General features: G+C 45.3%; 8 protein-coding genes across 15 annotated transcripts in view; 3 read left to right on the top strand and 5 right to left on the bottom strand.

Moving 5' to 3' along the window:
- Positions 1-2,805, bottom strand: part of dnaaf3l (dynein axonemal assembly factor 3 like) — a gene marked incomplete at both ends in the record, with an annotated part of 5,459 nt that extends 2,654 nt beyond the window's left edge. Inside the window, 6 exons of the mRNA XM_084475722.1 lie at positions 1-35; positions 230-415; positions 712-866; positions 2,070-2,163; positions 2,242-2,348; positions 2,724-2,805. The exon at positions 1-35 is cut by the window's left edge and continues 88 nt beyond it. Coding sequence (XP_084331848.1) covers positions 1-35; positions 230-415; positions 712-866; positions 2,070-2,163; positions 2,242-2,348; positions 2,724-2,805 — 659 coding nt within the window. The remainder of the gene's footprint in view (positions 36-229; positions 416-711; positions 867-2,069; positions 2,164-2,241; positions 2,349-2,723) is intronic.
- A 1,418-nt stretch (positions 2,806-4,223) lies between these two features.
- syt5b (synaptotagmin Vb) lies at positions 4,224-8,809 on the bottom strand (the record flags this gene model as incomplete). 2 transcript variants are annotated; one of them, XM_084475242.1, is made up of 8 exons in its annotated part: positions 4,224-4,433; positions 4,866-4,999; positions 5,298-5,415; positions 5,699-5,866; positions 6,034-6,201; positions 6,461-6,559; positions 6,671-6,846; positions 8,602-8,809. In XM_084475242.1, the coding sequence occupies 8 exons, from the start codon at positions 8,807-8,809 to the stop codon at positions 4,224-4,226; spliced, it is 1,281 nt and encodes a 426-aa protein (XP_084331368.1). The 2 variants fall into 2 exon arrangements, with proteins under 2 accessions (XP_084331368.1, XP_084331369.1); XM_084475243.1 differs by having other exon boundaries at positions 5,298-5,412.
- Positions 8,810-11,424: 2,615 nt separating this feature from the next.
- On the bottom strand, positions 11,425-14,163 carry LOC311355499 (ferritin, heavy subunit). Of its 2 annotated transcripts, none has more exons than XM_084475252.1 (5): positions 14,029-14,163; positions 13,341-13,444; positions 12,793-12,939; positions 12,276-12,401; positions 11,425-12,131 (listed from the first exon to the last, which is right to left on the bottom strand). In XM_084475252.1, exons 2-5 carry the CDS (start codon positions 13,440-13,442, stop codon positions 11,982-11,984), a joined length of 525 nt encoding a protein of 174 aa, XP_084331378.1. In that variant the 5' UTR covers positions 13,443-13,444; positions 14,029-14,163; the 3' UTR covers positions 11,425-11,981. The 2 variants fall into 2 exon arrangements, with proteins under 2 accessions (XP_084331378.1, XP_084331379.1); XM_084475253.1 differs by lacking the exon at positions 14,029-14,163 and adding an exon at positions 13,905-13,984.
- A 3,594-nt stretch (positions 14,164-17,757) lies between these two features.
- LOC311355722 (receptor-type tyrosine-protein phosphatase H-like) lies at positions 17,758-31,699 on the top strand (the record flags this gene model as incomplete). 2 transcript variants are annotated; one of them, XM_084475536.1, is made up of 18 exons in its annotated part: positions 17,758-17,916; positions 19,275-19,554; positions 20,058-20,237; positions 21,516-21,782; positions 22,294-22,563; positions 23,099-23,353; positions 23,741-23,968; positions 24,543-24,818; positions 25,393-25,492; positions 25,745-25,786; positions 25,881-25,962; positions 26,048-26,138; positions 26,739-26,815; positions 27,097-27,231; positions 28,264-28,386; positions 28,552-28,712; positions 31,095-31,230; positions 31,559-31,699. In XM_084475536.1, the coding sequence occupies exons 1-18, from the start codon at positions 17,851-17,853 to the stop codon at positions 31,697-31,699; spliced, it is 2,910 nt and encodes a 969-aa protein (XP_084331662.1). In that variant the 5' UTR covers positions 17,758-17,850. The 2 variants fall into 2 exon arrangements, with proteins under 2 accessions (XP_084331662.1, XP_084331661.1); XM_084475535.1 differs by having other exon boundaries at positions 19,989-20,237.
- Positions 31,700-32,127: 428 nt separating this feature from the next.
- LOC311355724 (putative nuclease HARBI1) lies at positions 32,128-33,574 on the bottom strand. Its single transcript, XM_084475537.1, has 2 exons — positions 32,858-33,574; positions 32,128-32,583 (listed from the first exon to the last, which is right to left on the bottom strand). Exons 1-2 carry the CDS (start codon positions 33,570-33,572, stop codon positions 32,138-32,140), a joined length of 1,161 nt encoding a protein of 386 aa, XP_084331663.1. The 5' UTR covers positions 33,573-33,574; the 3' UTR covers positions 32,128-32,137.
- On the bottom strand, positions 32,485-35,965 carry pigp (phosphatidylinositol glycan anchor biosynthesis, class P). Of its 3 annotated transcripts, none has more exons than XM_084475539.1 (6): positions 35,926-35,965; positions 35,605-35,688; positions 35,275-35,347; positions 34,819-34,937; positions 34,052-34,170; positions 32,485-32,580 (listed from the first exon to the last, which is right to left on the bottom strand). In XM_084475539.1, coding segments are annotated over exons 1-5 (381 nt in total). In that variant the 5' UTR covers positions 35,927-35,965; the 3' UTR covers positions 32,485-32,580; positions 34,052-34,066. The 3 variants fall into 3 exon arrangements, with proteins under 3 accessions (XP_084331665.1, XP_084331666.1, XP_084331664.1); XM_084475540.1 differs by lacking the exon at positions 32,485-32,580 and adding an exon at positions 33,643-33,774; XM_084475538.1 differs by lacking the exon at positions 32,485-32,580 and having other exon boundaries at positions 34,034-34,170.
- A 271-nt stretch (positions 35,966-36,236) lies between these two features.
- Positions 36,237-41,484, top strand: rexo4 (REX4 homolog, 3'-5' exonuclease). Its single transcript, XM_084475093.1, has 8 exons — positions 36,237-36,677; positions 36,776-37,272; positions 37,858-38,007; positions 38,621-38,814; positions 39,012-39,100; positions 39,243-39,317; positions 39,965-40,039; positions 40,928-41,484. The coding sequence occupies exons 1-8, from the start codon at positions 36,471-36,473 to the stop codon at positions 41,072-41,074; spliced, it is 1,434 nt and encodes a 477-aa protein (XP_084331219.1). The 5' UTR covers positions 36,237-36,470; the 3' UTR covers positions 41,075-41,484.
- A 13,211-nt stretch (positions 41,485-54,695) lies between these two features.
- Positions 54,696-70,299, top strand: part of LOC311355661 (voltage-gated potassium channel KCNC1-like) — a gene marked incomplete at both ends in the record, with an annotated part of 20,517 nt that continues 4,913 nt past the window's right edge. For 2 of the 3 annotated variants that reach the window (XM_084475464.1, XM_084475463.1), the window contains 3 exons: positions 54,696-55,316; positions 66,442-67,423; positions 67,937-68,170. In XM_084475464.1, the coding sequence (XP_084331590.1) occupies positions 54,696-55,316; positions 66,442-67,423; positions 67,937-68,170 (1,837 nt within the window). Of the gene's footprint in view, positions 55,317-66,441; positions 67,424-67,936; positions 68,171-69,669; positions 69,777-70,299 lie in introns of those variants that run through there. The other variant, XM_084475465.1, reaches the window with a different exon arrangement.

The raw sequence follows: 70,299 nt of genomic DNA, 5'->3' as shown, positions 1-70,299 counted from the left end.
CATCCGAAGTACTGCTGTTTGCTGATGACTCTGCCCTGCATGGTAAAATAACTGTATTTATACATCCCTGCATCAACCAGTGGCCACTCTACTGCTTAAGTGTAGTTGTGTTGGTATGTTTTAGTCAGGTTAGGGGGTTTAGTGTAGTTCCAACTCCTCTGTGGTGAAGCTTCATGGCCAGGTCAGTATGTTTAAGTCAGGTTAGAGGTGGGTTTAGTGTCGTTCCTACTCCTCGTTGGTGGAGCTTCATGGCCAGGTCCCAGTCGAAGCAGCCCTTCCTGGCGTCGTACCGGGTCGCCAGGTGCTGGCGGACCCGGGCGTCCCAGGCCTTGGTGATCGATACAGAACCAGACCCCTCTGGATACGGCTTGGCCCACGTCCTGAAGATACGGACCAGCTCGTCCTGCTCCCGGAACTGAGGAGGAACGTCCTCAGTCATACACCATTCCTGTTTTCTAAGGTGGTTTCAGAGTTTGGTTTTTCTCTCAAATGTAATGGAAGTGGTCTGCTGAGAAGATGTGAATGTTTCAGACAGGGGCAGCGTTTACATTGGTCCTCTTGTGCCCTATATAGTGCAGTATTTAGGGTGTCACTCTTTGTCACACAGTGTACAAATCTGGTTCCCTAAATAGGTCACTAACTTTTTTTCCCCTTTTTTCCTTTTTCTTCCCTTTTTCCCTTTCCGGAGCTCGGCCAGGGTGCAGCACCCACCTTGAGCAGCGTGGTGTCGAGGCAGGGGTGGGGCTCCGTCTCCTGAGTGTCTGTGACGTAGTCGTAGAGACGAGCCGCTGCCTCCCTCACCGCTTCCCCCGTCTCACTCCGCAGCTCGCTGTTCCCCAACACTTCCAGAAACATCTCAGCCTTCTCTGAGCTCAGGAACACATAAACCAAACATCACCACCTCTTCAACAGACTTTAGATTTCAATCAACATCACCTCGGCTAAGACAACATATGACAGATACAGGACGTGCATGGGACCCAACCAACTGCACACTTAGAAGACTCTGAGCACACCAGAATTGGTGATCCTTTGAGATATTATTTATTTATTTATTTATTTATTAACCTTTATTTAAAGACCGGGTAAACCAAGAATAATTATGGGTTTTGAGTTTATAATACCACAGGAAAATATATTATTAACCACCCTGCCAAATTTGAAGGACTAAAAAAATCGCGAAGTATATAAAATTATGCTTCAAAGTTGATGAAAAATGAGCAGTAATCCCTGGCTCAGGACGGTGGGGGCGTGTGCGCTGCAGGCCAGGAAACCACGCCCATCACCGGAGAGAGACCGTCTTCGGTCGGAAACTTAAATAAAGTAAACGAACCGTTAACGTTACGTTTCCCACTGTGGCATCCAGGGAAGATGCACCAACGAGGTTGAAGAGGCATAACGGGCAAGCTAGCTGCAAACTGACAATTCAAACCAGACTCGTGAGCGGTAAAACCATAGACGGGTGAAACCACAGAATGCTAGTGCGCGGTTAATGTATTTATACCTAGAGGGCAGCAGGGGGCGGGTCTACATCGAAGACCGCTTTACGTAAAGCGGTCTTCGATGTAGACCCGCCCATTTTAAACCTGCACACAGAACATTCTCTGAGGCCTAGCTCCTCAAGGAAATGATGAATGGGAAAAATATTTTTTACATGTTTTGAGGGACACATTTAAGGCCTAATTAATATGATAAGAAGAAAAATACTGAATTTGGTTTACCCGGTCTTTAACCAGGCAAGAATTGCTTGAGATCAAATGACCTTTTTTCGAGCAAGGCCTGGCCAAAATGGCAGCAGTAAAATCTAATGAAATATAAGACAAACCTCAAAATAAAGCACAGAGAAAAAGAGACAAATACAGTCCAGAGGGTGAAGAAGGAGGAGGAGGCGGATACACACTAAAAGAACAATTTTGTGATGATGATAACATACTATGCAGTGAAACATTATCACACTCCAAACTTTGCCATTAAAAAACTTGAGCCGAGTGTGAGCCGAGTTTTAAAGTCATTAATAGTGATGAGTTCCTGCAATATTAATTATTGTATCCATGTTAAAGTTCACCCACTGTTGATGCTGGTGTTCTCCTCAGGAGCGAGGGAGAGGGAGAGGAGGAGGAGCTGACGTGCGATCACCTCCATGCTGTTTTCGATCACCCATATCTAGATAGAGACCAGGAGGGAGTCAGACATGTTCGGGCCAGGAGTGTCACTGGAGCTGTTGAAGCGACTGAGACTCACATGGAGGCTATCTGTGTCCTTTAACCCCGCGACGGTCTTCAGGATGTGTCTTGGATCGCTGCTCCCAACCAGTAACACATTAACCTCTCCATGCTGCTTCACGGGTCCTAAGGAAACACCAGGGAAATGTGACACACATCTAACGCTAAACATGACGCAGAAGTGACATAATGCTATGATTAAAGGTGACATATTATACCACCAGGTGTGAGTGTGATTAGCCCGTACAAGCCGTTTTGAAAATCAGCCTCTTCTGACATCACAAGTGGGCGTGTCCACCTAGATCTATGACGGATAGATGAGCAACGTTTGCTACAGTCCACTGGGTAGGCTGGTAGACTGATCTATCCAGCACACATCTAGGTGGACACGCCCACTTGTGATGTCAGAAGAGACTGGTTTTCAAAACGGCTTGCTATGCCTAATCAGTATCACACTCACACCTGGTTGTATAATATGTCACCTTTAAAAGAGACGCTCACCTGTCGCCGTGAGGTCGCGCGCGGGGCTGAATCCCCACCAGGTGACGCTGCCCGCGCCCTCCACACTGCGCGAGCTGCTCATCCTCGTCTTCAGACTGAACACAGACGGTCAGTTCACTTCACACACTTTACTACCTTCTGCTGTGCTACATGATATGAATATAGTTACATTAATAGCATTATTACCTATCTTTACATACTAAACTAGACTTGGATTTGGTCTGCATTCCGTTAGCCTACACATGATGAAACACCAAAGTAAATACGGCTTTAGTTACCACAGCGCTTCAGGTAAGTTAAGGTTTCTGTTCATTAAACTTTGGGCACTTGATGTTAATATGATTTGTGTAAGTTTAACTGTAGATCCGTTATGAAGTGTCTGTTAATTAGTGTTAAATAGGGAATTCCAATACCCGCGTATCGTTTCGACACAATTCACAGTAAGAGTTAATATCGGTCCACGTGTTTATGCAAGCTCCAGCTTGCATAAACTGGAGTTTTTAATGCTTCACATTAATGCTTCACATTAATGCTTCACATTAAAGCTTTAAAGACGGCAGAACCAGTATTAAGAAAAACGTACCCGCAGAGTCCAGTCTAACCGATGATGAACCTTTGATAACGAACCGACGTCGACCCCTAATAGTGCGGGTACTCTAAAGTTAGTGGTAGTTGCTAAGCGACAGCTGGAAGGAGGATAAATGTCGCCCCCCAGCGACGGGACAGAGAAAGACACCAGGAGAGGAGGGTCAATGGTTTTATTGGTTTATGAAGCCTACAACATCTTTTAAGGTCATTGTAACATCTACGCACTGTATTATTACATCAGACAGCATACCATTCAAAGTACATATAGATACTTGACAAACACGATTCAATACAGAGAACAAACGTATGAGAATGAGATGGAGTACAACTGTATCTTCAATGTGAGGGTGCAACAGATTAATTTCTACAGATATCACTTTCCAGTTAAACATTCAGATAATACGGCACACACACATATAAACATACACACATATAAACACACACACACACACACACACACACACACACACACACACACACACACACACACACACACACACACTAAAACAAACTAAAACAGAATAAAACAGAATATGTAAACACGGAAAACAGGATTAGGGTAGTTGTAAACTGCCATAATTAACAGACACTGTATGATGGAATACTGAGTTATATATTTGATGTTACTTTAGGTAAGATTTAAGAGCTCTTAATTTGAGTGTAATTCCTCAGAAATGCCAAAGCCTTCCATCAGATTTGTGCGAAGTGCTCTGTCAGAAAATCTCTTCTGGCTGACTGCGTGGCGGCCTCTTAATGAGATCATTTAGACTTAGACCTGTCAATCACATGGCAGATAGATTTGATCACTTGGGAGGTAAAAATTCCAAAAGCCACATCTCTTTCGGAATTACGACTCTCTTTACAACTCATAAACCTTACCCACACAACATGTTTAAACAACAAACAGTATTGCTAGCGGGGTTTAGCCTTCAGCGCTGCCTCCACCTCCTCCTCTGGCAGCAGCGTGTGCCACTGCGCTACGGGGCGCCGCGGGTTCGCCAGCATCTCGGACCAGTGGCGGAGTCCGACGCCGGTCGCCCCATAGCCCATGAAGCTCTTGCCGATGGGGTCGTTGCTGCCAAGCTTGTCGTAGTCGAACACGGTGATCACCACCTGCACTTTCTGGATGTGGAGCAAAACGGGTTGGTCAAATCCACAGTACTTTATTTTTTTTCTGGGGGAAGAACTGAGTAGTAGAGTAGAGTTTGTTGTAGGCCTGGGCGATATGGCTGAAAGACATATCACGATATAACTTGATCATATTGATATCGATAACTATTGATAATTGTAATGACCTTAATATGACCTTCCACTGTTCTTCATTGATAAATACTCCAATGTCGTTACAACAATGAAAAACACTCAAATATTGTGAATAAGTATGGAACCGTGTTTGTGTAACAAACCCAGCTGCTAGATTCAGTGGTCCAGTCTCTTATCGATATACATTGAACATGTTTTATATTGATATTGATCAAAAGTCTATCACGATACAATAATTTATTGTTTTATTGCCCAGGCCGTTTGTTGTTGACGAGGTTAAACTGGTTTCACCTGGATCTGCTCGAAGGGAACATCGAAGCTGAAGCTCTCGTTGAAGTAGGGGTTCAGGGTGTTCTTCTTCACCGTTGTCTTCTTCTTCTTGATCCTCTTCCCGTTCTGCTGCAGGACAATCTTCACAAAGGGGTCTGACAGAGAAGAAAACGAGTTGTTAGCATGCTGTTTCTGTTCACCCTGTCATCACCACCCTGCTGTCATCACCACCCTGCCTGCTGTCACCACCACAGTCTCCACCTCTCCATGCAGTCGTCATTACAATTTCACCCTGCCATAACCACATGCTGTCATAACCATCCTGTCATCCCCAGAGTTTCACCCTGTCATCACCACAGTCTCTGCCAGTCTCTCCCACCCTGTCACCACTGTAGTCGTGAAACCCTATTTAGTCTTTCAGTGATGAATGATGGTCATAGTGTCATGGATGACCTGATAGTCCTCCCACATCCATCTTCTTCAGGTTCTTGGCCTCCATGATGTTGACTGTGAGTTTCCCGGCAGTGGGGACGTAACGCAGAGAGATGCAGATATCTCCCAGCAGCTCTTGCTAACAAAACAGAAGAAGAAGGACATGATTTCAGTTATTGATTCTGCAACCCTGGAGAAACTCTTACTCTGAAATGCTTCACCTATCACTAGGAACTTGGAACTTGTTACTATAGGGCTGACCTCATTTTACGCATGTAGGTATTAATACTAACTACTTACTTGGCAAGAATCAACATTTTCATTGTTTCAGTTTCAAGGCACAGTTACTGGTTTCGTGGTTACTTCGGCGGCCTCTGAAATACATGACCTAGATTCAGAGGAACGGGGAGGATGAACCGTACCTCCTCCTTCTCTCCGCTCTCCACGTCTCTCCAGGTCTGCAGGGGCTGACCCAGGTCCACACTGTTCATGGGGATCTTGATCTCCCCGATTATGTCATGTTTGGAGAAGCGGTCGAAGTCAAACACCTGCAGAATCAGGGTCTTCCCTCCAAGCTCTGCATACGGGATCTAGAAACGGGCACCGTCATCACTACCACCATCAGTAAGACTTTATCTATACCAACAACAATATGCACAGTGACACTATAAATATCTACAAATAAATTCTGCAGTAAAGTCTGTAAAACATCGGTAGTATCGTCTGTTGTAATGTCTGTAGGAACGGCTGGAGGCACCTTGAAGATGAAGGTCTCGTTGAAGACTGGGCACAGGTTCTTTCGCTGGACCTTGGTTTCAAACTTCTTCTTTTTGTCCGGTAACAGGAACACCTTGACATAGGGGTCTGACGTCCCGCCCATATCCATAGCGGCCAGGTCCTGGGCCTGAAGTATCCCCACGATGAGCTAAGGAGAGGAGACGCAAACATATGACCGGTGAGGATCACAGCCGGGAGGTGATGTTCAAGTGAATAAACATGTTTTTGTAAGGTTTGTTTGCGTCTTTAAAACGACTATTACTACTGTGACAAATTTAAACATCTGTAACATCCATATATCTAAAGAGAAATAGTCGATGGAGCCGATGGGACTAGCATGCCTTGTTTAGACAAAGAGATGGCGGAAAGGACTTCTTTTGATGTCACTGGACAGAGCAGTGTCCTACCTGTGCATCCGTGAAGTTGTAGTCCAGGGAGAACTCCAGTCTACCCAGCTTCTCCTGCTCTTTCTCCTCCTCCCCTCCCTCCTTCTTCTCCTCCCCCTCCTGTCAGAGTCAAACAGTGGATTAGATTAGATAATATGAAAAGTGTAAGGAAGATGTTAGGCTTGTAGAAAGGGGCAGGTAGGACAGTATGGTGCGCTATGGTCTCTCTACCTTCTCCCCTCCCTCTCCATCTCCTTCCTTGGCCTTCCGTCTCCGTCCACCCTTTGAAACTCTCTCCTTCTTGGGCTTCTTCTTCTTGGCAAAGCACTTCTTGAAGACACAGAAAATGCAGCAGGCCACCAGAAGTATCACCACCACCACAATGGCTCCCACTGCCCACATCGGCACTGTAACAACATGAGACCATCATCACTGTAACAACATGAGACCATCAACACGGTAACAAGACAGATGCAATCAACACTGGAACAACAGATTTACCATCAACACTGTATCAAAGTCCATCACACCTAGCAAGATATAGATATAGATCAACACTGTAGCAAGATAGAGACCATCAGAACGGTGACGAGAAAGAGACAATCAACACATAAGACCAGCAACACTAACAACATAGATACCATCAACACTGTAACAACATAGATACCATCAACACTGTAACAACATAGATACCATCAACACTGTAACAACATAGATACCATCAACACTGTAACAACATATATACCATCAACACTAACAATATAGATACCATCAACACTGTAACAACATAGATACCATCAACACTATTAAGATAGAGACCATCAAAACAGTGACAATAAGGAGAAAATCAACACTGTAACAACATAGATACCATCAACACTGTAACAACATAGATACCATCAACACTGTAACAACATAGATACCATCAACACTGTATCAAGATAGAGACCATCAAAACAGTGACAATAAGGAGAAAATCAACACTGTAGCAAGATAGAGACATCACCACTGTAACAAGGTATAGACCTTTGACACTGTAACACGATAGACACTATCACTAGTGTTAAAAGATGAGACCATCAACTCTGCAACGATATAGACCATCAACACTGTAACAACTGGAGACCATCAATACTGAAACAACATTATACCATTAACGCTGTGACAATATATAGACCATCAACACTGTAACAAGATAGACCATCACCACTTTAACAAGATATAGACTATCAACACTGTTGACTATCAACACCCGTGATCTCTGGCAGGTCCATCTAAAAGCCACAAGGTGGCACAACCGAGGAAACATCAACACAATACCAACAGCACAAAGAGGGTGGATGCTGCTTGAAGCTGTCTGTTCTATCATGATAAGGTATTGTAGACCTTACCATGAAACAATGCCTCTCTTCTGTTAGCATGTCTTAGTTACAGCACTTTTTACTACTCCTTGCTATACTCATGTCATTTAGCAGGAGCTTAGATCCATGGAGGTTTTTAGAATACATGTTATTAAGGAGCAGTCTACTTCTTGCTTAAAGGTAGTCGACATGTCGAACACAATAATCACTACTACCTCCTGCCCTTATAAATGTTACGAGAAAGACTCAATCTGGTCTAACTGTGCACTTCTTTCAAGGTACAGCACTATGACAGCATCTAAGAGTCAGTGTTGTGCATGAACTAGTTCAAACAAACTAGTTCATTGAACAAGTTCATTTTTCTATGAACTTATCTTAACTTCTTGAACTTAGCATATTTTTAACTAAAGAACTTGAACTTGAACTAGGTCGGATTTTGTGACATTCTGAATTGATGCTTAGGTCCAGATGACATGTTTATTAAATATAGTTACTGCCTTAGTTGTGATAAATGAAACAGGTGTACAAATAATATCCACAACAATTTGAGATTGTAGTGATGGGCATCTGGTAATGGAGAGGATTCCTTTTAAAAGATAAGCACAGAATACTCACTCCCACAGTTTTTCTTTGGTGTCTAAAAAAACGTAATGAACTGAACATGAACTAGTTCAAAACTGAATTGGTGAACTATGAACGTGAATTTATTCATTTTCTTTTGTATGAACTGAACTTTGAACCAGTTCATGTGAAGTGTGAACTTGCACAACAGCTGCTGAGAGTATCGTATTCCTGACTCACTTGGCAGGTGGGTGATTTCGTTGAGGAACTTGTCCTTCATGTGTTTGTAGTCATGGTGGTGTTCTGGGTTGTGTTCTGGGTGGTGGTCTGGGAGGTCTGGGTGGTGCTCTGCGTGTTCGTGCTTGGTGGGCTCCGTTCTTTCCTCAGATTCTGGTTCGGAGGGTTCCACAGCCCTCCGAGCCCGGGTTCCGATGCTGACCAGCCTCATGTTGTAGCTGGGACATGACACACACACACTGGGTTAGACCGGTTCAATTGGGCTGGAGGGGACGCATAGCTTCATGTAGATACAAACCTTGTCTGACTACATGTCTACTATGTATTACTACTAGTACGACATCTAAGACTACCCTATATATTAATATATTTATAGTATTTTAATGTGTGTTTGTGTGTGTGTGTATGTTTGTATTTGTGTGTGTGTGTGTGTGTAATCCAGTAGTCCAGGCTCCATGCCAGATGCTCAACATGGCCGACCCTAATCCCTCTGTTGCTCTGTCACATCAAGCATCTCTCTCTCTCTCGCTCTCTATCCCTCTCGCTTACTCTCTCTGTCTACCTGCTTCACTCTCTCTCTCTCTAACTGGATTATGCACTAGGCCCTAGGGTCTTTTATGGCTCATCCAAAATGTCCCTCAGAGTTTTGATGTCCTGTCTGTGTCCATCTATCAGTCTGTTGACTGTCTGTCTGTTACTGCCTTTAGATGGTAATGATGATGATGGTTGTGGCGGCGATGATGATGATGATGGCGGTGGTGATGATGATGTTGATGGTGGTGGGGGTGATGACATTTCCTTAGAGTCTCAAACAGCTGTCAAAGAGGTAAAAATACAGTTTCTCTCATTGCCATAATATGAAGCAGCAAACATCAATCCTACACACATACTGTAGATTTTGTTGTTGCTCCAATCTATCAAGATTTAGTCATCACTGATTCTGCCTCACACTGGACGGTACATCTAGTGGACTTTCTTTATTTTCTTTATTGACAGACTCAAGGTCCAAATGTAAATAGCTGACTATAGTTTTTCTATAGCAAACTTTAGGTGGACTGTAGCAGCAGTCCAAATATGTTCAGCTGTTGCTGGCTATTGAGCAGTTAAAAGTCTAGCGATATTCAGCTGTAGTCAGCTACAGAGCAGGTGACAGTAACAGCAATTTAAAAGTCCAGCTATAATCACTATTGTCAGCTATATTCTATATGCTATCCTTGGCTATAGAGCAGCTATAGCTGGTTGACAATGTCATGCAAAGCTGATTGAAATGGGGGATTATCAAAAGATTCCACTCGTGTTTGTTTTCTGTCCTATTTTGTTTACAAACTATGCTGAGCCTAGATTATTAAATTAATATAAAATATATCATATATACACATAGCACAAAACTCTTACAGAGAAGATTATTTATTTGTATTTTTCAGCACATTGCGTGACTTTTAACAACTAAAACCCCACTTCATGATCAATTTCATGATCTAGCTGAAGGAAATGTGTGGATCCTCAAGAGAATCACTAAAGTATTGAACCCTGTTTGAGTTGACTCACCTGTGCAAGAGTCCGGTGATTTCCAGTAGAACCTGCTCCTTACCACTCACACTCCACCTGACCAACTGTACTGACACACACTCAGCCTCCCAGCATCAAACACACACACACACACACACACACACACACACACTGTGCCACTAATCTCGTAATCCCCCCTCCCCCCCAACCCAACACAATGTGTTGCTGAACATCTGGGATGAGAGGACCTCTAAGAATACATACTGTTGCTGATCATAAGGACTGATTCAGATCAGCTGTATTGATCAGTGAGATGGAGGTTGTCGTGTTGAGATGAGATGGTGTTGTCAACACAACGGTCCACCATTAGGACTCACTGATCAGACCTCCCCTCCTCCTCCTCTAATCCCTACAGCCTGCGCATCCCCCGGCTTAGCATGGACCAGGACCCCATGTTAAGCCAGGGGATGCTAGCATGGAGCAGGACCCCATGCTAAGCCAGGGGATGCTAGTATGGAGCAGGACCCCATGCTAAGCCAGAGGATGCTAGCATGGAGCAGGACCCCATGCTAAGCCAGGGGATGCTAGTATGGTGCAGGACCACATGCTAAGCCAGAGGATGCTAGCATGGAGCAGGACCACATGCTAAGCCAGAGGATGCTAGCATGGAGCAGGACCACATGCTAAGCCAGAGGATGCTAGCATGGAGCAGGACCACATGCTAAGCCAGAGGATGCTAGCATGGAGCAGGGCCACACGCACAACAGGGTCCTGATCCCCCTCTACTGCTCAACTTTCTATATCTGACAAATAACTTTGTTGATCCCAGAGAGGAAATTGTTGACTTTGCAATAGTGGACAATATAGCCTGGTTCAAATGTATATAATAAGATAAGTGATAAGGTGAAGTGTGTAGATGTATTTTGATAGGATAGTGCATTTATTAAGGGAGTGTATCTTGATATTGACCTGTTTGTATTTTGACATGGTAGTGTTTATTGATAGGGTAGTGTGTGTTTTGATAAAGGTACTGCATGTTCTGCTGGCGAGTCCCAGAACGTGTAATAATGCTGACGGAGCACCCAGCGGAGCGTCTCTGTAACATCCACTAAGTGGCAGGCCTGGTGTTCTCAACCATAGGAGGTAAAGATTACAACCCAGACAGACAGTGAGTCAGCAGCTTCTAGACTCAAAGTCCAACTGTGAACTGATGTTCAGCAGGTCCTCTTATCACTGATGTTCTGTATGTGGACACTAGATTGTAGAACTTACACTGGTACACAGAGACAAATAAGGGACACAGAGACACGGTTAAGAATGTAATCCAAAATGATTCTGATTTTATTGCTCAGTAAGGGAGACCTAACCATGCTGGTGCACCTGATGAGTTAGCATATCCAATGGAAAATACAGACCGGAGAGATCATTTAGTTCCTTATCCAGATTTCTGTTGCCACAGAGACGGGCTGAGGATGTTTTGTTCGTCATGGTAACAGATGGGCTTGGGGGGGGGGGGGGGGGGGGGGGTAATTTGTTGTTGACACAGTAATAGAGGGTTGTGGGACCTCAAGAGTTAGGTTGTCATAGTAAAATTAGGACTGGGACCTATGTAGTGTGAGGTTATGGTTGTCATAGTAACAGAGAGGGAGGAGGAACATGATGTTGTTGTCATAGTAAACGAGAGGGAGGAGGGTGGGGGGGGGAAACATGATGTTGTGGTTGTCACAGTAACAGGAGTGTGGGAATGAGAGCGACAGAGTGAAGTTGTGGTCATTATCTTAACGGAGGAGGCAGGAGGGGGAACATGAGGTTGTGGTCGTCACAGTAACGGAGGAGGCGGTTTTGGGGGAACATGATGGCGGTCAGCCGGTCCCCTACAGGGTGTGTTTGTCGAACAGGTACTCGCCCATCCCAGCCTGTCCCTCGGTGCTGCAGAGACGCCCCAGGCTGCCCATGTAGTCTCCCAGCTGCTTAATGACCACATGGCTGTCGGGCAGGAAGTGCGTCTCCAGGAAGTCACACAGCTGTACAGAAGGGTGGGGGCAGGGGGGGGGGGGGGGCGGACACATCATGAGACGCACGCAGGGAGAGGATTATGTGCACTGATTCCACACATTATACAACATACGTGTGACAACATATTTGAGCACTGCAACAGCATAACCTACGTGTGGGTCTTTGTGTCCGTCAGCCCGGCGGTGGAGGTCCAGAACGCAGCTGTTCAGGGTCTTCTGGTAGTCCAGGGAGAAGGTCAGAGCGTCCAGACCTCCTTTCCAGTCCTCTTTGCTGGGCTTCTACAACACACACACACACACACACACACACACACACACACACACACACACACACACACACACACACACACACACACACACACACACACACACACACACACACACACACACACACTCTGGTATAACGCACCTCTAGTAAAACAAACACATCTCTAGTACACCACTCACAGAATCTACACAAGACTGTTATCCATCGTTCTGTATAATGCAACTTAAATTAACAAAACCATCCTGTTATTTAGTGAATATTGTCTAGTGCATCCATACACACATGATAGTTTAACATGTTCAATGTAACAGCATGCTAAACATGCGTCGAATACATGTGGAACATAAACGCAGAAAAGTGTTTATGTGGAGGTAATGTGTTCTCCTGCCAGCGGGGACTCACAGAGATGGTCTGCAGCACCACGCGCCCACCCCTCATGTTCTGGTACTGGAGGAGCTGCTCTGCCTGCTCCTGCTCCTTAGAGGAGCGCTCCATGAAGTACTGGGAGAACTTCGGCAAGGCTATGTCGTCACGGTCAAAATACATACCCTGCACAAACATAATATATACAATACTATAAAATACACACTCATGTTTCAAAATATCACACACACACACACACACACGTATATAATACAAACATGTGCAACACATTCATTCATATACAAACATGTATAAAACACAAACATGTGCAACACATTCATTCATATACATACATGTATAAAATACAAACATGTGCAACACATTCATTCATACATGTATAAAATACAAACATGTGCAACACATTCATTCATACATGTATAAAATACAAACATGTGCAACACATTCATTCATACATGTATAAAATACAAACATGTGCAACACATTCATTCATATACATACATGTATAAAATACAAACACGTGCAACACACACACACACACACACACACACACACACACACACACACACCAGGGCCAGGTAGGTGTAGGACGCGGCCAGCTTGACATTGACCAGCTTGTTGAGGTCTGCTTCGGTGTCCAAATGATAGTTCTGTTTCACCGCGGAATGCATCGCTAAGAGACACAAACACCAACACTAAAGTCACTTGGATACACTCAAGACCCAATGGAAAAAACGATAACACGAAATAATGCTCAATAACTCTATTTACACTTACCTTCCACACTTAACATCGCTATAATGTTATATTAAATCATTTAAATAGTAAGTATTCCGTAAAATACCTTCCGTTCGGTAGGAGTACCAGTTATGATCAATGTATCTTTGTGTTTTAGTCCAGCGGAGGCGAAGTGGAGAGCAAGGCTCTGTGCACCGACTCTTATAGGTGAATATCTAGAGATAACGAGCACCTAAAGTGACTATAATGGCTACCTGAGGTCATAATAAGCACCTACAGTGTTAATAAGCAGCCAGCGTGCGTCTTGCGGTGACGAACTTCTGCACACGCAGCTAACTGCAACCATAATATGACCAGCTTCAAACTACTCACCACTCACATTTAATTGACCTCACCTTAGACACGTCAGATAGGACCGCGTCCTCCTTACTGTTTACATTTGTACCCAATGTACTAATACTTATACTCGTCCCCTGAAACATCAACCGCAGATATTGAGGAATTGAAAGTAGGACTTACCAGCGTATTGTCTGATCCGCTTAACCAGGAAAACGTGGTTGCATAAGGTTGTTCTGTTTGGTGTGTTTGCGAGGCAGTATGAGATGTTTGTTTATGACCGATTACATGCTGGAGCTAACGGGGCTTGCAGTTTTTATGTGCTCAGCGGAGGTGTAGCGCCGTCTGCTGGAGCGGAGACGTGTAAACAAGACAAACATGTTTATTTACTTAGGCCTATCACGGATTCAGAATTCATCTTTAATAGCAGAACTTCTACTGTACGGACTCTACGGAGATCGGAAGCTAAAAAATTAAACGGGCGGAGTTACGCATTGTTCCCCTTTTCGTTACCAGTTAATATTCCATCGTAAAACTAATTTGTGTGCGTGAATAACGCTTTCAGACATGTATTTCTAGAGGAAGGCCTAGCTCCGTGACCAACGACTGGTCACTCGTGCGACGTATTAACGTTTTTTGCACAGTAGAACTACCAGAAAGCCATGATCTCTGGCGAAAGCTACCTACAACTCTTTATTGCTATTATTTTAATATTTTTCTATTGAAGTAGGCCTACAATTTAAAGTTATGTAGTCGTGGCTTTATCAGTATCAATAAAATATATTAGTTGTCATTTGCGGCGTATTCAGATAATGTATTATATATATATAGCCTATGTGTTTTGTTAAATGTCATAAGCCTAATAAGATATATTATGTACAAAGTTCTCAGTTACAGCGTAATATAGTTCAATATAAGTTCAGTAGATGCCAATTAAACGATTCCCAAATTCCTCAGTGGTACAAGCCGTAGTGACGCTAGGTCGGTAATCAATAAGTTGCTAGTTCTATTCTCTCCTCAGTGTGATTTATTTTTGCTCTTTTAATCAAACTTATTGACGCAATCGACGTCTTTCATTTTAACATTTTAGTATGATTTAGTACGATAGTATGATAATTATACGACGTAATGACGGGCTGCGACGCTTGGCTGGTGTCGGCTGGCTGGCTGCGACGACAGCCATTGCTGGCCGCTGGCTGTGGCTGGCTGCTGGCTCTGGCAGGCTGACCGACTAAGTCGCGACCATAAAAGCTTTGCGACCCTTTTGGCGGCAAATAGGTCGCAACCAACCAGAGGTATGGCTGAATGAGCGACCTGGGGCTGTGGCAGCCAGCCACTGCTTTCACAACCAAAAGCCTATGTTATCAGTTAACGTCTCATTGAACAGAATAAATATACGTGCGTCAGTATAATAAAAACGTACATACAATCACATGTAGCTTAGATATTTAACTGATTAACGACCGCCCAGAGAGTTTGACCGACCAAGGCAGCCAGCGACCGCAGCGACCAATGCGACACGTCGCGACGCACGTCGTTGGTCAATCACGGAGCTCGGCCCTACTGTATAGAGCTGGTAAGTCCCGCCCCTTCCGCTAAACCCCAGTGGACCTCTAGGTTGAAAAATCGTTAATGCAAGTGAATGTGAAAAAAAAATTTTTTTTTGAATTGTGCCATGAATGTCAACATATGTTGTCTGTGAATTTTTAATATAATTTTTCATGTTAAGAGTTTGACAGTATATTGAATGATTCTTCGGCTAACAGTTGTGGAAAAGACATAACGAGAAAGACTACATGTCGCCGTGTTATGGGGTGACGTCACATAGGTGACATGTAGTCTTTAGTAATATAGTAATAATATGTAGTAATATTCACAGAGCCTGAGGTGAATAATTGTTTTAGTATATACTACACGTGAACACTCCAAAAATAAACAAGATAACACTTTTTGGGATTTATTTGTTTTTATTAGCGGTTTATTTGTTTTTATTAGCGTGACGAGACGACCGTCACGCTAATAAAAACAAATAAACCGCTAACACTTCCTACACTTTGAATTTGTCTTGTCACAATTTCATTGTTTTACTTGCTGTTTTATAAATAATAAGCAAATTTTACCTTGAAAAACGCGAAGACCATGTTGTGTTTCTCTTTTTGTGTTTATAGGGATAGCATTTTGTTGAATTTCTTGTATTTTTTCCTCTGAAACAAAGCGGGACATTTTGCGATGAAAACAATATCCCGAGTTTGTGATCTCAATCATGGGATATTGCCCAATATCGCGAGATAGCAAACCAATCAAATTGCAGCATCTTAGGAAGTTCACGTGTAGCATATACTAAATACATATATACGTATAGTTATTAGTGCTGTCAGTTAAAGGCGTAATTAACGGCGTTAACGCAAACACATTTTAACGCAAGATTAATTAATTCTTTTTTTTACCCTTTTATTGATGATGAGATGATTTGCTCCAAGCGTGAATGACTGCTCCAAGTGAGAATGTTATGTGAAATTGAACACTACAGTATATGGCAATGTTGTTTTCAATAAAAAAAACATTTGCACAAAGCAAGCCGATCCACTTTTCCATGTTCATAAGAGCATTAAAATGAGAAAAAATATGGGACAAAGGCAAGGCAAGGCAAGGCAACTTTATTTATATAGCACTTTTCATACACAAGGCAGACTCAAAGTGCTTCACATATAAACATTGTCATACAATAAAAGAAAATAATAGATACGTAAAAGTAAAACAGATAGAAAATAAAGGCAAAGTTTAAAAAAAAAACATTTTTGAAAGGCAAAGTAAAAAAAAAAATGCATTTTAGAAAGTGAGAAAATAAAGGCAAAGTTACTAATAAAATAAAAAATAGAAGCATTGTAGATTTAAGATTTAGCAGAAAGCTAAAGCAAACATAAAAGTCTTCAGTCTTGTTTTAAAAGCTGTCAGAGTTGGGGTAAGTCTTAAATCCTCAGGGAGTTTATTCCAGCTATTTGTTGCATAGTAACTAAATCCTGCTTCCCCGTGTTTCGTGTTGACTCTGGGGATAACAGATTGGTCTCAGAGGATCTATTAATATCAGTTAAATATTTATATCAGTTAAATATTTTGGCCCTAGACCATGTAGGGATTTATAGGTTAGCAACATTATTTTAAAATCAATTCTCTGACATACAGGGAGCCAATGTAACGATTTAAGAATTGGTGTAATATGTTAAAATTTTTTGGACTTTGTTAGAACTCTAGCAGCAGCATTCTGAACAAGCTGTAGTTGCCTTAGAGTTTTTTTTGGGAGACCTGTAAGGAGACCATTGCAGTAATCAAGCTTGCTAGTGATAAAGGCATGTACAAGTTTTTGTAAGTCTTCGGTAGACATGAGCCCTCTAAGTCTTGCTACGTTTTTAAGGTGATAATATGCAGATTTTGATTTTGACAAAAAGAAATCAAGGAACATTTAGAATAGATAAAAATGTGCGATTAATTGCGATTTATCGCGAGTTAACTATGACAATTTGTGCGATTAATTACAATTTGTGCTATTAATTACGATTTATCGCGAGTTAACTATGACAACTAACTAACTAACTATGACGTTTGACAGCACTAATAGTTATATATAGTTATATATGGTAGTAACCCTATATAAATAGTAATAGTTATAGTTGGGTATGCTATATATCTGATTAAAGTGATTAAATGAATAAACCATAAACATAACAATATATAGACATTGATGTAATAAATATATTAATTAAAAAAGTTAACTAATGTTTAACACATGTACTTAACTACGATAGTGCAAATCTTGTGTGTGACAGCAGGGTGTAATGAGGAAGTTGAGGCGGGCTAAAGGTCGAGATGGAACTAGAGTGGAGTCATTACTCTCTGAGCAGCAGGGAGGAAAGCCTCAAATCGGACTGCAGCTTCATTACACACGCTATGAGGAGCTAACCTGTAGGACCCCACTGGAGGCCCTAAAGGAGGCCCAGCAGACTGGAGATGTTCCCCAGCAGGAGGTGGGGTGGTGCTGAGGGGCTGCTGTTGCTCTGTATGAGCTCCACCATGGTGAGTCTTATACACACACACGCACGCACGCACGCACGCACGCACGCACGCACGCACGCACACACACACACACACACACACACACACACACACACACACACACACACACACACACACACACACACACACACACACACACACACACACACATACAATCAATCACTAACTAATACTCACAAACACACACATACTGTAGATACACACACACACACACACACACACACTGACTCACTCACTCACTCACAAACATGGCGGTGTGTGTGTGTGTGTGTGTTAAAAGTTCAAGGTAAAGTTTCTAGATTAGAGGAACTAGTTTCTAGAAGAACGCAAGACATTGTTAAAAAACACATTGTAAAGTAGATATTAGATATGTACTATTTAGGCATATGAAGTTATTCTAAAAAAATTGTTGTCCGAGATGGCCACTGTGGTCTGAGACAGGAAGTAGTTTAGAAACTAGATTAGAAAGTCCTTATATCCCCTTTACAACTGCGCAGTCCTGATTAACACACACACATACATTATATACTCATCATACTAATAATCTACTAATAAAACACCCTTGCTTTCAATAAGTATTTTATATTATTTTATATTTTCTTGATATGTAGTTGCTAAAATTATGAACCCGTCTACATAGTCAACATTTCTATAGATTATGGATTATGGATTAATGAGTAACCCATGTAACAGTTTATGCTCAATGTTTCTCATAGTAGAAGAAAATGGTGGTTTATTATGAAGCCACGGTTCTTGGTAAAGGAGAAGTTGCTCTATTTATTTCTCAGTAGTTGAAATTCCATCAAGTTTCTAACTAGACTCAGAGTCACATGATTGCTGATGGTGAAACTACAAGGAGAAAAGCAGAAATGCTGGGGTGGCAGATTCATTAAATCAACATTCATGTTCCCCACCATTCTCTGGCCTTGTTCACACCAGGCATTAACGTGCATATTGTAGACAGTTCGAGGTAGAGGTGTGAGTGCCACCCAATACCCATTGAGGTCGCATTGAGATCCGGTCTCTTATGTACGTGTTTATTTGCATCGAGAGAGGAAGTGAAATCAGTGACCCAAGACACTTGTGGAGTCACATTCTAATGCCAGGTGTGAACTGAACCTCTTCATCCTCTGTTCTCTGTTCCTATATATGGTTCATGTTCCCCACCACTCCTCGGTTCCTTCTGACAGTTAATGTTTACCCCCACTCTGTTCCTTTATGAGGTTCTTTTTTACCACTACTCTACATCCTCTGTTGCTATACGGTTCATTTTTACCACCACACTACATCCTCTTTACTCTGTCCTCCATAAGGACAAGTTCACCACCACTGAACTTCCATTCTCTGTGCTTTATAAGGTCAATGGTCTCACCACAACCCCCACATCCGGTACCCTGCCAGTGACCAGCAGCCCCACAGCCTCTACATCGTCAGTCTCCGTGGCAACGCCTACACCCACTCTGCTATCAGTCCCTAGATCGTCAGTCTCCACGGGAACCCAGGCACCCTCTACCTCATCTACAGTTTCCATGACAACAACGCCAGCTTCCCCGAAGCTGGCGGAGCTGCCCACAACGTCTGAAACCACAGAAACAACACTGGTGTCCACAACAAACACACCAACAACTCCAACTCCAAGTAATTCTAATATCTATGATTGACTTTATTTAATTTGGCCTGTTGTGACGAACTGTTGTTGACTGACTATATTTATTGACTGACTGCAACTATTGATGACTGTCTAACTATTGACTGACTAACTATGGTATACTGACTGTGCTATTGACTAACTAACTATTGTTGACTGACTAACTATTGACTAACTAACTATTGGTGACTGACTGTAACTATTATTGACTGACTGTATTCATTGATGGACTGCAACTATTGTTGACTGTCTAACTATTGACTGACTAACTATGGTATACTGACTGTGCTATTGACTAACTAACTATTGTTGACCGACTAACTATTGAGTGACTAACTGTGATACCGGTATACTGACTGTAACTAATGACTAACTAACTATTGTTGACTGACTAACTAATGTTGACTGACTGTATGACCGCCAGTGACCGGCAGCCCCACAGCCTCTACATCTTCAGTCTCCGTGGCAACGCCTACACCCACTCTGCTATCAGTCCCTAGATCGTCAGTCTCCACGGGAACCCAGGCACCCTCTACCTCATCTACACCAACAGTTTCCATGACAACAATGCCAGATTCCCCGACGTCTGTGACCACGGAGCTGCCCACAATGTCTGAAACCACGGAAACAACGCTGGTGTCCACAACAAACACACCAACAACTCCAACTCCAAGTAATTCTAATTTCTATGATTGACTTTATTTAATTTGGCCTGTTGTGACTAACTGTTGTTGACTGACTGTATTTATTGACTGACTGCAACTATTGATGACTGTCTAACTATTGACTGACTAACTATGGTATATTGACTGTAACTGTTAACTAACTAACTATTATTCTACTTCGTTTAAGAATGCTTGATTCTGATTGGCTGGGAGGAGGGCATTAACCCGGCAGGTTGCCCGCTGACTGAGCACAGCGTCATCAAATAGTAGATCAATATGCGCAACGATGACCGGCATCAGAGCCTCACTGAACCGTTATTTCTCAAGGTTCAATTTATATGCGGACAGTGAGTTTACCACCAGCAACAGGGTGTTCAAATCCATCATGAAAACCCATCGAAAGAATGGCCACGACAAGGCGAAACGCCATCCCCACGTCACCGAGGCTGACCTGAAACTGCTGCGTGAATCCACAGCTCTCTCCCTGGACACCCCGTTGCCATGAATTTCCCTATGCCCTTCTCTATGTCTCATTTTACCATCAATGGGAATGTCCAGTTTAATACACATAAATCGCCTGAATCGCAATAATTTTGTTATCAATTTATTGCAAATAAAAAAGATTTGGAATAAGGAATGCATGTTTGATCGATCGTAATTAAAGCTGACTTGATACAATGTAGGAACTATGTTATTAAACTAGTGATCAGATGCAGCCTTGTGTGGTTGCTATAGAAACTAATAAGTTACAGCTGAGCTAACGTTATTCACCGTAGTTCTAAAGGGGACTACTTTTTGAGGGAGATGAACTCAAACAGAGTATACATTTAATAAGCATGCAATACGAATAATAAAAAGCAGAATTATTTAAGTATTTGAATTGTTTTATTATGTTGGCAAGCAAGAAGTAGAATAAACGGGATAATCACCTCAAGGCAGGGCAATAAACAGTTTGATATGCCCGGCTAGTGGACGGCTTTGGTAAACCAAACTGTTTATTGCCCTGCCTCTCGGTGATTATCCCTTACTTGTGGACTGACTGTAACTATTATTGACTGACTGTATTCATTGATGGACTGCAACTATTATTGACTGTCTAACTATTGACTGACTAACTATGGCTACTGACTGTGCTATTGACTAACTAACTATTGTTGACCGACTAACTATTGAGTGACTAACTGTGATATCGGTATACTGACTGTAACTATTGACTAACTAACTATTGTTGACTGACTAACTAATGTTGACTGACTGTATTTATTAACTGCCTGGTTCTCTCTCAGCTCCTCCAAATGCAGAGCACTTCAAAGCCGTGCACCAAACGGAGAGGAACATCACGCTGCAATGGAGCATGCCAGCGAACTACACCCTCAGCAGCTTCAACTACACTCTGCAGTTTGAGGAGAACAGTACTAACATAATAGGAGGTCCTGCTGGGATCATGAACTACACTGTGGAAGATCTGGAACCAGCCAGGTGGTACAATTTCACCCTCTACACGAACGAGCAGGCGTTCACAAGCTCTGGGGTCAGCATCAGGGCTCTTACTGGTGAGACATCTTCATATCCATGAGGGACATGTAGAGGTTAGAAGGACACGCTACTGATGCTAGTCCTGTTCATCATGAGTGGTCTACTTATGTCTGTGGTCAATACAAAATCATATGTCCATTCTATATGTTGCTGTTGTTCATTCACATACTGTATATACCTTACTCTCTTTTGGATTTTTTATTGCATTTCTTTTTCTAAATGGTAGTGCTGTGTATAGGTTTCCCATGGTGTAGATTGGTCTAGATTTGATGCCGTGTTTCTTATGGTTTATAGGTGTACAGGCTTTACATTTTAGTATGTTTGACAGTTGCCGGTTGCCTTGACTTAAGCAAGTAATATTTCAGTTAAACCCTGTGTTCCTCTGTTTACCTTAAAATTAAATACTGGATCTTCTTCCTCTTCTATTTTTCTCATCATCATCATCAACATCATCAACATCATCATCATCATTGTCGTCTTCGTCATCATCATCATCATCATCATCATCATCATGGTCTGGTTCCTCAGCTCCTGAAAGTATAGATCGTGTGTGGGTGGTGGACCAGAACTCCAGTAGCATACGTCTGCTGTGGATGGCGGTGCAGAACGTCACCACCTACCTGGTGGAGTACAGAGACGGCGGCGGGAGCAGCAGCAGCAGCAGCACGGTGGGGGCGCAGGCGGAGCAGGTCAGCTACACGGCATCGCCTCTGCGTTCGGCCACCTCCTACACGTTCACCGTCTACAGCCGGCTGGAGAACGTCAGCAGCTCTGGAACCTCCGTCCCCGCAGCCACCGGTAAACCACTGCTTGTAGTGTCTATCCTCATGGTGACACAGATACCTTCATCACCATGGTAACCCAGATACACTAATCACCATGGTAACACAGTGGTAGTTAACCTTATCACAATGGTAACCCAAATACCTTAATCTCCATGGTAACACAGTGGTAGTTAACCTTATCACCATGGTAACCCAGATACCTTCATCACCATGGTTATTAACTTCAGTGGTTATCACCTTCATCTCCATGGTGACACAGTGGTACTTAAGCTTATCACAATGGTAATGCAGTTACCTTCATCACCATGTTGACACAGATACCCTCATCGCCATGGTTACACAGTGGGAGTTAACTTCCTTGCCATGGATTCACACTGGGAGTTGACTTAATCACCATGGTTACACAGTGGGAGCTGACTACATTGCCATGGTTACACTCAAGCTCCCCCCTAGTAGTTAATTCCATCATCATGGTTACAAGGCGACATGGTGATCGAGGACACGACCTGACATAGCGACTGTGTGTGGTATAACTCTTTCGTCCCCAGCTCCACTAGCGGTAACCATGGTGACCGTGAGGCGGAAGCTGAGTGAGGTGGAGCTGATCTGGAGCAGGGATGGTGACTCCAGCTACCTCCTCCTCTTCGGTGATCAGACCTTCAGCCCCGTCCCGACAGAGCCCGGGTCGGGCCAGGTCTCTCACAAGGTCTCCTCCCTACAGGAGGGGACGCTCTACAACTACAGCATCACCGCCTCCTACCAGAGAGTGAACAGCTCCACCTACTACGACAACACCGTCACCAGTAAGACACACAATACACATCTACATACAGTAGTAGTCATCAGAATAGTACTATCACTCACATAGCACGCCCTCGCAAAGTAATCAACCTCTGATAGTACTCACATTCACATAGTACTCATCCACACAGTACTCTCCGTCACAAAATACTCATCCACACAGTATTCTCAGAGTCTCAGAGTTCTCATCCATATAGTACTCATTCACACAGTAATCTCATTCCCATATGTGTGGCTATGAGAATGAGATTACAGTGTGAAAGAGTACGGATGAGAGAAGGGATGAGAACCTTACTTTACTAGCCACCAATAGCCTACAATATATCTTGATAACGCGTAGCCATTGTATCATAACCTGACTGTAATAAAGAATGATTTGTTTGTTTTAGCCATAAACTGTTCTGCTGTGGGGTGGCGGGTCACCAACTCCACCATCCAAGCCTCCATCGTGGGAGAATTCACAGACGTCTCGGCTCAACGTAACGGATCAGAGCCCCACAACGCCAGACCGGACCCTCCAGACAGTGTATTGCTCACTGGTCTCTACCCTGGGGCCACCTACTTCCTGTCGGTAAACTACAGGACGCTCCTGCAGTGTGGGCACAAGCTCACCCTACGTGAGTCCACCAAATTCAGAGCTACAGTGTTACGGCTAATAGCCATAAACACACTAACTTCCTGCTCAGAGATACAGTGTTACGGCTAATAGCCATAAACATACTAACTTCCTATTCAGAGCTACAGTGTTACGGCTAATAGCCATAAACATACTAACTTCCTATTCAGAGCTACGGGTTTACCGCTAATAGCCATAAACATACTAACTTCCTACTCAGAGATACAGGGATACTACTATTAATAGCCATAAACATACTAACTTCCTACTCAGTGGTCTGGGGTAACTTATGAATGCCCATATGCACACTTCTCCCTCCACAGAGATACATGTCACTTTATATCATTCAACAGAAAAAAAAACACTGATATACTATATAATATAATACTGATATACTACATACTACATATAATATTCATCCGTGTTGGCTGAGGGTGAAAGCAACTGGTCTTGAATGGGTTTCAACTGGTTTGACTGGTGGTGCATACTGCTTTTGACTTACAAGTTCTGAATGGTCTTGATTTTTGACTTTTACCGACTCTAGCTGGTGCTAACTGGTTCTGACCGCTTTCCAGCTCCTCCAGATATTAGAGCCCAGTGTGACAACGAGACGGCAGACACCATTGTGCTGCGCTGGGCCCTGCCGGCGGGCGTGTGGACGGGCGTGGAGGTGAATGTGACGGGGATAACGCTGGTGGTGCCTGACCTGGATGGGAAGCTCCAAACCACCCTGGAGGGGCTCCAGCCGGCCAGGACCTACCAGATCGCCACCCGCCTCCTCTCTGGACACCTGAAGAGCGCCGTCCAAATCATGGACTGTCATACAGTCGGAGGTGCCGGAGGTGCCGGAGGTATATAGACACTAGGGATCGTCCCATATGGATTTTTTACGCCCGGTGCCGATACCGATTACCTCGGTATCGGTACCATACCATCGGTCATCAGCCTTAGCTGATGACCGATACGCTGATGCCGATTTTCTCGAGCCAATATTTGGAGCCGATACTGCTTTTGCGCCATCAATTTACATCTTAAAAATGACGCAATGATGATAACAAATGTTTAAGTCTCAATTTAAAGAAGGAACATTTATTGAACTGTCCATCTGTAAATCATGCCGAAAAAACAAATAAATATAATTAATCGGCGAGTACGTGCATCGGCCGATGCCGATACACGTAAAAAACGCAAATATCGGCTGATATATCCGTCGATCGCTAATAGACACCCTCATAGATAAAATATAGAAATACATCCTGTCACCTGGGCCTACCTCTTCCCACATCTGATGTCTATGTTCACCCAGTGCTCTCCCTCACATATCCAGACAGGATCCCTTCATGTATAACGTGTAGCTTCTTACAGCTTCACTAGCCACGATAGTCTACAATGTACTCTCATAACCTGTGTGCTTACTCCCTGTAGGGGTCATTGGTGGATCTGTGGCGGCTGTGTTGATCGTACTCCTCCTGGTAGCTCTGGTCGTGTACTTCTATAGGCGGAGAAGACCAAAGCCCATCCGTCGGTAAGTGTTAGGCCATGCCCCCCCTCGCCAGATCAGTAGACCCCCCCCCACCCTCCCCCTTCCATTGGGTAGACCACAGCCCCTCCCTAAATGGCCCATTCTCTCAGATAGGTCTATAGACTACATCCCCTCACAGTTAAACCATACCCTCAGGTAGGTCTATAGACCACATCCCCTCATGTAGTTAATAGGACTCTCTAATGACCTCTCGGAGTAAAACCATTCTCTTCTCGTTCCTTACCACATATACAGGCCTGACTTTGCGGGCTGGGCCACACCTTCTGACACCTACAAGTAGGTATAGCTGTGTCTCCACCTGTACACACCTGTCCACCTTGTTTTCTCCCAGCCACCTGCAAGTGTAAACCAGCTGTTGTGCTGTTTCCAGGCCTATCCCAGCGGATCTGTTTGAGGACCATGTCAAGCAGATGAGCCAGGACGATAACTGGGGTTTCAGCGAGGAGTATGAGGTAAACATCAACAAGTAGACCCAGGACTCTGGGAACCTCAGCCTCACCCTAACCCGGTTATATATTATGGTCTGTTCCCCTGCAGAACTTCATCCCTGTCGGTATGGAGCAGACCTGCAAGGCAGCCATCATCCCAGACAACAAGGCCAAGAACCGCTTCACCAATGTGCTGCCGTGTAGGTCTTAAGTTCACCTGTAGGACTTTAGTTATTCTGTTGGTCTACAGTTCTCCTGTAGTTCTACAGTTCACCCGCAGGTCTTCAGTTCACACGTAGGTCTTCAGTTTGCCTGTATGTCTGAAGTTCCCCTGTACGACTTAAGTTCAGATGTAGATCTAAAGTTCACCTGTATCTCTAAAGTTCACATGTAGGTTTTAAGTTCACCAGTCAGACTTAAGTTAACCTGTAAGTCAAAGTTCAACTGTAGGACTTACGTTCACTAGTAGGTCTGTGGTATGTGGCCCATAATAATTAGGTGTAAGATAAACAGTTGGGCAATCCAATCCGTTAAATGCCAGGACTGAATATTTGTCTCAGTCTGTTACTGCCTGGAGGAGTAAAGATCACTAGTAGGGCCAAAGTTCATCTGGTTTATCTGCTCAAGCTGTAGTTCATTTAGTGACCTGTTATTTAAGGTAATCGCTGGTGTGTAGTTAAACTAAACTTGAACTATTAGTTTAAGGTCATCTCTGGTCTGTAGTTGAACTGAACATTAAACTCCTTGTTATAGTAAACTGCTGGTCTTTGGTTCCACTCACCTGTGGTCTCATGTTCTAGATGACTGGTGCCGTGTGAAACTCTCCCCGCAGATCGAGCAGGAGAACTCAGACTACATCAATGCCAGCTACCTGCCGGTAATCCTACTTCTCTTTCTGACCAATGCCTACGTGACTTTTTCTGTTTCATTTGAACATTAGCATGTTGGACCACTGGACCAAAGGGCATTAAGATAATATTGATCTCACTTTTTAACATGGTAATGACAATGTACACAGTATGTACATTGTACATACTGTATGTGGAACCAGGGCCAGAACCGCCACAGGTGGGTCGAGGCAACGTCTGGGAACAGCTGTTCTGGACGTACAGTGATTGGATGAGGATGGGAAAGTGAGGTGTGTTTGGGTGTTGCCAGGGTTACAGTGGCAGCAAAGAGTACATTGCGGCACAGGGTCCCCTGGCCGGGACCCTGGACGACTTCTGGAGGATGGTCTGGGAGCAAGGGGTGAGGGCCATCGCCATGGTAACCAACTGCATCGAGGGAGGCAGGGTGAGTGTTGGGCGATGTCCTCACTAATGAACTGTAGACCAACCAATCCGGTTCATGAGATCACAGGCGTGTGTGGTTGTTTATTTGAATCTCAGACAGCTAGTTTACCTTAACCAACTCGAGAATTGGGGTAGTAAACCCTTACTAACTAACCTTAACCAACTTCAGAATGGAGCTAGTTAAACCTTACCAGCTACCAACCCTTACCAGCTATATATTAGAGGTAGTTAATATAGCTGGTTAACCCTAACCAACTAGAGAATACATCTAGTCAACCTGAACTAACTAACCTGTATGAGGTATCGAATATATCTAGTCAACTTTAACCAACTAGAGAATACATCTAGTTAACCCCAACCAACTAGAGATAGATCTAGTTAATTACATATTACACCAATTCTTAAATTGTTACGTTGGCTCCCTGTATGTCAGAGAATTGATTTTAAAATCATGTTGCTAACCTATAAATCCCTACATGGTCTAGGGCCAAAATATTTAACTGATATGCTTCCACTACATAAGCCTTCTAGGCCACTAAGATCCTCTGAGACCAATTTGTTAATTATCCCCAGAGTCAACACGAAACATGGGGAAGCAGGATTTAGTTACTATGCAACAAATAAATGAAATAAACTCCCTGAGGATTTAAGACTTGCCCCAACTCTGACAGCTTTTAAAACAAGACTGAAGACTTTTATGTTTGCTTTAGCTTTCTGCTAAATCTTAAATCTACAATGCTTCTATTTTTTATTTTATTAGTAACTTTGCCTTTATTTTCTCACTTTCTAAAATGTTTTTTTTTAAACTTTGCCTTTATTTTCTATCTGTTTTATTTTTTACGTATCTATTATTTTCTTTTATTGTATGACAATGTTTATATGTGAAGCACTTTGAGTCTGCCTTGTGTATGAAAAGTGCTATATAAATAAAGTTGCCTTGCCTTGCCTTGCCACCCCAACCAACTAGAGAATAGATCTAGTTAACCTCAACCAACTATAGAACAGATCTAGTTAACCCGTCCTGTGTCTCCAGGCTAAGTGTGAGCAGTACTGGCCTCTGGACTACACTCCCTGTCTGTACGGAGACCTCCTGGTCACCAGCATCTCAGAGCAGACTCAGCCTAACTGGACCATACGAAGCTTCACCGTCAAAAACGTAAGACAACCTCACATCACATGTGCACCTATAGATCTGAATGTGCAGTTATCGATGTGTATCTATGCAGAGCTGCCTACATTTATACTTCCACCCCGTCGATAACATGTGTTGTGCACTACACCTGTGTACAAACAATCCCCCCCCCCCCCCCCCCCCCCCCAGAGGGCCACTTCTGAGCAGCGCTCCGTCCAACACTTCCACTTCCGGGCATGGCCCGACCACGGCGTGCCCGAGGGCACCTGGCCGCTGCTCCAGTTCCGGGAATTGCTCCGGCAACATATGGAGCAGGAGGGGGGCGGGTTTCCCACCCTGGTGCACTGCAGGTAACACATACACACACACACACACAGACACGCGTACTGCTGTACATACACACGCACATGTAGTGTATGTATGTATGCACATAAATATAGTTGTATCTATATATAGTGCACATGTAGACTGTACAGGTGTGCTGGTAGCAGGTACATTATATATAATGTAGTATACACTAATCCGGCGAAATAGGAAGTTTAGCAGTGCCGCCATTTCTGAGGTGCTGGAAATCACGTGACTTGCTGTGTTTTGCTAAGGAAGTAGCGTGTTGGTGCCGTAGGCGGTTGTTGCAGATGCAAAATGTTTTTCTTCAGTTTTTTTAGTACGTTAGCTGTTCAATTATGCCGGGAAGAACATGTTGTGTGGTCGGCTGTAACAGTATGAAAAGTCACATGCTGTGTCTGTGCAGGCCAGGCCTGTGAACCCTCTTGCTGTTGCAGCTTTAATTTTGTACAGTAGTCCTTCTGTATGGCTACAACACTTCCCTCGGCCGGCCACGCAGTCACACACTACTTCTAGAATTTTGCCATCTTCTCTCTGTATGGTTACTGACACATTATGGTACGAGTTCACTGCCTGTGAAAACCTCACGACACCTTTTAATTTGATGAGCTCATCTGCGATGGCGTGTAGTATCTGGCCAATCCATCCGGAGCTCATGTAATTCTGACCTTCAATCAGAGCCCTGTAGTTTGCGTTCTGAAGCTCATCGCATGCCAGACGATTAATAAAATAATCCTTAATACCTGTAAGAACATGTATTTTACTGCTACAACTGCTACAACTGGTCGTGGTCAATAGCTATTTGCAACTTGTGAAGCTTGTGAACATATTAGCAAGCTAGTAATGACAGCTAGGTTTTATTGTTGTCATCAATTAATACACATCTTAATACATTATGTTGTCAATAAATTACCTTCATCGGTAAGTTTTGGCCACTGCCTGACATCATCTATCCAATTTTACATGTTAATGTTTATACCTGTCACTACGAGCAGTCCACGAGCAGGATGCTTTCACTGAAAAGCCATTAGAGGGCAGCGGCAAGGTCTGTGCAGGTTTACGTGGGATGAGGATGGGTACTGAATAACTGTATTTTATGGGGAAGAACTCACCAATATTGCAACTCTGCGGACAGCTTGGGCCATCTGGCGTGCCCTTGGTTTCACAGACAGTATCTTTCTCTTTGTATCTGCAGGAGAACTTTAAGCAAGCAACTTTCTATCAAGAAGTCTGCGGAGCGTTCAATTTTCCAACTGTCTGCAGTCTGTGAGCACGCTTCACAGACTTGACAGAAAGTTGCTCATGCATGACAAACAGTCATGCGTCGGTAGCATCCAACTGCAGCCCCGGAGCTGGGGCCTGTCGTGCGTAAAGTCTGTTTTTTTCTGCTTTTTGGAGAAAAATCAAGAAAGTGAAATTAACACTGAAAAACTTGACTGGGGCAGTTAGTGGCCGACTGTGAATCCAGACATCGAAACCACACTACAGGCCCCTCTGCCACACCACAGGACCCTCTACCACACTAGAGGCCCCTCTACCACACTACAGGCCCCTCTGCCACACCACAGGACCCTCTACCACACTACAGGCCCCTCTAACACAACACAGGACCCTCTACCACACCACAGGCCCCTCTACCACACCACAGGCCCCTCTACCACACCACAGGCCCCCTCTAACACACCACAGGCCCCTCTACCACACCACAGGCCCCCTCTAACACAGGCCCCCTCTACCACACCACAGGCCCCCTCTAACACAACACAGGCCCCCTCTAACACAACACAGGTCTATCTACCACACCACAGGCCCCCTCTAACACAACACAGGCCTATCTACCACCTTACAGGCCCCCTCTAACACAACACAGGCCCCCTCTAACAAAGGCCCCCCTCTAACACACCACAGGCCCCTCTGCCCCCTCCACACCACAGGCCCCTCTGCCACACCACAGGCCCCCTCTAACACAACACAGGCCCCTCTGCCACACCACAGGCCCCCTCTAACACAACACAGGCCCCCTCTAACCCACCACAGGCCCCTCTGCCACAACACAGGCCCCAGCTCCAGGGCTGCAGTTGGATGCTATTGGACAAACGTGGACATTTGTGAAAACAAAGTTATGCCGTTACAAAGCATGAGCACATATGTAAATTATTTCAGGAAAGGAGAGGAAGGAGTTTGATGTGTAAATGTTTGGCTTGATGGCAGTTGTCACAGTGATTTGATTTTGTTTGCGGTGACTGTCAAGACGATTATCAATAAATCGGCACAGCCCTCGTGTATATAATGTGTGTGTCTAGGTGCGGGTGTGGGAGGGACTGGTACCCTGGTAGCAGGTATTTATAATGTATGTTTAATATAATGAGTATATCATGTCCCTATAGTGCGGGTGTTGGAAGGACCGGTACGCTGGTGGCTCTGGACGTGCTTCTGCAGCAGCTGGAGGTGGAGGGGGTGGTTGATGTGGCGTCATTCGTCCACAAGATGAGACTCTCCCGGCCCCTCATGGTGCAAACCGAGGTACTGTCGATAGTTATTTATCTTCACACAGAGGTACTGTCAATAAAGTTATTTATCTTTACTGAGGTAGTCAGTACAATTATGTATCTTAAGACGGAGGTATGTCCATAAAGCTATTCATCTGGACACTGATGTATTGTCAATAAAGCTATTGATCTCTACATTGAGGAACTGACAATAAGTGTCATGTATCTTTTGACTATGCATCCTGTTGATATATTTATCTTTAGACGAAGATACACATCTTTTAACTTGACCCTCTATTCAAGAAGTTAATGTTAAACTGGTACTATATATATAAAATACTAAACCATGTAACCCGTGTTAGTCCCAGTACGTGTTCCTGCACCACTGCCTCCTGGAGGCCATGCAGGGAAGGGAAGTGGAGGACGAGCACACCTACCAGAACCTGATCTACGCCAACGCAACAGCACTCCAACAAATGCCTTACAGCAATACCAACGTCTGAAACATTGTTTGAGTTACCGGACAACGGTGTGAATCCAATTAACATACTCATCAGCAATTTTAATTATCCTCCATACATCATCCTTATTGTGTATAATTCTGTTGTGTTATATGACACTTTGATACTCCAATGTTTCATGTTTTTCAGTGACTTGATTAAAGGCTGTTTGAGTCCACCATCACAATTTATAGAGTATGCTATGTGTTCCTCCAAGAGTCTATCAGGCTTCATTAAACGAAAACACAAAACCTTTAATGCTTTTCCTGTTGTCCACAGGATCACCACAACTCAATTTAGTTTCAACACCTATATAAAATATACACTTTTTTTTTCACAATTCATTTGAGAAACATTCTCAGACACATCCTCAACAGCACGGCTGCCTGCTGTCCGTTTGCCTGTCTGCACGGCCGTGTCTGTCCGTCTGCATGTGTACTACTAGTGTGTTAGTGCGGCAGGGTCCTCCTCTTCACTCTCCGTCGGCGTACCAACATGTCCCCCGGACAGCGGCGGCGGCGGCGAGAAGTCTGCAAGCAGCTGCAGCAGCTTCGACCAGGGCATGGCGAGACGCTCGTTGGAACACCAGGGGGTCTTGGCCGGGTGCTGGAGGTCCCTGGCGGTCCCCGGGGCCGCCGGGACCGAGAACTGGTTGGCGAGGTTGTGGAGGACGCAGCACGCCTCGATGACGCGCTGCTTGCCGTCCAGCCGCTCGTCCACTGAACCCAGCAGCTGCAGAACCCGGAACCGCCTCTTCAGACGGCCCAGTGTGCGCGACAGAACGGCCCGCGCTCGGCCGTGGGCCATGTTGAAGCTCCCCTGGTGCTCATTCTCTGGCTGGGCCAACGCTGGGAGGAGGTTGATGTTCAGCTCGTAGCCCCTCCCTACTGGAGGAGGAAGAGGAAGGGAGTGATGGTGAGGAAGGAGACCACCCTTTCTGCTCCACAGTTATTTGCATGGTTCCTGACTTTGGACTCAAATAAACACAGATGGACTTAACGATAACAATAACACAACAGAGGTAAACCACAACATACATTATTTTCAGCTACTACATTTTTGAGGCTTTGACTGCTTCCAGCCTCGCTTGTAACTCTCCTCGGATAAAGTGTACACATTATAAACAGCGTAGTCAAGCCAAGGCCTTCCTCCAGAGCTTACCGACGAGCCAGAATTCCGGTGCTATGGCGTTCTTGAGTTTGAGCGAGGAGGACATCCACAGCTCGTGGTTGGGTTTGCTCCCCATCTGACACCGCTCCACGTTCAGCAGGTAACCGGCCAGGTCGCACACCACCTGGCAAACCACCGACGTGTAGCCGTGCGTGTTGAGGAAGAGCGGGGACCGGACCACGTCGCTATGGTCCTGGGTCCTGAAGTGGGCGGTGCCGAGAACTCCCAGACACCGGGGGATCCCACAGCACCGATGGTTGACCGTGGCGAGGTCCTGCTGGTCCTTGCGGGTCCTCGGGAATGCGATCAACTGGTCCGCCATGTCTGAGAGATGCTTTGAGACTAGAGCGATCACACCAGCCGAGTCTAAACTACGGACCCCGGTTTTGACCTGGAGATCAGCGGACACGTTTCCCATGGCGTAGAAGTTCAAGGCGAGCAGGATCATGCCTTCCGCGGTGTGCTCCGGTTGTCTGACCTGGTCTATCCGCCGCTGGAGGAGGTCCAGAAGGAAGGAGATGCATGGTCTGGTCAGGTGGAAGCTTTCAAACAAGCTCTGGTCATCCAGCTCGTCTAATATAGTCCTCGACAGCTGTATAGATAGCGCGGATGGATGAACGGGAGACGGGGATGGTTGTACAGGCTCATCGTCGTATCCAAGGAACCCTTCCTGGACCGCGAGCCACACCGGAGCCGCGAAAGCCATCGTCTTTTAACTAAATATATTTTACAGAGATCCGTCCTCGTAAGATGATATAAAATCCTTGCATGGATAACCCATGGCCATGTCATAGGATCTCGACCGGATGCGTTATATGAATGAACTGATACAATTAAATATAAGGAAGTCAACAGGAAGTACCTTAAGCGGAATCTTGCTGCTAAGCGACATAACGCCCCGACAGCGCCTGTTGGTGGATGGTGATGGTAACCACATGTCATTCATCATCCAACAACAGGCGCTGTTGAGCGTAAAATTAGAGAAAAAAAAGAGTAATACAAACATGAATTTCACGTTTAATATATCAGTTTACTCGCCTGATAGGCAGGAAAACCGATGGGAAACCAATATATTAAACGTGAAATTCATATTAGTATTTGTGTGTGTTATTATTTGTGTATTGTGTGTGTATCATGCGTGTGCCTTTGGTTTGTCCCGAGAGAGCTGTGAAGAACAATTCCGACCTTTGGGTCTACGGGTCACAAGAAGAACTTCCTGTTGACCTCACTGATGGGAATATCTTCCAGTCGGGGGATCCCCCCCTGCGGACCCTCATGCCGCGGCTGGCGTCTGGCGTATGGGTCTGACACACACACACACACACACACACACACACACACACACACACACACACACACACACACACACACACACACACACACACACACACACACACACACACACACACACTTAGAATCGTATTGTAACATCAGTAGTAACTAAGGGTCTTGTCCTTGCATCATTGAACTTTTTGTGGCTGATACTATTTCATGGGATAAAACACTAATTAAAGCATAGTTATGAATATAATAATCAATTTCTGCCAAGTCTAGATGCCACTCAATTGAACACACTACACCTGCTTTAAAGTTGATTTTGGACCCTGTAGTATTGTAGAATTACATCTATGATATACACACACTGTGATACAGTCCAGGTAGCCAAGAGAGCGATGGAAATCATGTAGTTGTATCATTAGTATTATAGCACTATAGTAAATGTAAATGTACATTTATTTATATAGCACATTTCATACAGCAAGGCAACCCAATGTGCTTCACAAAAGACAAAAAAAAAGCAGCAGAAAAAATATAATAAATAGGAGAATCACAAGTATGAAAATGCATCAATAAAGTATTTGATTTAAAATTAAGCAAATTAATAAATATATAAAAATGTCTACATCTATATATATATATATATACATCTATATATACATCACAGTACAAACCTGTGATGTTGTCCAGGGAGTCCAGGGGGGCAGTGGACATCATGTTGACTCCGAACAGAACCAGGACACACACGGCGAGACCCACCAGCAGGTACACCGGCACCGCCAGCACCCAGTACCTTCACAGGGGTGAGGTGATGAGGTCATGGTGATGTCACATGTCATGTCAACATTACATTATCCAGGTGTGTTCACCAACTCGGTTGTAGGGTTTATCAATGAAGATCCACAACGCTTTGTACAAAAGGAATCAACAAGAGCTGCCATGGCATTAGAACCTAATAACTATTATAATTTAACATGTAGTAATGTAGCAAACACTTTTATTCAAAGGGACTTTCAGTGAAATAAGATACATGTCATTAAGGAGCAGGTAGGGATAGTTTGTCATCTTGCTCTGGTATGCCTACAGGTTGACTGTAGGGCCCAAACTTGGGGCTCAAACTCCTCACTTACTTCTGGGGCCAGTAGGTGAGACCCAGCAGGGCAAGCCACTCAGCCGGGACGTAAGCCCACAAACAGAACAGAACTGGGGACAGAACACACGTCAGAAAAAAAAAATGCATTCACATGACTTGGGTTTGCTGAGAAAGACCGCTTTGCTTGGAAGTCAAGATTATGTCAGGGCTAGGGTCTGCTTCCTAAAGTACATAGTTATATATAGAGCTGTGAGACTTTGCTCTTGCAGTTAAATATAGGCCTTCTAAAATACGTATAATTATATAAAGAGCTACCGGAGTTGTAGTGCTCGTTGTTAGTGGGGACTAAGAGTAATGAAGTACTTACAGAATCCAAACTGAGAGGCGAGGAAAAGCACAAAGCCGTATATAGCTCTCTCAGGGAGAGGAGACGGAGAATTCTCCACCATCACTGCACACACAAATGAAGAGAGAATAAGTTGTTCTAGTTGTTCCTTGATTCCACTTGGATTACTTCACTCCTGAGATCTGACAGATCTAACCTCTGACTACTGCAGCATTGTCTCTTAACCAAGTAACCACACAAATAAATCCAATGAACATGTTATTAACGATGCCAAATATGGGACAGATTCACGGTATCAATGTTTAAATTGTAGAATAAAGATCAATTCGTAATTATACATACTTGACTTCCTTGTTGGGACCTTTTTTTGGAAAAAGATGACACTTCCGGTTGGGACGAGATCGCAGGATGTTCAGAAGGATAGTTCCGGAGTCTGTTGCAAAAAACGATATAAACAATATCGTATCACAATATGAAAATATAATTTGAATATAAACTTTATTTTAGAATCAATAATGAATTATTATTTAGTGTAGGGTGCAGTTTTTATAACTGCACCCTACTGCACCCTGCTGAATTATATCAGTTGTATTTTGTGTTATTATCTCCGGACACATTATGGTGTTACACACGTGGACGTACACAGACCAGCATGGCAGAATGAGCTGCCGCTAACCCCTTAAAGGATCTCTCATGAAAACGGATCAGATAAGGTTAACAGTTCGTCTGGGCTCCATTAATATATAAAACTAATAATATTCCGTCTGACCGGATAGCAACACGTTTGCTTTAGACAGGCCGTCGCTCAAGTGTAACTTTCCAGGACGCGGCGTGGTTTCGAACAACTTGGTTTCGACGCAAACTCACCAACTCACCATTCGTCCATAATGAAGGTGATCTTTAGAGATAACAGCGCTAAAGCTGCTAAAGCTAAAACACCCGCCCCGGCTGCACCGGGTCAGAAGAAAAAAATGAAGATTTTCTTTAAAGATACACGCAGGAAGAAGCAGGGAGGACCTCAACCCGTCCATGCCCCCATCGCACCCCCCTCAGACCCCAAGCAGTTCTCAGCAAACTGGAAGGCTTTATTAGAGGTATGTTTATTAGCACTATATTACTGTCATCATGTTTTCCTGGCTGCCAAATGATGAATGTGTCATGCAGTCTTTCTAATGTGATTAATGCTTTACAGATCATGAAGGCTAACCCAGAGCCGAAGACGCAGACCACCAAGAGTGATGCGCCCAAGAAACCCTCTTCCAAAGAGGTTAACGTTACTAGCGAACCTCGTCCCACATCCTCGCAGACAAACGGAGGAAAAGTAGCCAAATCTAAAACACTGAGTAGCAAAGAAACGGTTACAGCGGCAGAGGAACGGGGAAATAAATCCACCAAGAAGAGGAAAGAGACCGGAGGGAAAGACGAACAGAAACCAGTCAAGAGGAAAGCGAAGGAAGGGAGAGACGAACAGCAGCCAGCCAAGAGGAAAGCGAAGGAAGGGAGAGACGAACAGCAGCCAGCCAAGAGGAAAGCGAAGGAAGGGAGAGACGACCAGCAGCCAGCCAAGAAGAAAGCGAAGGAAGGGAGAGACGACCAGCAGCCAGCCAAGAGGAAATACAAGGGAGGGAAAGACAGACACCAGCCAGCCACGAAGGAGATGGGGGCCCAGGAGCCCGGACCCCCAACTGAGTAAGGCCAGCTGTACTATCAAATGAGTTATAAGTGACTTAAGGGGAAGAAAACTCTAGTAATGGTTAGGGTGTTTGACTATCTGCAAAAAGGTTCTGTGAATAAACCACAAATGTCTGCACATGTCTGCATGTGCAGACATTTGTGTGCAATAGGATGTCTACCACTAGACATTGCAAGATGCTCTGACCTAACCCATCCCCTAGTATGTCTCTAACTCTGTTTTGAGTATGATACAACCAGTTTATTAACCTGAAGAATCATATGTTACAAACCAGTTTGTACAGGCTCTTTAGTGCCTATGCTGAAACAAAATTTAATTTGGTGTGACGTTTGCAGTAGGTTGTCGAAATGCTGCTGGAAATGGCAACGGACGCAATATAGTCTCTGCAGTTTGTGTTTAATTTATTGACCAAATCATTCATGTGGTAAAGTTGACCAAATGCAGGCGATGGTGTGTAGGAATAATTCTACTAGTTAATCTAAGAACCCTGAACAATTGATTTAGTTGCAAAACTGCTGTATTTTCGCGTTCATGTTCGTGTTGGCAGCGGGTTGTTGACGGGTTCCCCGGGTTCTCCGCAGTGCCGACCTGTGGTTTGATGACGTGGACCCGGATGACATTGAGGCGGCGGTGGGGAAGGAGGCGGCCGACGTGGTGAGGAGGAGGACCGTCCAGAAGCAGGCCCCCCAGCACCCTGAAGATGGGCTGGTCAAGACCCACGCCTTCACCGGGTGCGACACGGCCACAGGCCTCCTAGGACCCTTGCCTCGCAGAACCTGTCTGTTCCTGGGTCTCTTTTTGTTTAGAGTGAAACACAAACGTGTGTTCACTTCAGACCATCGCCACATTTTATTCCAATCTAAACATAAAGATACATGGCATCCATGAAATATATACATTATACACTTCTGAGAAAATCATGCCACAGTGTTGACAGCCATAAATACTACCATTTATTATGTACTGCACGCAGGAATGCATTGCAGTAAATGCAGTATTACACGAGCTCTGACCTCAGTGGTCATCAGGGATCGCCCGATATGGATTTTTTAGGGCCGATACCGATTTTCTTTTCATCAGCCTTAGCCGATGTCTGATACGGGCTGCCGATTTTCTTGAGCCGATACTGCTTTTACTCCCTCAATTTCTATCATAAAAATGACACAATGATGATAACAAATGTTAAAAGTCTCAATTTAAAAAAAGGAACATTTATTGAACTGTCTGTCTGTAATTCATGGTGGGAAAAAAAAACGGCGAATGTATATCGGTCAATCACTAAATGGGCTGTCGCATGACTGAGTCTCCTCCTCCTCCTCTCCGTGGTCCCCGTGGCGACGGCAGGCTGACGCGGGCGGTGGCAATAGACTGTGAGATGGTGGGGGTGGGGCCTGACGGGGAGCACAGCATCCTGGCCCGGGTCTCCATCGTCAACCACTTCGGGAAGCTGATCTACGACCGCTTCGTCAAGCCCACCGAGGAGGTGACCGACTACCGCACGGCCTTCAGCGGAGTCCGACCGGAGGACGTCAAAGACGGTGAGTTCTGAACACCCGGACCCTGGACCCTAAACCTATACCCAGGACCCCAGACCCGTGACCTCTAACCCAGGCCACTGTAGACCTAGACCCGTATAGACTAGACGTAGACCTTGACCCCCTAACCTATCCCAGACACAGACCAGGTAATGAGGACTGTGGTGATGATGATGATGGTTGTGGTGGTTGTGTTTCAGGTGAGGATATGAAGACCGTCCAGAAGGAGGTAGGAGAGATCATGGAGGGAAGGATACTGGTCGGACACGCAATACACAACGACTTAAAGGTACAGTTCACACAATACACTATGACTTTAAGGTACCGCCCACACAATACCCTATGACTTGAAGGTACTGCACACTTCATTCACAGTCATTCACACTTTTGATTAATGAATAAATTATAAAATCATCCCTGTCTTCCCTCAGGTCCTCTTCCTTGACCATCCCAAGAAGAAGATCCGTGACACCCAGAAGTACAAACCCTTCAGAGTGAAAGCTAAGGTAAAGTCCTGGGCTGTGTTCCGATATCCATACTATCCTCACTCACTCATTAATTTAGTTATTTTGTAGCTTTTATAGCTTTTATAGCTTTTTATAGCTACTATGCGTAAAGAGTTCACTGTTTACAGCGGGATGTTTTTTGCGGGGGAGGAGCCACGGCGGCAGTCGCGATCGTAATTTCCGGGTAGTGCACCATGGAGTATTCGATTTGGACCGACACTGACATCTGAAAATCTGCGCACTTAGTGAGTGCGGATAGTGTACTACGTGCAAGTGTACTCATGGAAGTATGGATATCGGAACACAGCCCTGGTCCTCCTCCGACTTGGTCCGACTCCGACCCATAATAATAATAATAATAATTATAATTTGAATGTCTATTTCCCATGATGCATTGGTTAGGGTTAAGGCAGAACTGTGATGTTTGCTATCTTCTAATTTAAGTACTGCCTCATATGCTTGTTTGGTAAAAAAACAAAACGCTTTCTCCAACAGTTGGACTAATGACATCATTTGGACCAAGCACTCTCACCAATCAGTCTTTAGATGAGGTCTAAAGTCACAGGGAACGGCTGAGCCGGGTTGAACTCGGCAGCACCCCCTGCTGTTCAATGTGTGGAGGCTCACCATGTTATGTTTCCTTACAGAGCTCCCGACCAGCACTCAAAGTTCTGTGCAGAGAGGTGCTCAACGTCAAGGTCCAGCAGGGAGAACACTCCTCAGTATGTATATATCATATATACTATATACCCTATACTTATTTATACTATATACTCCATACCACACACATTCTACACATAATGTCCAACAGGGAGAACACTCCTCAGTATGTAGATCTCCTATATCATATATACTATATACCCTATACTTATTTATACTATATACTCTCTATACATATAACCTATACTACACAATGTACACATATACATTCAGTCAATGTCCACACTCTAAACATTAAAACTGATACACACATTAAGATTCAAATGGGTTTTATTGGCATAGAAAATGCACATTAACATTGCCACAGCACAAAAAGTAAAATAAGATGCAAAAATAAGTAATATACACAAAATAAATAGTATAGTAATATCTAAACCAGGGGTTCTCAAAGTTTTGACAGCTGACGGCCAATTTAGGAGCCCAAAATTTGATTGAGGGCCGCCAAAGAAAAAAAATTAATAAAACAGAAAAAAATCCCATTTGTAATAATTTTAATGACCAGGTTGCATCTCTACAGTTACATGTATTGGTCTGCATCCAGTATAAACACATTTTAAATAACAAATTAGGCAAAACTAGAGAAAACCTTGAGAAACATTTTAACTAACACATAATCCCTGGGGTTCTCTGCCCTATACAGTCGAATTTGGGATATAACAGTCCTGTGTGCATTTCAGAATAAAAACTTATTTAGAACAGAAAAAAAAAAAAAAAAATCAATTATTATTTTAATTTTTTTTAATTTTTTTTTAACTTACATCTGTATGTCTTGTGGGCCGCCAGGAATGTTTCTGCGGGCCGCACTTGATCTAATGATCTAAACAGAGTATAGCATTCAGTGAGTTAGTGGTCAGGATAGGAGTTCATTCTCTCTCTCTCTCTCTCTCTAGGTGCAGGACGCCCAGGCCACGATGAGGCTCTACACGATGGTGAAGAAAAACTGGGAGGCAGAGATCAAAGCCAGTCGGGCCGAAAAGGCAGAGGCCAGGAAGCCCCGCCCCTCTGCCCTCAAGCCCCGCCCCTTCAAAGACAAGTGACCCCACATCCCCTGGGACCCCATTGACAAACAATTGGTCATGAAACCATCGCAGCAGATGGACCATTTATTGTGAGAGAAAAAGACGAGATGAACATGAAACAGACCCGGAAAAAATACCACAAACAAGAGAACCTTCCAAAGTAAAAGTCCTGCTTGGCTCCAGTTTGTAATGTTATTATAATGTATAGCTGTATTATTATATGTGTAGCTTTATGACTTCAGGTCAGCAAGTTTTAAAAGTAACATGTATATAACAGACAATATACATTAACAGATCCTATCTACACCGAGCAGCTGCTTGATTAGTTCCCCCTAAAAGGTTGTGTTCTGTGTTCTCAACAGAGATGTATAATGTACTAGAGACCCAGACTTGAGTAAAAGTACTGTATCAAAAAAGTGACTTGAGTAGAAGTGTTCTTTAAACACCCCACTTAAGTGGAAGTACTAAAGTATTCAAAATGTTTTGTACTTAAGTATTGCAAGTAGTTTATTTTAAAATGTACTACTCAAGTACTGAAAGTAATAGTAAAAGTATTGTGTTATGTTTATATTAAAGAAAGCAGTCAAAAGTTTGAATATCATATTGTTTATATTATCTCAAATATTTAAACTGTAGGACACAATTCCTTTGGCTGTAGCAGCAGTACAAGGACAGGAATACGTACAGAGCTGTCTTAAAGCTGTCAAAGGCCACATACAAGTGTTTATGTAAAAACAAACAACTAAAACATCTCAATGGCCAGAGGGGTATTTCAAGAAATAATTAAGCAATAGATCACGACAGGCTGTGGTATACGGTCATTATACCACAGTTAAGGGGCGTTGTCCGTCCCGACGCACAGCGGAGGGACGGCGACCCCCTTAACTGTGGTATAATGACCGTATACCACTGACTGAAGTGATCTATTGCTTTTATAAAACGGTTACGTAAATATGGCGAAATGAAAGTCAAAGACACCCTCAATTTTGAAAAAGCGAGAAAGTCGGAAAAGCATTTTTTTTAACAAACACAAAAAAGTAGTCCCTCCTGGCTGCCGGCAAAGTGTACGGCGGTTGATATGCAACACACTGTAGCGTCCTTCAGAGAGAAGGCTAGAGACGGTAGCTCGGTTCGCCGGCAATTTAGCCTACTATCGAGTTCACTCACCGTGTGCCTATTGCTTTACAACATTTCCACCCTCTCCATCAATCAACATATTTTTCGGCTTCAGTGAACTATGCTATTGCTTTTATATATAAATAAACAACAGTTCAAGTTAGGCGCGGAGTGATACTGAACTCCGTAAGCTGAACGGGTGTCATAGCTGTGTGTATACGCTCAATATACAACAGTTGGGAACCAATCGGATCACTTGATTTAAGTCACCCGTTTTTTAAGTACATTTATAAAACGGGTGGCTTAAATCAAGCGATCTGATTGGTTCCCAACTGTTGTATATTGAGCTATGACGCCCATTCAGTTTACAGAGTTCAGTATCACTGCTCGCCTAACTTGAACTGAAGCCTAAAAACATGTTGATTGCTGGAGAGGGTGGAAATGTTGTAAAGCAATAGGCACACGGTGAGTGAACTCGATAGTAGGCCAAATTGCCGGTGAACCAAGCTACCGTCTCTAGCCTTCTCTCGGAAGGACGCTACAGTGTGTTGCATATCAACCGCCGTACACTTTGCAGGCAGCCAGGAGGGACTACTTTTTTGTATTTGTTAAAAAAAATGCTTTTCCGACTTTCTCGCTTTTTCAAAATTTACAGTGTCTATGACTTTCATTTCGCCATACTTACGTAACCGTTTTATAAAAGCAATAGATCACGTCAGTGAAATGTCGTCATTATACCACAGTTAAGGGGGTCGCCATCCCTCCGCTGCGCGTCGGGACGGACAACGTCCCTTAACTGTGGTATAATGAGGACATACCACAGCCTGTCGTGATTTATTGCTTAATTGAAGAACAGGAATTCAGAACTCGGCGCAAGCGCCTCGTTCATAGGGCTGTGCTTCGCTTACCAATAATGACATTTAAGAACGCCATCTCGTGTAAGATTGCTTAAGTCAAAATCACTCTAAAACACCTTTTTTTTAAACAAAATCTTCAATCGTGTCGGGTCAAACGTGTGTTTGTGGTAATGCTAGTAAAAATAAATTAAAAATACTTGGCGGCATTGTGGACGCATGCTTAGAAGCCGAATGCGATATCTAGTCAGTATATATATCTATGTATGGTCTCTACCATAGATATATATATATATATATAGAACCGATGTCTATGTATAGAACACCGTGTCCCAATTCAGGGGCTGCATCCTTCAAAGGACACATTTGAAGACCGCTTACGTCACAGCGGCGCGTCACGTGCTGTCCCATTTCGAAGGGTCCTTCAAATGCGTACGAGATATGCAGCCTTCGTTTCCCGGATTCTCACGGCCCAACGTATCCCAAGATTCATTGCGCGTTGGATTTTTCTTTCAGAAATGGCGCGGAGAGAGTGGAAGCGGCAGCTGCAGCGAATACATATTTAATGACAAAACTATGTAAAAACATTTCGTCACCCTCTTAAAGTAATGGCCTAAGTCATATTTTCAAGTTGTTCAGAAAACAGAAAAAAACTTTTTTTTCTGTTTTCTGAACAGTTAATGCCAGCGTTAATGTCATTGAACTTTGACAATAAAGTTACATATTTAAAATGGTCCCAACCTTACTTTTATATTTAAAAAAATTGTCACCCTCTTAAAGTAATGGCCTTAGTCATATTTTCAAGTTGTTCAGAAAACAGAAAAAACTGAACCATATATAGAGTATAATATACCATTTTAAATATGTAACTTTATTGTCAAAGTTCAATGACATTAACACTAGACATATAACGTTAAACTAATTAACGTTAAGCCAACGTCCTCTTTTCCTCTTCACCTATCGGTGAATCTTCTCCCACTCCTCCAATAAAAGATAAAACATAACAAATAAAATTATGATTTCTGGCTCCATATTTCTCCTCTGCCGTCCGGTTTGAACTGCAGCTGTCAGGGTTGCTAGGAGACAGGAGCGACGCGTGGTCACGCAAGGTAAAGGACGTTAAGGACTGGTTACGCAATCCGGAAATGCTCCGTAGGATAGACTGTCCCATTCCACAATGCTTGTTCGGCCTTCGGTGTGGCCTTCGCGGTCTACGAAGGCCACACCTTCGAAGGACGCGTCCTTCGTCCTCGGATGCAGCCCCTGAATTGGGACACGGTCTCGTCCATGCAGCTGGCCAATGAAGTCGAACGTCCGCACTGGCGGCCATCTTGCCACAGTTAGCTCGCTCACCCATAACATTGTGTTGGTAGTGGTACATGTACTTTTTTCAACTGATTTTCAAACGGTTTGGTTTGTTATAAATGTCAGAGATGTAGTTATGACACTGCATACTTATGAATAATTATGTTATGTTCTAAAAAATTGAATAATCTAAAATAGGTACAAGATTTTCCTTTACAAATAGTTGTACTTTGTAAGAAACCAAACTGTTTGTAAATCCGTCAAGATTTCAGCGAGATAAGAGTATTAGCATTTGTGCAGATCACTGACCGTACCTCAGGTACCACCAGAAAGCTTTCCTGTGACAATATGGCCGCCTGCGATGACGTTCTAGACTCTGTTATAGGCCGTTTCTCAATTCGCGTTTTTTGTCTGTACTTGCGTTCTCGTGAAACATCATCAGTCGTAGCCCAAGTACTGTTCCAATTCAAAGTACGCATCAAGTCAAGTACAGTTGTAAAACCCGGAAGTGTTCTTGATGCGTTCTTAAACTGGCCGTTCCATCGAGGATGCATCGGAGGTGACTTGTGTGGACTTGGGACCGTTAAATGTCCCAGGATGCATTTTGCATTCCATGTTTTAAAATATTAGTATGTAAGCTATAATAATAGGCTATATATAGGAACATTTTACATATATAACAAAAATGTAGGCCTATTCATTCAAAATATTGACATAGTAGTATATGCCGAAATGAGGCCGTAAAGCACAGTTAACAGAGCTGAGTTGGTGACGTCATTGGGTCCACTGCTGTTCCAATTGCAGGTGCGTACTCGCGTCCTCGGAAGTCTGTACTTGCCAAGTACGCACTTCCAAGTCCGCTAGTCCGTAATTCGTGTACTTGCTATTGAGAAACGGCTCTAGTGTTCTATATATATCTATGGTCTCTACTCTCAAGGGTCTCAATGGGGCTTCAGTCTGTCGTCTCCCAACGTGATGTCATGCAATGCATTGTGGGGGAAATGAGAATCAATTGCAAACCGCTAAAATCGTACCTTCTTTTTCGTATTAAATTCTGTTTTGTGATACCCAACAACATAAAATACAATGGATAACCGTTTAAATGTTTATTACCAGCAAGCAAATTGCACAAACAAAAAGAAAAATTAACCCTGCAACACAGACTTTAAGGGGGAAGGGTCAGGTGTCATCATGGGGGTGGGGTGGGGGCCGAGACTGAGAGCTACATGGAAAAATATGCTCCAAACGCACTTTTTAAAGCACTTTGAAATGTTGCTGTTTCATGACAAAAATTTAGTCTTCCAACAGATATCAATGGGATAACATTTTTATAATTGTAACGAGTAACGATTCAGCACATGAAAAATGTATTGGAGTAAAAGTATTAAACTCATCAAAAATATGTAGTGAAGTAAAAGTGGAAGTAGGAGAAAAAAAAAAATACTCCAGTAAAGTACAGATACAGCATTTTAGTACTTAAGTACAGTAGTGAAGTAGTTCTACTTTGTTACTATACATCTCTGGTTCTCAATAAAGATTTTTTTTTTCTGAAACCTCCTAAATCGTGTATTGCATATGGCACAAGAGGGCCAAATTATGTGATCTCTGACCCTGTATCTGGCTCTATTGAACAGTGTGTGATGAAATGTGCACATTTTCCATGATCCTCTGAGGATTTGCGTTACAAAAATATTTCTTGTTATGCGTCCGACATTGGTTTTGATTTCGACGAGTCAAGCTGTAGGAGATAACGTGTCAAAATAAATTGATGACTAATAAACTGGAAGCCATTACAACAGTGTGTTTGACTATGAAAACCTTAGGAGTTGTCTTCATCTTTATCTAATACACTGAAGGAGAGAAAGAGGTGATGTTCTCAACAGAAGCAACAAGCTGAGATGACTGGAGTGTGTGTGGATGATGGTCACTTTAAGCAGCCTCTCCTGGCCCGAGTCAGACTGATTGGACCTCTGGGGGTGTACAGACATTGCGTCATAGTGTGTTTGACTACTAGCAGAAAGGTAGGCCTACTCAATTAAGACTCCCTTACTGCTTATGAGTCAGCTGCTGTAGAAAGATACGCATCAAAGCATACTGATGAAATGTTATGCCATCCTCGTACAATATAACCAGCAATTACCATTTGTTATAAAGGCTACCTTACAGCATAATTTCAAGAAATGATTAAATAAATAAAAAACATAACCCCCATAAAACGGTTGCTCAGAAACATTTTATTCATTTAGAAAGTTGAATGGGACGGCATGTCTTCACACATCAACAGGTAAAACACTTTAAACAGATACAATTATCAGGTTGTAAATTCTAGAGATTTAGAGAGCTGTAGACATTGAAACAATATATAGGCCTAAATTAAGCAACTGAATAGTAACATGAAGTTAGAAATAACTTAATTAAGCCAATAAAAACCTGCATAAAATTCAATACATTGAAAATGAATTGAGATTAGGCCTAATTAGGCCTACAAATAAAAATTGATGAAATTAACTAATAATCAGTAAACAATGGAGAAAGGAGTAACCTTGAACGACTTGAAGCGTTTTTTTATGAGATGCTTTGAAGTGATTTTTTCTGAAACGGTTTTTAAAAGTCCGATCAATCATCAGGTGTGACCGCCGTATGACGTAGCCTCGAGCTTTGAATCGGTTTGAGTGATCACATGACGCGGGAGGCAACCCTCGAGCGGACCTGAGGTTCAGACGGCTCGCGACGGGGTCGGCACGTGAGTCTGGAGCGGCACATCATAGGGTCTGAATGCGCGCGAGGAGCTGAACACCGTCCGAGACCACACCTCAAAAACCACCGATTAATTGATCCGGGATCGATACTACGAATCCAAGCACAACCCAAAGCGAGTGAGTATCATCGTGTGTTTGATGTGTAGTATGTGAGCGTGTGTGTTTGTGTGTGTGTGTTTGTGTGTGTGTGTGTGTGTGTGCGCGCGTGTGTGTGTGTGTGTGTGTGTGTGTGTGTGTGTGTGTGTGTGTGTGTTCTAGTGACGTGTTCTTCTCCTTATACAACCGGTTTTAACGGAGAGTCTCGCGGACATTCAACAAGTACCGATTCTTCAACAATAGGCGCGAGCACCCTCTCCTAGCCGTTGATGGCCGTTAGGGTCCGTTAATCGATATCTAATAACTAATCACAGCTGGAATGTGACAGAATGAGTCATGCCGTCGATATTCTAAATCTGTGTGGCGGTAAATAATGGATTCACCCTTTCACACTCATCCTTCACACTCACTCCTCCATCACACTGCACTCCGACATGCGCGTGTATTGGGTGTTTCCCGCGTCCATGCACCTGCACAGAGAGAGATGTAAATATGCAAATGATTTCCAAGTGTGTGTGTGTGTGTGTGTGTGTGTGTGTGCGCGCGCGTGTGTGTGCGCGTAAATGTGTTTTATTGTGTATGGGTAGATATTTAGATATTGTATTGTCTTTTATAGTAAAGTATTTTAAAATCATATAAAATCAAAATATTTATTTTGTTTATATACTATATATGTCTCCAAAGTAACATATATATAAAACAATGTATAAATATTTAGATTTTATATCTGTAAAAGAGCCTTTGTTTTTCTGCCAGTATCTCAACATGTTGTCATGGTTGCCTCTGGCAGTGCAGGAGTCTCGAGCTCCCATTCAACATCTGTCTGTAGCACAGCTGCTAGCCTAGCACGCTAGCAGGCTAACACACTGGCAGGCTAACAGTTCTCATAATGGAATCTCTGTGTCTCCAGCCGTCTGCTCCCCTCTCAGCCTACATTATAAATCAGGGGGGTATTTTTAGACAGCGGGTTACCCTGAACACTCTGAGTTGACAGAATCGTCCTCTAGAGACGGTGGCCAGGGGTTCTGATTGGCTGTTTTCTTAAAGAACAGCTTGTTGTGATTGGCCCAGGCTCCTTTCTTCTCTAAAGAGTGTTGTAAAAACAGTTGACGGCGAAGTTGAATAAGAATTAGCTGATCCGGCCAATCCCGTGCATCCCATCGTTTGACCTTCGGAATCACCTCCCTCCCTCTCATCTGTGGTCGTGGAAACGCTGCTGTGTGTGTGTGTGTGTGTGTGTGTGTGTGTGTGTGTGGAAGTGCTGCCATGTGTGTGTGTGTGTGTGTGTGTGTGTGTGTGTAAACGCTATTGTGTGTGTGTGTGTGTGTGTGTGTGTGTTGAAACGGTGTCGTCATGTGTCTGTGTGTGGAGACGGTGTCGTGCCTTGCCGTGTGAAAGAGGCGCTACTGTTGGTTCTTCCTCCTTTGCAGCACCTCCACCCTCCCATTCTCACACCCCCACCCTCCTCCCACCTCCACCCTCCCATTCTCCCACCCGCACCCTCCTCTCACCTCCACCCCCCATGCTCCTCTCCCCCTCCCCTAGACTCTCTCCCTTCCTTTTTCTCTCCTTGCTCCCCCTCTCCCTCATCCTCGCTCTCCCCCTCTCCCTCATCCTTGCTCTCCCCCTCTCCCTCCTCCTCCCTCTCCCCCTCTCCCTCATCCTCACTCTCCCCCTCTCCCTCATCCTCCATCTCCTCCTCTCCCTCCTCCTCCCTCTCCTCCTCTCCCTCCTCCTCCCTCTCCTCCTCTTCCGAGAGTCTCTTCCCATCCTCCATCTTGCCTCTAACCTGTCTCAGCATTGTGTGAGATCTTTCTCACTGTTCTGTGAGCGGTGTATTAGCACAGTTAGCGGCATGCTACCAAGGTCTAAGCGCTACGCTAGCTGACCCCCTCCGCCGTCTAATTGCTGCCCGGGTCAGTGGGTCTGCTCTAAGCTCCGACCCGCAGTAAGCAGGTAGCTCGGTACCGAACTCTTGGTGGGCCCGTGGGTTTAGCTAAGCTGAGGTATCCATTAAGGTCAGCCGCTTCAGACTCTGAACCCGCTAGCTCGCTGGAGCCACCAGGGCTTCAACACAGCGATGCTCTCAGGCATCCTGTAATTCAAAGTCTAGATTATCTTTAAATAATGTAAAAATCGACTTTCCCAACATTAATTAACTGGGATGCCACTCAGTAAATACTGGGATGCCACTCACTAAATACAGTGACATGATATTAAGTAGCTGGTTGGACAGTGAATCCAGAGAGAGGTCACTAAGGAGCAGGTTGGGTTTGGACAGACAATCCAGAGACAGTTCATTAAGGGGGCAGGTAGGGGTTAGACAGTGCATACAGAGACAGGTCAATAATGAGCAGGTAGGTGTTAGACAGTGAATATATAGACAGGCCTTTAAGGAACAGGTAAGGGTTAGACAGTGCATACAGAGACAGGTCATTAAGCGGGCAGGTATGGGTTAGACAGTATAGACAGACAGGTCTGTAATAACAGTGGGACAGCTTCCTGTGTGAAAGGCATATCCGGGTTAGTATTTGTGCTACATGCACACAAGCATGCACGCACACACACATGCACGCACGCACACACACACACACACACACACACACACACACACACACACACACACACACACACACACACACACACACACACACACACTCCTGCAGCATGTTCACATTTCGCCACAGTACCTCTTATGGCCTGCAGGGGTCTCCAGAGGTATGTGTGTGAGAGGGAGAGAGAGAGGGAGCAAGTGAGAGAGAAAGAGAGAGCTGTGAAGAGAGCTGCATGAAACCATGTGGTTACATCCTTTGATGAGGTAGGGATGGTAAAATATATACGCTCATACACACACACACACACACACACACACACACACACACACACACACACACACACACACACAAACACACGCAAACACACCTTTTATTGTCTGTTTACCCTCTCCTTCTCTCTATCTCCCCCTCCTCACTTTCTCTCTCCTCCTCATCTCTCTCTCCTTCCCCATCTTCTCCCTACCTTCCTCCTCCCCTCCCCCTCCCGTTTCCGTGGTAACTGCTGGTACCTCACAGCATCCCATAATACAAACTCTCCCCCTCCCCCTCTCTCTGCAGTGTTTCTGCTAATATATATTAGTGTCAGTGCAGCCATGCACCCGTTCTGTGAAGCCGTCTCTCCTCCTCTGCTCCTCATTCCTCCTCCTGCTCCTCCACCTCTCCTTTCTCATCTTATCCTCTGCCTCCCTCTGCCTCCTCCCCCTTTCTCCTCTCCTCTTTCTCTTCTGTTATCCTCATCCTCTCCTTTCCCGATGGTCAAACTGCAGGTTGTTTTTAAAAGGATGTCTCATTCTGCTTGTATGCAGGTGAGAGAAAGAGAGAGTGAGAGAGAGAGAGAGAGATTGATATCAGGGAGAGAGAGAAAGAGAGAGATGCTGGGGAGGGAGAGAGGTCGAGAGAGAGAGGCAGTCGCAAGGTTGCCAAGCCAGGAAATACTGCAGGAGATAGAGCGAGCTAGAGAGACAAAGAGAGAGGGAACTAAAGAGAGTTAGATATGGGGGTAAAGAGCGAGGGAGGGAGCTGAGCTATGGAGAGAGAGCGTGAGGGGAAGGAGAGAGGAAGATGGGGGGTGGGGGGACTTGGTGAGGGAAGGAGAGAGGAAATATTTCCTATTTTCTCTGCCTGTTATTTGCCTCTCCTCCTTGTCTCCTTGTCGCTCTAAAAGGGACATCCAAACTTAACTGTCCCTGGACTAAAATCCTACACTGCCCACCTCTATCCTACATGCCACAATGACATTGTCACCTTTAAATGATATGAATGTAGTATATATGTACTATGTATTGTGTACTCTGTATGTAACATAAATGTGGATGTATCCTTGTGTACCATACTAGGTGATCTAGTATACGTATATCATGTGATGCCTATAGATTCACATATATGTAAAAGTTTAGAATGGTATAGAACAGTTAGTATAAAGAGTATAGAACAGTTCGGTATAAAATAGTTTAGTCTATAACAGTATGGTATAGAACAGTATATTTTAGAACACTTAAAGTAGTATTGAGTAATTATAGAACAGTTTAGTATTGAACATAACAGAACTGCATAGAAGAGTTAGGTGTAGAAAAGTATCAAACATTATAGGAGAGTATACTGTTTAAAACAGTATAGAACAGTATAGCTTAAAACAGAGTAGAACAGTATAGTATAGAACAGCTCAGCACAGTACAGTATAAAACAGTGTTGCACAGTATAGTATAGAACAGCGTAGAACAGTATATCATACAACAGTGGAGAACAGTATAGTATAAAACAGTATAGAAGAGAATAGTATAAAACAGTATAGAACAGCACCGTATTGTATAAAACAGCATAAAACTGTATAGTATAAAACTGTAAAGAACAGGGTATAGAAGAGTTTAGTATAAATCAACTTAGAACAGCATAGTAGATAACTGTATAGTATAAACAGAGTAGAACACTATAGTATAAAACAGAATAGTATAGAGCAGTATATAAAACTGTATAAAGCCAAAAAAAAGTGTAAAATCACCGCACACTGGTAAGCTGATTTATTTTTGTAAACAACGCGTTTATACTATACAGTATAGAACTGTATAGTATAAAACAGCGTAGAACACTGTAGTATAAAACAGCATAGCACAGTATAGTATAGAACAGTATAGTATAAAACAGCATCGCACAGTGCAGTGCCCTTGGAGGTGCTCTCCGTGGTGCTGATCTTTGTATAAAGCAGCTGAAGTGCTGCATGGTTCTCTAAACCCTGCGTGTTGCCCTAGTTAATGAGCAGTACTCAGGACTTTCAGTACTTCTACTCCAGTGTCTACAGTACTTGCAATCGTTAGTACTTGTATTCGTCAGTACAGTATATATAGTATATATATATATATATAGTTTATATATTATTATATATATATTATATATATATTATATATATTTATAGATATAGATATAGATATATAGATAATTCTACTAATAAGTACAGCAAGTCTACATTATACAGTACTTCTCAGTGTATACAGACCAGTTTACACAGTACTTACACAGTACAGTTTATACAGTGATATTATTCATCCCTATAGTATAGACAGAGTCTAAACATCACTTGTATTTGCCGGTCCAGTATATATACGGTACATAAAGAAATACTTATACGTATTCACACATTGTATATACAGTATACATAGTACTGGTATTGGTCAGTACTGACTGTAAGTTGATGAAGTAAGCACCTTACCTGCCAGTCTCCGTACGTCCCACTAAGAGAGAAGAAAGTTGAACAAGACGACCCCACAACTGATCCGCAGTAGGGAGAGGGAGAGGGGGAGGGGGAGGGATGTGGAGAGAGAGAGAGAGGGGGAGAGAGAGAGAGAGAGAGAGAACGAGAGAGAGAGAGAGTGGGGAGAGAGGGGATGAGAGAGAGAGAGAGACACGGGAGAGTGGTGCAATTCAGAGAACTGCAGTTTAATAGGTTCACCTCGGAGATGTGTGTGTGTGTGTGTGTGTGTGTGTGTGTGTGTGTGTGTGTGTATGTGTGTATGTGTGTATGTATGTGTGTATGTATGTATGTATGTATGTATGTATGTATGTATGCATGCATGCATGCGTGTGTGTGTGAGAGTGTGTTAGAGTGGGGGGAGAGGGTGTGTGTATTTCAATGTACGCATGCCTCAGTACTGCAGCAGAATTCATTCACTTTTAAACCCTCCCTCACTCTCCTCACCCCACCCCCCCCCCCCCCCTCCGTCCCTCCCTCCCTCTCTCCATCCTGGTACTGATTCTGCCTGCAGTGACACAATGTAGAGGTGCTCTCTCGCCCTCTCCCTATCTCTCTCCCTCTCCCTTCCTTTCTCTCTCCTTACTTCTCTCTCGCTCTCTATATCTCTCTCTGCCTCTCTTCCTATCCCCCTCTCTCCTTACCCCTCTTACCCTACCTCTCTCTCTTCATACAGCTCTCTCTCTCTCCCTACCTCTCTCTCCCCACTCTTAACCTACCTCTCTCTCATTTCATACAGCTCTCTCTCCCTACCTCTCTCTCTCTCCTTACCCCTCTTACCCTACCCCTCTCTCTCTTCATACAGCTCTCTCTCTCTCTCCCTACCTCTCTCTCCCCACTCTTAACCTACCTCTCTCTCATTTCATACAGCTCTCTCTCTCTCCCTACCTCTCTCTCTCTCTCTCCTTACCCCTCTTACCCTACCTCTCTCTCTCTTCATACAGCTCTCTCTCTCCTCTTGCTCTCTCCCCACTCTTAACCTACCTCTCTTTCTCTCTCCCTACATCTCTCTCTCCTCTCCCTGTCTCTCCCTCTCTCTCCATACCTCTCTCCCTCCCCCTACCTCTCTCCTCTCCCTCTCTCTCCCTACCTCTCTCTCTCTCTCTCTCTCTCTCTCTCTCTCCTCTTGCTCTTTCTCTACCCCTCTTACCCTACCTCTCAACGGACCTCTCTCTCCCTTCATCTGTGTGTTTCGCCCTTTTCCCTCTCTCTCCATTCCTGTGTGCGTGTGTGTTTGTGCGTCTCTCTCTCTCTTTCTGTGAAGGTCTCTCTACCTTTCTCTGTCTCTCTTTGTCTGTCCTTGTTTTCCTCCCTGATTCTCATTCTGGCCTTTTTTCCAACCAAGACCAACCACACACACACACACACACACACACACACACACACACACACACACACACACACACACACACACACACACACACACACACACACACACACACACACACACACACACACACACACAATTGTGTTTGTTGTAATTTCTTGTCATCACATACATTATACTATAAAAACACACTGTATATTATACTTTAACAATACACTATAGTTACACATTATAACAATTCACTGTAACATTATATTGTAAATTACACTGTAGCTTCACATTGTAACATAACACTGTAAAGGATCGTGTAGCTTAAACCGTTCCGCTACAATATAACATTATACAGTCACTGTATATCTCCATGCTTTATTAAACTATCATTAACATCACTAAGATCACCAATTTTATCTCGCATGACAATGTAATTGTAACACTACATTAACCCCACACTGTAAGATGCACAGCATGTATGTATGTATGTATGTGTGTGCGTGTGTGCGTGCGTGTGCTCTACCAGTGTGTGGATCACTGTACTGAACATCGCTCCGGTTGGTGTTGACAATTAGTAGGATAATGAAGATCAGCATGCACCTGTTCTCCAGGGCTTCGAGTTACCACTGAACCAACCTTTAGGATGAATCTTTACAACCACGTCCCCCATGATCACGCACAACACACAGCCGCAATGTGTATTTCACCGTAATTAAATGAGCAATCTGCCCACGGAGTGACTGTTTCCCCGCGATGAGAGCGTCTTCAGCGTGTGAATGTTGATGTTTTAATTCTGCCCTTTCTCTTTCCGCAGAGTCCTCCTCCTCCTCCTCCTCCTCCTCCTTCTCCCTCCTCCCCTCTCTGCTCGCCGCTCCTCTCCCCTCCTCCTCCTCATGCTCAGTTCAGTCTGTGTCTCCTCTTTCAAAGGGCGCAAGGGTGGGAATAAGTCGTCCAACAAAGCATGTTACAGCGCAGACATGACTTGTCCGTCGGAAAGCGAGAAAATCGTGATCAACTGTGGCGGGGTGCGGCACGAGACCTACCGGAGCACCCTAAAAACGTTGCCGGGCACCCGCCTGTCGTGGCTCACCGAGCCGGACGCCTTCAATAACTTCGACTACGACCCCAAACTGGACGAGTTCTTCTTCGATCGCCACCCGTCCGTCTTCTCCTTCATCCTCAACTACTACCGCACGGGCAAGCTTCACTGCCCCAACGATGTGTGCGGTCCGCTCTTCGAGGAGGAGCTGGCCTTCTGGGGCATCGACGAGACGGACGTGGAGGCTTGCTGCTGGATGAACTACCGCCAGCACCGGGACGCCGAGGAGGCGCTGGACAGCTTCGAGAACCCCGAGCCGGAGGCGCCGGAGGACGACCCGGCGCTGTGCGGGGCGGACGGGGACCTGAAGCGGCTGTGCATGCAGGAGGACGCGCGGAGGGCGGGCTGGTGGAAGACCTGGCAGCCAAAGATATGGGCTCTGTTCGAGGACCCCTACTCCTCCAAATACGCCCGGGTGAGTGTGCGCACGGTGCCGGCCTCCCGTGTGGTCATGTGTGGGTGTTATTAGTATAGGATCATGTGGGGATAGTGTGCTGTGCTGTGCTGCACCACGGGGCGTCGTGGCCACACGATAAGTTTATTTGAATGAAGTTCAGGCGCCGTCCTTCCTTGATTACAGACGAATGTTCTTACCAAGGGCAGATCTGGTCTCGGTGGAGACGTCTTGTATTGGATGACAGGCGCTGCACACTCAGGAGGTGAATAATTAATGCTGGTGGTAGCGCAGGTAGAATGGAGCACGGTCTGATATCTGATATAAAAACCATGGTTTCGATCCTCTGCTTTACCGCTCTGGAAAATACTGTATGTGACGTTTCCCCACCGAGTCATTGTGTTATTTCCCCGTCGACGTCTTCCAGTCGAAAGTATTTCAATATTCTAAGTCAGGTCGCGCGTGTCCGTTTTACGACGCGCATTAGCGACCACTTCTCGTGTCGGTCTGATTTATCGGAGCGTCGAGCCATGGGTCCGGCGGCTCTCCGTCTTTACGCACCGACCGCACCGATGTTTGTCCCCGCAATGGACCGCCACTCGCTCCTCCGCGACGCCAGACGAGCCTTTTTAACAGATCAACAACGAGGCAGAAGGCAGTGAATCTCATATTCACAGACACACGTTCACAGACACACATTCAGTGACACACACACACACACACACACACACACACACGCACGCACGCACGCACGCACACACACACACACACACACACACACACACACACACACACACACACACACACACACACACACACACACACACACACACACACACACACACACACACACACACACACACACACACACACACACACACTGCAGGTCTCGTGATGTGATGTTAATATGATGTGGTTGGGATTGCGTGTGATGTGATGTGGTGTGATGTTAGTCTGATGTTAGTCTTTGTGTGTGAGGTGATGTGAGTGTGAGGTTAATGTGGTAGTGTGATGTTAATGTGATGTGGTGTGATGTCATTGGAATGTTAGGGTGCTGTTGGTGTGATGCCGGGGTGATTTTATGAAGTTGGCCTAATGTTAATGTGAACGTGTGATGTTAGTCTGGTGTTTTTTATGTTGGTGTGATGTTACTGTGTCGTTGGTGTAATGCAAGTGTGATGATGGTGTGATGGTGTGATTTCCATGTGATTTTCATGTCATGGTGTGATATTGTTGATGTAGGCTGTAGATAGAGTGTTTTCCAGATGGCCTTTAGAACCTATAGTCACTGAATCTACCGATATAGAACAATTATATTTGGCTGTGCATCTGTTATCGCTGTGTGTGTGTGTGTGCGTTAGTTTCTTTCTGTTTGTTCTAACAGTGTTTGTGTGTTAATGGCCTGTTATACTAAGACAGAGTGAGAGAGAGAGAGAGAGAGAGAGAGAGAGAGAGAGACACAGAGAGAGAGAGAGAGTGTGAGAGAGAGAGCTGGAGAGATTGCGAGAGATGGAGAGAGAGCAAGAGAGAGAATGTTAGAGTCAGACACACAGGTGATCGATACTTTGATCTCATTCACATAATCAGGTGACTCACACACACACACACACACACACACACACACACACACACACACACACACACACACAGTGGTAGTTCTGCCTCAGTAGTGAGAGATGAAAGAGAGAGAGAAGGGGAGGGTTCCTTCGAATCGCCCACCAGTGTGTAGGACTTATTCCCAGTCTGCCCATTGATCTCATATTGATGATCACCCATGAGGTCTGCTGTTTTCTCTCATGCTCTCTTTCAACTCTCTCTCCCTTTCTCTCACCCCCCTCCCCCCCCTACTCACTGTGGTTTGTGGAAGTACGTCGGTTAGTCTAAATCCTCCCAGGAGATCCTTGGGTTCCAGCCTCTCCTGGGTTCTGTCTGTGTGGAGTGGACATGTCCTTCCTGCGTCCACATAGCTTCCCTCCCCAAACACACGCTCCTTCCCCACCTGTGGCCGTGTCTGAAATACGACCTGGAACACCACCTCCTTCATACGCCGAGTGGCCACTTCATCAGGAACACCTTCCTAATACTATAGGTGGGACTTCCAAAACACCCCAGAGTACTGGTGGCTCATCAAGGTTTGGGACATATTTCATACATCCTGCTCCATTTAGACATGATGGCGCGTTATCTTGCAAGAAGTAGCCATTGGAAGATTGGTTTGGGCTGTGGCCATGAAGGGATGGTCAGTAACTATACTCCGGCGGGCTGTGGCATTTATACAATTCTGTACTTGTATCCAGGCGATGTTTCTCCAGTCATCTGTTCAGTATATGAGGCCGCCGTAGTCCAGTGCTGTGTTCTGGGGTTCTGCCCTCTCAGAGGATAGATGCGTTGGGGGTTCCAACTGGCTACAAGAGTAACCGTCTCCCTTCTGTCAGCGAGGACCAGTCTGAACCCTCACCTCTGACCTCTGGGTAGCAAGGCGTCTCTGCTTGGTTCCCTAAACAGTCTCTCTAAACCAGACTGTTGCGCTGAATCCCCAGCACAGTTCCTGGTCCCTGAGAGATTCCAAACAATCATTTCCACATCTCATCACATCTCCAAGTGTCTATAAATGCAGCAGATTGGGGAACACATGACTATTTCTTTTGAAGATGAATATCTGTTTGTTAAAGGTCCCATGACATGCCACCAGGTGTGAGTGTGATTATCCGTTACAAGTCGTTTTGAAAATCGGGCTCTTCTAACATCACAAGTGGGCTTGTCCACCTAGATGTGTGACGGATAGATGAGCTACGTTTGCTACAGTCCACTGGGTAAGCTGGTAGACGGATCTATCGAGCACACATCTAGGTGGACACGCCAGATTTTCAAAACGGCTTGTAACGGCTAATCAGACTCACACCTGGTGGCATTTCATGGGACCTTTAACGTTCAACTCCACTCCTTGTTCAGGGTGCACTGGGTGCAGGATTGGATTGGCTAGGTCTCTATGCACCATAATACAACACATTAGATAGATAGATAAATAGATAGCAATTTATTTAATCAATCTCCCGGAGGGGAAATTCAACAATTTTATAATTTTTTAAAATGTACAATACATTATGATAATACTTATATTGTCCCTACATTACATCATATTACATTTCATTAAATGATGATAATGTGCGGCTGCGATGGGACATGGCATTCCAGTGGCTTGTTCTGGTGTCTTAATCCATCACGCCCTACTCTAACCCACAGTCGATATAGACCTGGCCATTAAGCCTGGGGTTCCGGTCTGTAGTTCCACTCCGGCTACACCAGTGACAGCGGCTGCTTCTCCCTCTTCCGTGATTGGAGAACGTCCCCCAAGGTCAACGGTGACATCAGCGTGACATCACTGGGGGGTCGTGCAGAGAGACGGGGACCTGAAAACAAAACGCGGCTCGGAGGATTGAAGTCACCGTTTGCCCTTGTTTTACACACGGCCTGTTTTACACTGTGAGAGGGGGAGTGGGGAGAGGGGGAGGAGATGAGATGGGAAGGGGGAGGAGAGGAGAGGAAGGGGGAGGAGAAGAGAACAAGGGGAGAGAGGAGGGAGAGGAGAGGAGGGGGAGGAGAGGAGAGTGAGGAGGAGAAGAGAGGAGGGGGAGGAGAGAGGAGGGACATGGGGAGAGGAGGGGGAGGAGGATAGAGGAGGAGAGGGAGAGGAAAGGACAGGAGAGAGAAGAGGGGGGGAGAGAGGAGGGGACATGAGGAGGGAGAGGGAGGAAGGAGGGGGACAATAGTGAAAGTGGATCGAGAGAGACTATTATTCTCTCCACGTGGGAAGGTCAAGCTGGGCTTGTAGTCAACTGTGATGAATTATGATCACATAAACAGATCAACGCAGAGGACAAACCAGTGCCTCCAGAAACCAGTATGAACCAATCAGAACTGCATTAACCAGCAGGGGAAAACCTGTAGAACCCCACAGTAGAAACAGGTAGAAACACATTTTATCCTGCTGCAGCAGAAAGACGCATAAGGTGTAAAATAACTCCGCTGCAAGAACGCCTCCTCCATTACACTCCTTTCGCTCCCTTCCTCCCCTCCCTCCCTCCTTTTACTCCCTTCCTCCCTCCCTCCTCTCTCTCCCCTCCCTCCTCTATTACTCTCCTTTCACTCCCTTTCTCCTTTCCTTCCCTCCTCCTCCTCCCTCCTCTCTCCCCTCCCGTCTCTATTACACTCTTTTCACTCCCTTCCTCCCCTCCCTCCCTCTTCTCTCCCTCTCTATAACACTCCTTTCACTCCCTTCCTTCCCTCCTCTCTCTCCCCCCTCCTCTATTACTCTCCTTTCACTCCCTTCCTTCCCTCCTTCCCTTTATCCTCTCTCTCCCCTCCCTTCTCTATTACACTCCTTGCACTCCCTTTCTCCTCTCCTTCCCTCCTCCTCCTCCCTCCTCTCTCCCCTTCCTCCTCTATTACACTAATTTCACTCCCTTTCTCCTCTCCTTCCCTCCTCCTCCTCCCTCCTCTCTCTCCCCTCCCTTCTCTATTATACTCCTTTCCCTCCCTTTCTCCTCTCCTTCCCTCCTTCTCGTCCCCTCCACTCCCCTCCTCTCCTCTCCCCCCCCTCTCCTAGCAGACTGTCTTTGTGCTGAATCAGCTCTGTCAGCCAAATGGACAAAACTGGGCAGCACTCTGTTTTCCTACAGGGATCCATCCTGTTCACACACGTAAACACACACACACACACACACACACACACACACACACACACACACACACACACACACAGACATACATACACACACACACACACACACACACACACACACACACACGCACATACACATACACATACACACACACACACACACACACACACACACACACACACACACACACATATCAAGTACCCACAGTGTTGCTGTACCTGTAGAGGTGTGAAAGACCCAGCGAGAGGGAGAGAAGGGTGGCGGGGTGGAGGTGGAGGTGGAGGTGGGGGTCTTCATGCTGCTAAGCATGGAGGATAAATCACTGGCGTGTCGCACACCACAACACATTGGCCTTTACTCTGTGTGTCTGTCTGTCCATAAAACACCACGCTAACCACTCACACTCCAGACCATGAGCATCCATCAGCCCAGCTGACAGGGATAACTGCTATTAGCTACAGGCTAGCTGCTATAGGCGAGCCGCTGTAGGCATGCCTCTATAGGCTCGCTGCTGTAGCATGAGGTTAGAGATTGTTAGGTTTGGGTATTAGTATAGATATGGTTGAGTTTATGTATTAGGTCAAAGATGGTTACGGTTAGGTGTAGGGTTAAAACATTTTAAGTTAAGGTTTTAAGATAGATATAGTTCAGTTGAGGTATTAGGGTATGCTTGACTAGGTATTCAAGATGGTTAAGTTTAGGTATTAAGTTAGAGATGCTAAAATTTGGGTATTAGGTTAGAGATAGTTAGGTTTACGGTAAGGGATTGAGTTTAGAGGTTAGGTTAGAGAAGGTTAAGTTTAGGTGTAAGGTTAGAGATTTTATATATAGTTTGGTATTCGACAAAAAGGGTTTGATTTGGACCCCACTGACTCTCTTCTTTAAATCTGGGCCGGCTATGTTGTAATCCTTATCAATGGGAAGCAAGCATTTTACTCGCTGTTTTTGCCTTGCTGAGCGCAGCATGTTTTTTGGCAGAGCACCCTGGCCATAGAAAGAAAATAATTGTCCTCATTATTTTACTACAAGCGTTTCTACTGTTTACACTGCTTAAATGCTTCTAGCGTTTCCACACGTTTAATGCTATGGGTGTTTCTACTTCTTAAATACTACCAGTGTTTATACTCCTCAAATACTGTGGGTGTTCCTACACTTTTAATACTCTAGATGTGTCTACACCTTAAATACCAGTGTTTGTACACCTTAAGTACATCTAGTGTTTCTACTCCTTAAGTACTGCTTGTCTTTCTCCACCTTAAATACTACTAGTGTTGCCTAGCTACCAGCAGTATCTCATTCGAAGGCTCTGGTTGGGCTGTCAAGATCACATGGTTTTTCACACCAAACAGACTTCTACCTCCATGCTCACCATTTGGCATGTGGTAGTCCAGCCATGCGTTACGGTGTGGGAGCAGTATTTGGCTGAGCCCTGTCCTTGGTGCTGAAGAGGAGAAGGCAGTGGTTGCCATGGTGACAGGGAGTCAGGCAGGCTGTGGTGATGCTGTAATAACCAGAGGAGCTCTGCCGCAGTAGAGCAACCTTTCTATCCTCTCTCTCCTATCCTCTCTCTATCTTATGTCCTCTCCCTTTTTCCTTTCCTCTGGCTCCTGTCCTCCATCTCTCTCTACTATCCTCTCTTCTATCTCTCTCATATCCTCCATCTCTCTCTCTCTTGTGTCCTCCCTCATATTCTCTCTTATTCTTATTCTCTCTCTCTCTCTCCATTCCTCTTGTCTGCCCTCTCTCTCTCTTCCACCCTCTTCTATTCTAGATCCTATATATATGAAGTGGTAAAAACATTCCACACACCACACACACACACACACACACACACACACACACACACACACACACACACACACACTCATCATCGCTTGTCCTACTCAAAGCGTGACATCCCCTCAGAAGGCTGTGGAGGCAGATCCGTGATCCACATATGCTGGTGTTTGTGGTGTGGGTGGGGCTGGTGGGGATGTGAGGTGAGTGGAAGTGGTGGGGGTGACGGTGGGGCTGGTGTAGAACAATGATGTTGGTATGTCCTTCCAGCCTGTCTTCTGCCCTCCACACAGGTTTACGGTTTGGGTTAGGGTTAGGGTTTGGGTTAGGGTTAGGGTTTGGGTTAGGGTTAGGGTTTGGGTTAGGATTAGGGTTAGGGTTTGGGTTAGGGTTAGATTTAGGGTTAGGGTTAGGGTTAGATTTAGGGTTAGGGTTTGGGTTATGGTTAGGGTTAGGGTTTGGGTTAGGGTTAGGGTTAGATTTAGGGTTAGGGTTAGGGTTTGGGTTAGGATTAGGGTTAGGGTTTGGGTTTGGGTTAGGGTTAGGGTTTGGATTAGGGTTAGGGTTAGGGTTAGGGTTTGGGTTTGGGTTAGGATTAGGGTTTGGGTTTGGGTTTGGGTTTGGGTTAGGGTTAGGGTTTGGATTAGGGTTAGGGTTAGATTTAGGGTTTGGGTTTGGGTTAGGATTAGGGTTTGGGTTTGGGTTAGGATTAGGGTTTGGGTTTGGGTTAGGATTAGGGTTAGGGTTTGGATTAGGGTTAGGGTTAGATTTAGGGTTTGGGTTTGGGTTAGGATTAGGGTTAGGGTTTGGATTAGGGTTAGGGTTGGTAAGGCAATCTCCTGCTCCCCCTTGCAGCCACCGTGTCTGTTAAAGCTTGATGTCGTATACATTGGGAGTTTCTCAGACTTTGCATCGGCGACGGACCCAGACCATATGCCGGAACTTGACGTCGATACATTTTGTGGGTGAGCTCCATTTTTAATAAACCACAGCAAGTTCCAACGTCAACACAAAAAAAATCATCCTATCATTTTTTTTTTTGCAAATGTAACACACGCACAAACTACACAACACATGACATGTGCGGTTCTGGTGAGCGAGCTCTGGGATTCCGTCAACTACAAACTACGAACTGTCAAATGCAATCTCAGAGTTGTGAAGGGAGCGTCAGGGTCCTCTGTGAAGCTCTGCGGTGGTGTCACTCCAGGGCTCTATGGTGCCGGCGGCAGCTGGTCTGCCTCCCAGCTCCAGACAGTAGTGGAGGAGGGGGGGCTAGAGCAGGGGCCTCGTCTGAGCCTGCATGTTGGGTCTTCAAAGAGTGTTCCTGGCCCACTTGCAGATGGAGGGAGAGAGGGAGGATGAGAGAGAGGGAGGATGAGAGAGAGAGAGAGAGAGAGAGAGAGAGAGAGAGAGAGAGAGAGAGAGAGAGAGAGAGAGGAGAAAGGGAGGGAGAGAGATTGGGAGGTAGAGGGAAGGAGGAAGAGTGATATCGTGTCTGAAAGCAGTAGTCTAGCACAACCCTCTAACACATGTGATGTAGGCGTCTTTGTTGTCTCCTCCTCTTCAACACTGGGATAATATTAAAATCAGGAGGAAGAACAGAACACTGTGGCCTGATTGGCTCAGCAAAGTGGCTGGGTTTCAGAACGTCATTACCACCATGTCCCCCAAGCATTAACTTTTGTGTGTGTATGTGTTTGTAAACAGGTGTGTGTGTGTAAGTAGCAAAGTAGGTCAGATAGTGATGAGCGCAGCAGATGAAAAGAGAGGAAGTTGGAACTAGGGAGAAAGAGAGAGAGAAAGATAGAGAGTGAGATCTTAAAGTTGGACTGAAAACAAAAATTGTTTCCCTTGTGTTAAATAGTCATTCCAAGTACACACACCTTTATTCACACGTACATGCACTTCTCCGTTTACAAACAGAATCACACAAGCACACACACACACCTCACCCGTTCTACATATATCCATTGTTATCTGCTGCCGTGCTAATGTCTTGAATTGTGTTTGGTAGGATTGTGCCATGGCTGGGTTGTTTGCTTACAGGTGTAATATACTGGGTTTGATTCACAATGTCCTACCCCAAACCCTTGAGAAACAACCCCTACCCCATTAACCTATACTTAATATATCAACTTTGCTCACTAGAGCACAGACGTCTGCCAAGGAATCAGCTTGATATGAGTGAGCCTGGCTCGGAGGCAGCCGATTGGCTGCTCTGAGTCCGATGACACCCCACAAGGCCCTGTTTAGAGATTCTCTACTCTAACTAGTGGATGGGGATGGGGGAGGTTACCCAACAATCATCATCAACCCCTGACAACCTTTCAGGATAGTTATTTTGTTGGCTGTGCCCATAACCAACCTACCCACCCAATTTGGAGCAAATCATGCTCAGCTTTTTCGTAGATACCCTGCTCACAGACACACAGACGGGCAGGAATCATTACCTCCTCGGTGGAGGTAATGACCTGTCTCTGTAACCACTGTCTAACCCCTACCTGCTCCTCAGTGACCCTTCTCTGTTCACTGTCTAACCCCTACCTGCTCCTCAGTGACCCTTCTCTGTTCACTGTCTAACCCCTACCTGCTCCCTAACAACCCGTCTCTGTGTTCACTGTCTAACCCCTAGACAGTGACTGTTTCCCGGCGATGCCCTCTCCCTCCCCAGCTAACGTGCTCCCCTATAAATACACCCTGGGCCTTCAGAAGCCCGGTCAGACCTTCAGAGGGGGGAGACGTCTGAAGCCAAGCGGAGCGGCTGCCTTCAGGGCAAAGACACACTCACAGCCCTCCTCCCACTAAAACTACTCTCCCCTTGGATTCCCTGGCCGTGCCTCAGGAACCGTGTGCTGGGTCGGCGTCGGCGTTATGTAAAAGGCAGGGAGGTGCTGGAGGCTCCGACGTATATCCGTGTTGTATTATTCATCCGGTAATGCAGAGTGCAGCTTATAAATAGACTGGAGGCGGCGCGGCACGCGACCGCGGCTGGCAGCAGCACGCGCCGCTAATGGATCAAGCTACACCAGCGTGACCAGAGGAGACACCCTGGGAGAACACACCCCCTGCTGAGGAGCAGGGAGGCGGAGGGGTTGGGGGGTGGGGTGGGGGTGGAGGGAGAGGGTGAAGGGGGGGGGGGGGGGGGGGAGAGAATGAGGTAATATGGGAGGAAGAGAAAGGCAAGCAGAGAGAATATGAGGAAGAAGAGGAGCAGGAGAGGAAGAGAGGAGAGGGGGAGGAAGAGCAGCAGCAGTGGGAGGAGAGGAAGAGGAGGGGGAGTGGAAGAGAGGAGGAAGGGGAGGGGAGGAGGGGAGGAAGGGAAGGGGAGGAGGGGAAGAGGACGAGCCAAGAGTCTGCGATGTGAGGATGTATGAGGAAGAGGAGGATTTTAAAGAGCTGACAGGAAACTAAATGCTGAATCAATGATCCTACTATATGGCGGTAATGCGAGATGTATAACGATCACAGTATCATTAGCTATAGAAATATGCATTAAAAACAGTATACCTCCACTTATGTATAAAGCACTAATGCCACCCCTTTACATCTAATTACCACTTAGAATGTGAGTGCATCTCACGGCCATTAACTGTAAAGAGTTGCAGAGACACGCATAATTATCAATGTTCAGAGCCTGGACGTTGACATGGTTCCCACACAGTAGCCGATTGCTCCACAACTGTTCTAGTTGTTCTACAACTGTTCTACCACTGTTAACTAACACTAACACTGTTCCAACACTGTTCTAATAGTGTTCCAACACTGTTTCCACGGTTCCAACACTGTTCTGTTCTACCACGGTTCCGACACTGATCTAACAATGTTCTCACAATGTCGTACCATGGTTCCAACACTGCTGTTGTGCGGTTCCAACATTCCTTTGTTCCAACATTCCTCTGTTCCAACACTGTCCTACCAATGGCTCTGTTCCAACACTGCTCTGCTCCAGAATACTCCAGCAGCATCAGCCACCGAACATTATCTATAATTCATCTACTTCCCCTCTCTGTTCCTTGTCCTCATGTATCCACCCCACAGCATCTCTAGCTCTTCAGATGGTTTATCACACAACTCTACGGTAGATAGTCACAAATGCGTTTAAACACCAGGCCTCGTGAGCAGCACAGTGCTGTAAGGAGTGAGGCACAAGCACATGATGAGCTTTCAGAGAGCACTGGATGCTAGGTTTGGGGTTTGAATTATGTACTGACGAGGACATACATTATGCAGCTCAGGAAGCTTATGCTGACAATTAGTATTTCTGCCATGTTTGGATGGACGTGCTCTGAGAGGCAATTAAACTGGGAGGTCGTGAATTTGTTCTGTCCACTATGTCCAGGGTAGCACAGACGCTAGGTTGGGCTTCAATGCTCAACTCCATTGGAAACATTGGCAATGCCGAGGCTGAAAGCTCATTGTGTGCTCCCTGTTTTATGGAGTCACAGCTCTAAGGAGACCATCATCAGGTCTACTGATCAGCATATCATGCTCAGGAGATGTTGTTCCACAGGAGATCGCTGGCTTCCATGTTGGAGGAAAAAGAAAGAAAAACCAGTGGTGGAGTGACTGGAGTTTGTCTTTGGATTTAAGTTTGTCTTTGGATTGAATTCCCCTGCAATGCTCTCATTCTCTGCTCGTGTCTCCATGTGGTCCTTAACCTCGTCCATACCTTTCTCTTTCCTCTCCAGTATGTGGCGTTTGGATCCCTCCTCTTCATCCTCATCTCCATCTCCACCTTCTGTATGGAGACGCATGAGGCCTTCAACACCATCTACAACCGGACGGAGAACGTCACGGTGGGCAACACCACCCACGAGGAGATCGTCTACGAGGTGGTGACCGACAGCTGGCTGACCTACGTGGAGGGCATGTGCGTGATCTGGTTCACCATCGAGGTCCTCCTCAGGGTGACCTTCTGCCCGGACAAGGCCGAGTTCTTCAAGAGCACCCTGAACATCATCGACTTTGTGGCAATCCTGCCCTTCTACTTGGAGGTGGGCCTCAGCGGCCTCTCCTCCAAGGCCGCCAAGGACGTGCTGGGCTTCCTGCGTGTGGTCCGCTTCGTCCGCATCCTGCGTATCTTCAAGCTGACGCGTCACTTCGTGGGGCTGCGCGTCCTGGGCCACACGCTGCGCGCCAGCACCAATGAGTTCCTGCTGCTCATCATCTTCCTGGCCCTGGGCGTGCTGATCTTCGCCACCATGATATACTACGCCGAGCGCATCGGCGCCTCGCCCGATGACCCCACCGCCGCCAAGCACACAAACTTCAAGAACATCCCCATCGGGTTCTGGTGGGCCGTGGTCACCATGACGACACTGGGCTACGGGGACATGTACCCCGAGACCTGGTCGGGCATGCTGGTGGGGGCGCTGTGCGCTCTGGCGGGCGTGCTGACCATCGCCATGCCGGTGCCAGTCATCGTCAACAACTTTGGGATGTACTACTCCCTGGCCATGGCCAAGCAGAAGCTGCCCAAGAAGAAGAACAAGCACATCCCCCGCGCACCGCAACCTGGATCCCCCAACTACTGCAAGCCCGACGCCCTCGCCATGGCAACCGCATCGCCGCAAAGGCTCCTGGGAAATGTGCTAGGTGGCGTCATAGGATCTGTAGGATTGGCGGGAGACTGCCCCCTGGCTCAGGAAGAGATTATAGAGATCAACAGAGGTGAGTCACTTTGTAAAATCAACTTCCTTGAGCGTTACAACCACATTCTGCAGGTGAACACGATTCAGATCTCCTCAGATGTGATGGAGGTTAGGATGTTTGGTGACGGTTATATATCTGCTGCAGGTAACATTTGAGAGCTACATTTAAAAAATAAACAACCGGGGGAAAAAATACACCCTCTCCCTCTCTGCTCTCAGCCTCTCTACATTTCTCTGCCATTGAGAAGAATTGCACTCACACACTTCATGTGGTGAAAAGATGAGAAGAGATGCCCTGATTGGGCAGAAATAAGCGGTCTAAAATCTCAACGGTATCTTACAGAGGCGTAAACTCCTCTCTAAGCGCTTCACTCACACACGGCTGATGTAGGGCTACGGTGTTCCTCACGAAACCACAAATGAAAGGACAGCTCTTCAATCGTACCGACAGCAGCACCCACCTGTAGGCATGTCCAGGTGTGACTCTGTGAGGACGCCGAGCCTGAGGACTCGCTCTCTCCTCCTCCTCCAGACTCCAAGCAGAACGGGGACGCCGCCTCGGCCGCTCTGGCCAACGAGGACTGCCCCAACATCGACCAGGTGCTGAGCCCCGACGAGAGGAGCCCCGCCCTGAGGGGCGGTCTGGGGGGCGGCGGCGGAGGCGGCGGGGGTCTGGGGACCACCCGGGAGCGCTACCAGCAGGACCGTGCCTGCTTCCTGCTCAACACCAGGGAGTTCCGCACCACAGACGGCAACGTTCGCAAAGGTAGGCCGCGGCAACGAACAAACAAACACGCACGCGCACACGCACACGCACACGCACACAGACACGCACACACATGCACAGACACGCACACGCAGCCTGCCAGGGACACGGTGTCAGGCGGCACGTAGAGGGAACGTAGACAAGAACAGGGCAACCTCATTAACACATGCACAGCACACCTTGGTGATGCAGCAGGTAAGAGTGCAATACGAACGGACACACACACACACACATACACACACACACACACACGACATGTCCAGACACACGCAAAGCTCTTCCGCTCCACTCCATGTTTTCAGTTCCTCTTATTGGCCGAGCCATCTGTCTGTCACCTGCGACATGTTTACTCTGTGTCTCCACCTCACCATGCTCATTATCCATCCCTCTCTCTCACGCTATCTCTGCTTCTCTCTCTCAGGCTCTCTATTAGTCTTTTTGACTGTTTCTCTTTCTGCGTTTGTCTGTCTCTATCTCTATCTCTATCTCTATCCCTCTCTCGCTCTCTCTCTCTCTCTCTCTCTCTCTCTCTTCTCTCTCTCTCTCTCTCTCTCTCTCTCTCTCTCTCTCTCTCTCTCTCTCTCTCTCTCTCTCTCTCTCTCCATCATGCCCATATATAATCTCTCTCTGTCTTCAGGACTCAGATAGTGAACCATGCATTAATTTACTTCTTGTCACTTGTCTTTCTCTCCCCCCCCCCCTTTCCTCCTCCTTCCTCTCCCCTGCTCCTTACTCCCCCCCTCTTCCTACCCCTTATCCCCCACACCTTGACCCCTAACCATGTTTGGGTCCATACCACCTGCTCCTCCTTTTTTTGTTGCTCCTTGCCTGGGTCTCAAACCAACCTCTACCACTCATATCTTTTTTAATTTATTGCTCAAACCAAACCTCCATCATCACCACCACCATCTCCTCCTTCTCCACCTCCACCACGAACTCCACCACCTCCACACATCCTCATCCATTACCTCCCACCTCCTCCGTTGTCCCCACCTCCTCCTCCAACTTCATTATCCACACCTCGTCCTCGTATCACTTCTATCAAAACCATCTCCATCACCTTAACCATCCCCTCCTCCGTCACCTTAACCACCTCCTCCTCTTCCACCTTCTCCTCAATCACCTCCATCACCACCTGTTCCTCCATCCCCTCAAACTACATCTCCTCCTCCACCACCTCCATCATGACCACCTCCTTCTACATCACCTCCACCACCTCCTCCTCCACCTCCATCATGACCACCTCCTTCTACATCACCTCCACCACCTCCTCCTCCACCTCCATCATGACCACCTCCTTCTCCGTCACCTCCACCACCTTCTCCTCCACATCCATCATGACCACCTCCATCATGACCACCTCCTTCTCCGTCACCTCCATCACCTCCTCTCCACCTCCATCATGACCACCTCCTTCTCCATCACCTCCACCTCTGCTTCCACGTCCCTGATCTAAAACACTCCTACACCCTGTAACTGGCCGCGTTGCCGCTGGCTAGAGATGAGCCCAGTCTCCCCTCTGACGGAGGACTGGTATAAGATGGAGGGGTCTCTGCTACAGCAGGACCTCAATGCTAACGCCACCTCCTCCTGGATCAAACCCTAAGAGGAGCAGAGGTAACATGCTGCTAACACACCATCCACATGCCAACACACCTAGCATGCTACACACAAACACGATCCATATGGGAACCCCAGAGGAGGCACAGGAGTACACACATGCACACACACTGACTCACATACACACACACACACACACACAACATGGTCCACTGTGTGTGTGTGTGTGTGCACCCCATGTGCCATGCAGTGTTAACTTAGTACAAATCTCTGTAGCATTTAAACCAACACGTGACATGAGGATGTACTGAACTAGTATTCAACTCAAACTTGATTATAAACAATTAGTATTCTGTGTTTGTAGTCCATGTGGTGAAACCTCATCTCACCACACACTGTTTCAGTGTTTAAGGTCTTATGAAGGGATTTCTGCTTTATGTGTCATTTCCATCACACTAGCTATATTAATATATGTTTAAGTATGTGTGTGTGTGTGTGTGTGTGTGTGTGTGTGTGTGTGTGGCGCTGCGACAGGGTGAAGGTGTGTGTGGATGATTGACAGGTCAGAT

Source organism: Micromesistius poutassou, assembly GCF_964030765.1.
Source record: "Micromesistius poutassou genome assembly, chromosome: 11".
NCBI lineage: Eukaryota > Metazoa > Chordata > Actinopteri > Gadiformes > Gadidae > Micromesistius > Micromesistius poutassou.
The sequence above is the reverse complement of the archived record's forward strand: the minus strand, read 5'-3'. Positions and strand labels throughout refer to the sequence as shown.

What these genes read in the sequence shown, in the direction of transcription:
- LOC311355499 (XM_084475252.1), bottom strand. Translation starts at nt 13,442, where the DNA reads ATGCATTCCGCGGTGAAACAGAACTATCATTTGGACACCGAAGCAGAC. An exon ending in CCTACACCTACCTGGCCCTG is followed by an intron (nt 12,940 to 13,340) that starts GTGTGTGTGTGT and finishes ATGTTTGTGCAG; the next exon opens with GGTATGTATTTTGACCGTGA. An exon ending in ACGGACACAAAGACCCACAC is followed by an intron (nt 12,132 to 12,275) that starts GTAGGTTATGCT and finishes CCTTCTGTACAG; the next exon opens with CTGTGTGACTTCCTGGAGAC.
- LOC311355724 (XM_084475537.1), bottom strand. Translation starts at nt 33,572, where the DNA reads ATGGCTTTCGCGGCTCCGGTGTGGCTCGCGGTCCAGGAAGGGTTCCTT. An exon ending in ACCGGAATTCTGGCTCGTCG is followed by an intron (nt 32,584 to 32,857) that starts GTAAGCTCTGGA and finishes TTCCTCCTCCAG; the next exon opens with TAGGGAGGGGCTACGAGCTG.
- pigp (XM_084475539.1), bottom strand. An exon ending in CTCACCTACTGGCCCCAGAA is followed by an intron (nt 34,938 to 35,274) that starts GTAAGTGAGGAG and finishes ACCCCTGTGAAG; the next exon opens with GTACTGGGTGCTGGCGGTGC. An exon ending in CTCCCTGGACAACATCACAG is followed by an intron (nt 34,171 to 34,818) that starts GTTTGTACTGTG and finishes TGTGTGTGTCAG; the next exon opens with ACCCATACGCCAGACGCCAG.
- rexo4 (XM_084475093.1), top strand. Translation starts at nt 36,471, where the DNA reads ATGAAGGTGATCTTTAGAGATAACAGCGCTAAAGCTGCTAAAGCTAAA. An exon ending in CAATACACAACGACTTAAAG is followed by an intron (nt 39,101 to 39,242) that starts GTACAGTTCACA and finishes GTCTTCCCTCAG; the next exon opens with GTCCTCTTCCTTGACCATCC. An exon ending in AGCAGGGAGAACACTCCTCA is followed by an intron (nt 40,040 to 40,927) that starts GTATGTATATAT and finishes CTCTCTCTCTAG; the next exon opens with GTGCAGGACGCCCAGGCCAC.